Source organism: Abrus precatorius, unplaced genomic scaffold (assembly GCF_003935025.1).
Source record: "Abrus precatorius isolate BTA unplaced genomic scaffold, Abrus_2018 Scaffold5, whole genome shotgun sequence".
NCBI lineage: Eukaryota > Viridiplantae > Streptophyta > Magnoliopsida > Fabales > Fabaceae > Abrus > Abrus precatorius.
This window is the reverse complement of record NW_020874395.1, coordinates 22,978,756-23,050,844: the sequence shown is the minus strand read 5'-3', so window position 1 is coordinate 23,050,844 and position 72,089 is coordinate 22,978,756. Positions and strand designations below refer to the sequence as shown.

The 72,089-nt window shown below is 35.2% G+C and overlaps 1 protein-coding gene, 5 non-coding genes and 5 pseudogenes across 6 annotated transcripts in view; all 11 read right to left on the bottom strand.

Annotated features, from left to right (window-relative positions):
• Positions 1 to 33,732: 33,732 nt before the first annotated feature.
• LOC113868235 lies at positions 33,733 to 33,850 on the bottom strand (annotated as a pseudogene).
• A 528-nt stretch (positions 33,851 to 34,378) lies between these two features.
• On the bottom strand, positions 34,379 to 34,508 carry LOC113868247 (annotated as a pseudogene).
• A 522-nt stretch (positions 34,509 to 35,030) lies between these two features.
• On the bottom strand, positions 35,031 to 35,149 carry LOC113868212 (annotated as a pseudogene).
• A 220-nt stretch (positions 35,150 to 35,369) lies between these two features.
• Positions 35,370 to 35,488, bottom strand: LOC113868302. The gene has a single exon (XR_003505323.1). It is a non-coding gene; the product is annotated as a 5S ribosomal RNA (ribosomal RNA).
• A 278-nt stretch (positions 35,489 to 35,766) lies between these two features.
• On the bottom strand, positions 35,767 to 35,885 carry LOC113868291. Its single transcript, XR_003505312.1, has one exon. It is a non-coding gene; the product is annotated as a 5S ribosomal RNA (ribosomal RNA).
• A 565-nt stretch (positions 35,886 to 36,450) lies between these two features.
• Positions 36,451 to 36,569, bottom strand: LOC113868201 (annotated as a pseudogene).
• A 203-nt stretch (positions 36,570 to 36,772) lies between these two features.
• LOC113868195 lies at positions 36,773 to 36,891 on the bottom strand. Its single transcript, XR_003505222.1, has one exon. It is a non-coding gene; the product is annotated as a 5S ribosomal RNA (ribosomal RNA).
• A 210-nt stretch (positions 36,892 to 37,101) lies between these two features.
• On the bottom strand, positions 37,102 to 37,220 carry LOC113868280. Its single transcript, XR_003505301.1, has one exon. It is a non-coding gene; the product is annotated as a 5S ribosomal RNA (ribosomal RNA).
• A 223-nt stretch (positions 37,221 to 37,443) lies between these two features.
• On the bottom strand, positions 37,444 to 37,561 carry LOC113868224 (annotated as a pseudogene).
• Positions 37,562 to 37,764: 203 nt separating this feature from the next.
• Positions 37,765 to 37,883, bottom strand: LOC113868269. Its single transcript, XR_003505289.1, has one exon. It is a non-coding gene; the product is annotated as a 5S ribosomal RNA (ribosomal RNA).
• Positions 37,884 to 67,707: 29,824 nt separating this feature from the next.
• LOC113867418 (uncharacterized oxidoreductase At4g09670-like) overlaps positions 67,708 to 72,089 on the bottom strand; it is an 11,627-nt gene continuing 7,245 nt past the window's right edge. The window contains exon 2 of the mRNA XM_027502734.1: positions 67,708 to 68,610. Coding sequence (XP_027358535.1) covers positions 67,990 to 68,610 — 621 coding nt within the window. The 3' untranslated portion in view covers positions 67,708 to 67,989. The remainder of the gene's footprint in view (positions 68,611 to 72,089) is intronic.

Here is a 72,089-nt window from a genome sequence, read left to right as displayed (position 1 = left end):
TAAAGGCTTGATGATGTTATTTAAATGGGGAATGAAATCTCCTACGTAATTGAGACATCCCAAAAACCTTTGTAATTGGGTTTTATCAAGAATTCTGTCAGGAAATTTATCAGCAAATTCAATGGACCTACTGATAGGAATAATGGTACCTTGGTGGATATTATGTCCAAGGAATCTGACATTGGTTTGAAAGAGACTAATTTTTGATTTTGAAACGGCAAGACCGTTTTGTTTAATAACATTGATAAAAACATTTATATGTTTAAAATGCTGATCAATGGATTGAGAAAAAATTAAAACATCATCAATGTAGACAATGACAAATTTTGAATAAGGATTAAAAATGTCGTTCATGATTTTTTGAAACTCAGAAGGAGCATTTTTCAGACCAAAGGGCATAACATTCCATTCGTAATGCCCAAAGGGAACAGTAAAGGCAGTCTTGTACCTATCATTTTTGCAAATTTGGATTTGCCAAAACCCAGATTTCATATCGAATTTTGAAAAGATCTTAGCAGAATTAAGTCTGTTAAGAAGATCCTTTTTATTAGGGATAGGATGCCTAATCCACTGAAGGGCTTGATTGAGGGGTTTGTAATTGATGACAAGTCTGGGAGTGCCTCTCTCAATCTCAGCTGGTTTATTGACATAAAAAGCGGAGCAAGACCAAGGACTTTTACTTTTTCTAATAAGGTTCTTATCTAAGAGATCTTTAATCTCTTTCTGACAATAATGAAGAAGTTCTTCATTCATTTGAATTGGTTTGGCCTTAGTGGGAATCTGGGTATCCTTGAATCCTGATTCATAAGGGAGACTGACAATATGGTTTTTCCTATTCCAGAAAGCACTGGGCAGGTCAGAACATATGGAAATTTGGATTTTGTTTAAAAGAAATTGGATTTTCTTTTGAAGCGAAGGATTATATAATTGTTTTTCAATATAAGCAAAAGAAACTTCTTCTTTTAGAAAATTAATCTGATTAATTTTGTTTTGAATAGAATTAATATTTTTTGTAAAAGGTTTATTGAAGAATTTAAAGGTTATTTGTTTCCCTAAATGACGAGTGGATATACCATCTTTCGAAATTTGTAAGGGGAAAAGAGCCTTTATAAAAGGTGTTCCCAAAATAACTTCATTTTTTAAATTTTTTACAAGAAGAAAGTCTGTTTCAATCTTAAGTCCTTGATTCTCGATTACAGCTTTGGAAAGTTTGTAATTAATTTTGAGCTTTGAACCACTAGCGGTGCTGAGTTTTTCAGAAGTCTTTTCAAAATACTTGGTAGGAATTAATCCTTCTAAAATACAGTTTGAATCAGCACCTGTATCAAAAAGGGCTAAAGTTTCAAGAGCAAAATCATCAATAACGATTCTGATGTTAATGAAAATTTTTTGTATTTTGACCTTGTTGATCAAACACATAAAGGTTTCTTCTAAATTATCAGAATCAACCTTTTCAGAATCATTATCTTCAGGAAGTTCTACTTTCTCAATATCAGATTCATCATCTAACTGAGAAAGGATAACTTGATGAATTTGTTGTTGATCTTTGATTTCTCTGATCTCTTTCTTAAGACTATTTATTTCAATCTGGAGATCTTGAATAGTGGTGGGTTTAATACTAGAATTCTTTTCTAGTCTTTTAAAAATATTTGTAATATCGAATTTGTTTGAGGTAAAATATTCTTTAGGTTTAGGTTTATTTTCTAAAACCTCCTTAAATTTATTTAAATATTTTTTTCTGTCTTGAGGATTCGAAATAGAACTTATAGCTTCAAAAAGAAGATCCTGTTCTTTTGTTAAAACATTGACTTCTGGAGTATCATCACTATTAGAAGAGGAAACTTGGTCATCATTTTGAATTTGGTTGACCTCATCTTCAGATTCTTTATCAGAATCTTCATCAGAGGTATTAGCCAGGAGATTGTTGATCTGATCCTCTAAAGAAGGCTCTAGATTAAGGCTACTAATCTTTTTCTTTAACCTGCAATATTTGCTAATATGGCCAGGCTTTCCACAATTATAACAGGTTATGCCTGTTCTGGGCTTTTTGGGAATATTTGTGGGGATGATGTTTTCCCCTTGACTCTTAGAATTAGGTTTTCTATTGTATCTGCGTTTGTAGGGTTTTTTGTAAGAATCAACAGCCTCTTTCTTAGGAGCATGTTTTTTCTTACCAGAGGGGCAAGGTGGAAGACCAAACTGTTCGCAGAACGAACCTAATTCTTTTCTGCTCAAAGCCTTTTCCTTAGCAAGCTATTTTTGGAGTTTATCTTTTTGGCAGGCTTTAATACCGCTATGAACAATAATAGCAGTAAGCTGACCATAATCAAAACTATCATAATTGATTTCTCCAGTAGGAGAACGGCTTCGGAGTTTACTTCTAATAAGATCTCCGAAAGCTTTAGGAAGCCCATCAAGATATTTTTCTTTCCAGTAAGCTTGATTACAATCTTCCCTGGTTAAGACCCTAGACATAAAGGTGTCTCTATACCATTTGAAGTTTTCTAAAGACTCGCATTTAAGATTTGAAAGAAGTTCTCCTGATCTTTCTCTCCAAAGAGAAGGATCACCAAGAAAATGTTGGGATATTGTGTATAACAATGTATACACAGCATCAGGGAGACGCTCATTGTCATTAACAATGGTTTTCCCTTTATCATCAATTTTAACTGCAGAGAGGATGTTATCTCTATCAGCTTCAGTGAGATAATTATCCCACCAACCTTTGAGTTGGCCAGTAAAACCAGCAACGAGAATATAGACAATGGTGTCTTCAGGCATATTTTGATTAGTAAAATAGCCCATAGCGACAAACGACATATTTTGGAGTTTGGCAATGATATTATATTCAGATAATCCATCGATATTCCAAATATAAATATCATTAGAATTGAAACTTTGAATAAAATATTGCTTATCTTCTAAAATAAGGTCAGGAGCAGTAGCTCTATTATAATAAAGCTTGGATGAATTTTTCCAATTGTTGATTGGATTGATGGCTAAAACAGAGTCTGTTTCAGAACAATGTTCTGAATCAGCCTTGGAAATAACATTAACAGTTTTAGCAAGAGACCTAGTCCTGGGTTTAGCACTGGATTCCTCAGAAGGTTGAGGAGTGTCAGGAATAGTAGTAAGGAGGCTAGTAATTTTACTAAGCAACTCATTCTGGTTTTCCTCATTTACTTTGGCTTTTTCTTTTTGTTTGAGTTCTCAGATTTTCTGCTTAGCTTCGGCACTAATCTTAAAAGGTTTAAACAGAGGTTTTTCTAATTGTGGTTGGGAGGATGAAGAAGCTACTTCTTCAATTTTAGGTTTGACAGGATTAACAGAGATTTTTTCTCCCAAAACCTGAAGGTATTTATTGGTATAATTGGCCTGTTCCATAAGGCCTTGGATGTCATGAGGAGTTATAGATTCTTCAGGGTTTTTTGACTTAAAAGGAGTGGCAGTAACAGGGTTACCGCCTTTGTCTTTCAAATTGGGTAATTGGTATTGGGATGTGGGTGGTAAATCACTTTGGACTATTTGTCCGTCTTTGATTTGCCAGGATATAACATTAGCAGAGGAGGTACTAATAACATCTTCTTGCCAGGGATAATCAATATTATTATGAATGGTATAAGCATGATACCAATCAAAAAATGGGATGTTTTGTTTGACTTTTTCGAGAAATTGGTAGAATTTCTCTTGGATATCAGACCTATTTTTTCCCTTATAATTTTGAAAGAACCAGTCTCTTTGAGGTTTCCATTCCTCAGAGTAGAAATCTTTCCTAAGGGTTTCCTTATCTATAATGAATTTATGAAATAACATCATAAGACTCATTAAGGGAAGAGTAAGTTGGAGATTGGATACTCTGATTTTCATCTTCCTTTTCAGAAGTTTGGTAAACATTTCTAGGAATCATAGAAGAAGTATCTAAACCTTGGAGATTTAGAGAGGGGTCATGATTAACAGACCTAGGAATATCAGATCTAATATAAGATCTAGAAGAAAAGGATCTTCTAGCAGAGACAAAATCAGATCGATTACTATAAGCATCGATCCTAGAGGAGAAAGAGTTTCTCCTATCAAAGGTTATTTCAACCTTTCCAGAATTGTCCTACGAAATATCTTGTATTTGAGGAGCAGGACAAGGAACACTGGATGAGGCTTTATCCATAACCCATTTTTCTGGGAGAGTAACCTCATCCCATTTGATAATTCTAGGTAAAGAAACATTAGCCTTTGTCATATCAGTGATAAACAAAGTAGTTTCTCCTCTTTGGGGCTTAAGAAGGACTCTAGAAGCACAAGAGTTCATGACCTTATACTGAATCCTATAGATTAGAGCTGCGGGAATAGATCCCTCTTTCATGTCTAACCCATGAAAGAAAATATTGAGAAACAAGGAGTCTAGGATGTGTTCATCCATAAGACTCACAGTTTTGTTGGGAAAACAGTTAAAATAAATAGGACCTTGCCCGAGACTGGTTTCAACTGTTCCTATAAGAGAATCATCAAACTTATATGACGAATATCTCTTAGACAGATTAAGACAGCAGCATCTATGCCTATGTCTATCAAAGGTTTAATTGTTACTTGAACACATCCTATGTGAAGGTATTTGTATTTTCTCTTATGATCATTGAGGGAGGATTTAGACAGGAGATGAAATTCTTCTCCTATACCTTTCCCTAAAGGGATATTATTTTCAACAGTCTTGATAATATAATCAGAACTGTTTTTCTTGGGTTGGTCTTCAGGAACATATAATGTATCCTGAGGAATGACTGGGATGGTCCAGTCATCCATACTCTGATTTATCTCTTCAAAACGAACTTCTTCGTCAAAGAGATTGTGTTTGGGTGTAACTTCAAGAGAATGTTTCTCCTGGTCATCAAAGAGATTGGTTTTAGTGGGAGAGGAGGATGAAGAACTAGAGCCAGAGCGAAAGGAAATGCGAGAGAAAGAGCGTAAAAGTCTAGACATGATATAAAAACATCTGGCTCATCACCCTCATCTGGTATCAGAGCCGACCGATTCTATTGTTAAAACTACTAGACAAACCAAAGCAGATTATGCTCTCCCAATCAGTACGCTCTTAGCCGTCCAACAAGGAAGCTTAAGTAGCCTACCAAATAAATCATGGGCAGATATTGCCTCTGAAGAAGACATGGAAATAGATTTAGCTAGCCTAAACACCATACTCCAGTCTTTTAATCAAACCCAGAAAACAATAACCAACACAAATAAAATAGAAGGGACCCTTGACCTTCAAAAAGGAAAACAAAAATCCTCAAATCCTTATCACTATGTAGCCAAAGGAAAATTTTCCTCAGTTATTCAAATAGAACCCGAATTTTGGGACAAAAACCCATACAAAGCTATCACTAAAGTCTTCCCACCTGGATTCCATTTTAGACCCTATATATATATATATATATTATGCATTAAGTTTGTTCTTAACATAAAATTTGTTTATATTTTATATGTGACTCATAAATTTTATATTATATCAATATCTGTAATTCTAATTGATATAAAGATTAATTTTTATATTAAATAAAATCATTATTCTCTTTTAGTTTCTATCCAAATCTTAATTGTAAATTTTTTAACTACTCTTTTTTCCTTTACTTCTATTATTTTAATTTTTTTTAAAATAATTTAATAGGAATTAACTTATCATAATTATGTTTAACCTATTAATGTAGATAATATTTTATTTATATTTTATACTGTAATAATTAGGATGACAAATTTAATTTTTGAAATTAAAAAATTAACAATATTTTTACTTAATAATTTTGTTGTAATTTTTTTAAAAAATGTTATAATGATGATGATAAATTCAAAAATCTCAAATTAAAACTAATTAATTATAATAATTGAAATAAATTAAATATTATTAAATATCATAATATTGAAAATGAGTATGATTTGATATTTAAATCTTTAGGTAACCGTTGGTTTTGTATATTTAATAATTTTATATTGTAATGAACGAATATGTAAAGAAAATATAACATTTTAACTCTAAATTAAGTTCAAATTTTAGATTTAATTTATATATATATATATATATATATATATATCATTTGTTTCAAAAGTTAACAAACATTTTCCTTTACGTACTTCTAAAATTTTATGAGTATGAAATTTAAATCTTCACAACTACCGAAAGACTTACAAGCTAAAAAAGATTGATATTAATGTTTAAAATATTATAAAAATATTCTTTATATTAACATATCATATTATATTTATTTATTAGAATTATATATTCTCACTATATGATTATTCAAAATTTTTAAATTGGAATACAAGTTCTAATGTTTTTGAAAAATTTTCTAAGAGTACGCAGAGAACCATGCTTTCTAATGAAAAAATGTATTTATTTTGTGGACTTAAAGTTAGTTCACAGGATGTAAATCAAAATACAGGTATTATACATAAAAATATTAATTCAATACAAATATTTTTTATTAATATATGTTTATTATGTTATATTCTTAAAATTATAAATTTTTTAATTTTAAAAAATATTAAAATCGGGTTCACTAAATATTAACTTTTTATTTTTGTAAGACCATGTGATATATCAAATATTAGACTATAGAAATAGACAGAAGGACATCACATAAAAATTATATCTGAAAGCAATTATCAAATCTCAAATACACTGGATTTGCGTCAAAATTGTTAGAACACATCTTTTTATTGACAGTATAATATTTTAATGACGGTATAATATATATTTAAATTAAAATTTTATTTAGTTATTTATTAGTCTTTTGTAAGATGCAACAAATTATTAAATCTATTATTATCTCAATAAATATTATCTTAATTTTATTAATTCTATTATTATTACATTAACAAATAATTATTTAAAATTATTTCATATTTTAAAATTAATTTACTTTTTTATTTTAATTAGAGAATAATTATAAAAATTTATTCATGCATGTATTGGTATTAATATTATAAATTGTGATAATATTTGCTTATTTATTTATTAATATAATTCAATTATACACATATAGAGTTTATCATAACTACTCTTATAATTAATATTTTATCATAGAAATTATAAATTAAAATTATGTTTACTTATTTATTAATAATTTTTTAAAATTATTGGTGATAAATCAAATCAAATCATTAAATAAGAGCTTATGTATCCTGTAAAATTATTGAATATTTTAAATTTTAATGGATTTATTCTCCATTGCTTACAACTCAAAGAAGGAATGTCAATTATGCTACTTCGGAACATTAATCCGACATTAGAAATGTGCAATGGAACAAGACTCCTTATTAAGGATAATCATTAAATTATGTTGGATTATATTTGCCAAAACCTGTATTTAATCATAGTAAATTATATGCTGCATTGTCTAAAATAATGTCAATAAAAGAAATAAAAATATTTATTATTAAAGAAGATATACAAAAAATATTGTATAAAAAAAATATTTCATAATCTTTCTTACTATAATTATATTTAATATAATAATTTTTTTTACTATATTGATATATTTTTATATTTAAATTATATATTTTATATTTTAAAATAAATTAATTTAATAAAAATAAAATAAACTCGTATAACGCACGGGACATATTTACTAGTATGTGGTATAGTTACCTAAAAGTTGTCAATTTTGAACATACAAATATAGCGCAATAAAGTAAACACCAATGAAGAAAATAAATATGAAATTATCATTAATTACAAAGACCCCATAAAGTCATGCAAACAATTTACCATAGCCCTATCTATGAATTTAGCTAGACATAATATAAAAGAAAACTAAAACGATACTAAACAAATTCATAGTTATTTGAAAGGTAAATGCAAAGTAGAGGAATCTCATATGAAAAAAGAGATGAACAATGTTCTTTATCCTATGATGCGTTTCCAAATCTCCAATAGTCGTCAGTGGCTGGATAATGCCAAGATTAATGATGTCAAAAGAGAGGTGTCAAATAGATGTAAAAGAGATGCCTAAATCACTACCTATGAGGTTCTTTTAATAGGATTTCAAAACCCCTTTCTCGAAGTTAAGTACGGTTGTGTAAGGCAATATGATGGTCGTGGTTGTGCATATGGTTGAAGCACTTCCGTGTTGGTTGTTGGGAAACCCTAATTTCTAATTAATTTGAGCCTAAAATGCACCAAAAATCTAAATGTGACTTTCTCAAATTAATTTGCACAATAATTATAGTAATTAGTATATAAATCTAATGAAATAATGATCATACATAAATATATAAGCTGTAAAAATATCAAAATACATATCTATCCATTTTCGACATCAAATAACAACTGATGTAAAATATGACAACTTAACATATCCACTATATCTATATCAATTGAAGAACTGATGTAAAAATTTATTTTTAACCGACGTAAAATATCTTTTTTATACTAATATGATCTAAATACTAGGAATAGAAATGGACTTTTTCCGGTACGAAAACCATAACAAAACATTGTGTTAGCAACAGACATTTTCCGGTCAAAGTATGATGAATACATACGAAATATAATCCTAAATAATTATTGCATTAACACTTAAATAATTGTTTAAATTTATTTGTCTCGGATGATAAACTATAAGTTTGATGGTGATTAGAGATTTGGGTAAGCTGGTAATGTAGAAAACAATTTATCAAAATTTCCTAAATTTAAGAACTACTCTAATTCCAAGTGTGATAACTTGTTTACTCTCAATTGTAATTGGTCAATTTTTTTCAAAATACAAATTAATGCTTTGTTGCATTATTAATTAAGGAGGCATTTACTTTAGTTTCTTTCTTAGGAATAATTTATATATTGATATTGATACAGTATACAATTTATTCTTTGACTTGTCTAGAATTGGACAATCAACAATTGCTAGTTCACATTTAGGATACATTTTGTTGATATAAAAATTATATTATTTTAATCTTTTTTATGTTCTCTAAATCCATATTAATCCAGATGATAAATAATATTATATGGATTAAGTAATCTATATGGAGAAGTAAAGCAAAATGTTATTAAATTTTTCTTAAATTAGAATAAGAGACAAGTAACAACCTGGTGCACAGTTGTTTCCATTACTCACATGCTGTGAAATTTATATAAAATATCTCTTATTATTTTCTTTACAAATTAATAAAACATAAACATTATTATAAAAATAATTAAATATATTAGATAAAAATATTTTACATTATAATTTAGTCCTAAGTTGTTATATATTAGTACTATGAAAGGTATTCTTTTATACTTAACGAATATAAAATTCGTTCTCATATCTCCTAATATTTAATTGATGTAGCACTTTTTAACTTATTATAAAATAAATAAAAATTTTATTATATTTAAAATTTTAAATTTATATTCTCTTTTAAGAAAAAAAAATTATCAATATAAATTTAATTGATTTAGTGTACCGGTATTCCAATCATACTTTTACCACCACGGTAGAGGAAACATTTTCATATGTATTATTTTCGGTAGATGTCAAGTGCAAGTAGTTAGATGAAGTGGACTCCTTACCTCCGAAAGTAGAAGTATTTAAGCACTTTAAGTGCGATTACACATTTTGATTTCTATTCTCGTGAAGTCTTGCCGTTTAGACAACAAATTTATTTTAAATCTAACCTCTCTCCAATATACTTATATTCTGTTTCTTTGTTAACACTCAGATTTGTTACAATTCAATAAGAATTTTATCCCATATTTCTATTTCTACAAAAAGTACTGGCAAGCCCAGCGCATGCAACTAAACTATCATAATTAATTTCACACTTGACCATCAAATCAGGTGCGTCGAATCATATGTTCTTGCAGGCAAATGTTGAGAACCCTCTGGTAACCAACTTGTTTGTATCGAGAGTCTAAGATGTCAAAATCACACTGGTTTCAACTTGGAAGGTATTTAATGACTTTTCTTATATATGATAAATTTGATAATGTAAGGCATTTTGTAGTTTTTATAACGAATGTAAATGGTCCCCAAGTATTACTAATAATTATTTGTTTATAAGAAAATTATAATTACTTTTAACATATCCGTTCAACTATGTCATTCATTAAGAATTGACAAAATAAGTTACTAGTTTCATTCCGGCCAGCGCATTAAGAATAATAACTTTATCGGGCCAAGTAAAAAAATTTAAAATTTAATTTAAACTAAAAAAATTAATATATAAACCGAATAAAGTCTATTTTTACAAGAATTTTTTAACTTAACTTACATTAATAAAATCTATAAATTATAATTGTGCATAGATTTTATTTATTATAGTTACCCTAGATATACTTATCATATAAAATATTTAAACAAATAATATATAATATCATCATTCTTATTTTATTTTATCTGTTTAATGAAAGGAAACAAGGGGTTAACTAAATTGTAATTTGGCTTAAACATTGTTTGTTGGTTTTCATTGATTATTCACTACCCACTTTTTCTTGACTTCGTTCAGCTGATGTTGTGAGTATGGGCTACAACAGACGTCAGCTAAAGAAGTGTTGTAATATATCAAAATAAAATAGTCAAAATTTATTTGCATTAATCGGAAAAATCTAAAATTTATAAACATATAAATCGAAACAATATAATTAAATCACATATCACTTTTAAGATTATTCCTTGTTTATTACGATATACTAATTAATAAAAACTCATATAACCTGTCCATTCTTTCTTAACTCGTTTAGGTAAGCATAGGCTACTACTAAAGTTTGGAATTAATTGGCTTTGTTGATAAAATTAAGATGATCGTCACAAAAATTTAAATTTGTTTATAAGACATTAAAAAGAAAGAAAGAATCTAACCTTAAGAAAAAACTTACAATTTGTTTGGGATAAGAAAAATTTTCTAAGTTATAAAATCTTGTTGGAGAATTTACTTTTTGAGGAGTTTTGGAGGGTCTAGAGAAGAGCCTTCGCATGTTGAAAATTGAATTTTTTGAATAATCATGAAAAGAGTCTCATCCTTCATTTAGAAAGAAATCATATTTTGAGTAGTTTTGTACAGAACATGAAGAAGCCCATTTTTTAGGAGTTTTTGAGGAGTTTTCAAGTCCTTGACACTCAAAATGGCTCAAAAATAAGACTGACAAAAAAATAATCTAAGTCCACAAAACTGGAGGTTTTCTAAAAAATTTTGAGGAGTTTTCACATCCCTGATACCCAAAATTGCTCAAAAAATTAGGATTGGCAGGAAAACATTCTAAGTCCACAAGACTGGAGGCTTTCTGAGGAGTTTTTGAGGAGTTTTCAAGTCTTTGACACCCAAAACTGCTCAAAAAATAGAACTAACAAGAAATATGCTAAGTCCACAAACTTGGTTGAGCTGCAAATTTGTTTCAGAATTGCTCAAAAAATAGGAATGAGAAGCAAAAATATTCTAAGTCCACAGGATCAAAAAGAGCTCCTAGATTCCCCAAAATAAGTCAAAAAGTAGTAGTCGAGGGGAAAATTATTCTAAGTCTTAAATAAATCTCTCAGGTTTCTCTCAAAAACTGCTCAAAAAAATAGAAAACAAAAGAAAAGATTCTAAGTCCAAAAGAGACATGATAAGACTCAAAAGCTATTACAAAGCTTAGAAGCAGTTACCAGTGGTTACCAGTAGTTACCACCAGACAAAGGTTCAACCACACGAAGCAGGAATGAAAGAAACCACAACCGATAGCATGATCAAAGCTAGTCACAGATAATAGACAGCAGTTGAAGGTAGAAATGTCCGCAAAAGAAGGAAAACAGTGGTTGTCCTCCTGTCTATAAATACTTCAAAACTTCATTTTATAAAGGATGACTTTTTGCACCTAAAAATCTCTACATGGTGAAATCCTGCACCACGCCAGACACTAGCTCACTGGAGACACACGGTTCTTGTTGTTTGTTGTTGCTAAGAAGTCATACGTTTACATTCCTGCACATTTACGCTTCTGCATTCATTTTAGTTCATTTTGCTTGTTTTTGTTCTTGCAATTTGGTTCTTGTTTAGCACGTTTCTATAAAAAAATCTATGTTTTGATTTAATTCTACATTATCTTTGATTATTACTCTTGTTTAACAATCTGTCTTCATGACATTCATTTTAATCACAACACACTTAAAAAACCCAAGAGGACCTAAATCCAGTCCCTAGATTGTTCTTGGATTTATTTGATTACAATTGACATTCTAGTGTGTTTTTTTTGCTTAATTGAATGCTTGTTGGCTTTAGTGCATGCTATTACGTAACAGATGTTGTATTATGGCTAATAGAGGAAGAAATAGCAACTCTGGTAATTCTGGGAATGGTAATTCCAGAAGTTTGAATAAAAGTGGCAATGCTAACCTAGAAATTAGTACCGGTGGTGCTAGTACTGCCGCACAACCAACATTAACGATGGCGTTACCAACGCCATCATCCCCTATAGTCAGCCAACTTATGGTTACTGTTACATTTTAGAATACAGTAAGATTCTTTGTATAAAATCACTAACTAGCAAGTATACTAGGTAGTTGTAGTAAGTAATAAAATTTTGGAAATCAATATGAGTCCCAAGTATCATCCACAAGGATCTTATTTTCAATTACCACTTCACAAATTGACAATTAGTTGAACCACACAATTCATTTGAAAGATTTGTAACATGTAAAAAGATGAGAAATAAGAACAATAAAAGGTAATATAATGTTTTAAAACAGAATACAAATTTTATATTGAAAATGCTATGTGGAATAATTAATTTCACTTCTTTAACCAAAGGACAATTCCTTGCCTCATTGATCCTAATACCTAATTAAACCTCCCTAATTCCTTAGGTGAAATTCAATCAAATATTGCATTAAGTTCTAAAAATTATAGGATAACTAGATTATGATACTTATTCCTAAGATCTCAATAACCTAGGCATGTGATTAAAATATGAGAAATAAACTCAATTTCCATTGATGAAGATTCCTCTAAGTTCAATTGAATGAAGAATTAGTTCACAACTGCATTACGAATAAGATCACATACTCAATTCAATTAAAATTTCAAGGTCTAGAACCAAAATTACATCACAATATCAAATCTAGACCCATAGATCCCTAACTCAAAAAAGTTTAAAACAATATTACAATGGAAGAAGGAAAAGTAAGAGAAGAAGAAGACAAGGATCAGAAAAACATCTTCCAAGATCCAATCTTCAACCTGATTCCTCTAGCAATGAAGCTTTAAAGTCGTTCCCAATCTCTCTTTTTGACTTCTCTTGGAAGTTAAATCGATTACAAAATGAAAAAATGACAAAAATGATAAAAGTCTCCAAATCTGAACTCTTAACTCCTATTTATAATGTTTTCCCCTTCTTTTCACGTTGGCACTTCAATCACTTAGATTAGTAACGTAGAAAGTCTTCCAAAAACTTTCAAATTTGACACTTAAAAGTGATTTTAAAATTCTGTTATTTAGTATGGACACTTTCAGGAGTAAGAGTGACCACGTGCATGTGTTCTGTGCAATTAAGCCTTGTGCGTGACTACTTTAAGTAGGTAGAGTGTGTAGCCCCCCAATTTTGTAATATTATTTTGATATTAATATAGATTGTGAATTTCCATTTGAATGGGTATTTGATAAGTATTATGATATGAATGTATGTGTATATGTGTGAATACGTGAAGATGAATATATATATATATATATATATATATATATATATATATATATATATATATATATATATATATACGTATAATTATGAATGTTGGTTGTGGATTGAGAGATTTGATGTGGTTGGATTGATTGAAAATATTGGCTAACTGTGTGTTGTAGGGTGTTCTTGCTATAGCGAGAGGATCCTCACTACAGCGAGGTCCTGGGTGTAGAGCATGGATCTGTGGCGTTCTTGCTGTAGCGAGAAGGCAACAAAGACGGGTGCATTTCTGGGTTGCAGTCTCGCTGTAGCGAGGTTCTGCAGAAACCAGAGTGCAGTTTCCTCTGAGATTTTTGCTGTAGTGTGAAGGGGTGTCATTATAGAGATAGTATCGTGACCAGAAGGGTATTTGAGGGATTTACGGTTTGAGAAGCTCATTTCTTATCCCTCTCTTCAATTCTCTCGACTCCCAACCCTATTTCATTGTTTAAACTGCCTCTAAAGTCGTTTGGGTGTAAGATTGAAGGTTGAGGCTGTGTTTGGAGCATTTGGAGGTAAGTTCTATGGATTAGGGTTTCAATTTTTCATCCTTTTCTTTGATTTCTCGGTTTCTCATAGGGTTTTCCCTATATTTAGGATGAAAGTTCATGTGGGGAGCACTTTCATTGTAGTTTTCGTGTTGATCTTCAATCCGAGGTAAGGGGGACTCTACCCGATCTCTTTATGCCTAGAATTCATTTGAATGATTATGGTTGTGAATGTGAATGATTGAAACGTAAGAGGATGTATGTTGTAATGAAAATAATTTGATTGTGGTGAGATTTTTGATTAAAAGATTGTGTAGGATATAGTGTGATGAATGTTGAATAGTGTGTATGATGGAATGAATTGATTGGTATGGATTGTAATGGAAAATATTGTGTATTTGAATACATGTGATTGATGTGAATATAATGCGTGAGAAAATGGTTGAACCTGTTGTAGGTAATTGTTTGTGATTGCATGCCATTTGTCGATGGTGAACAATATGAAATGGTTGGACATGTGTGGAATGGCATGTTGAATGTGAATGTGGATGTGTTTGAATATGTTAGAAAACTGAATGGTTCAGCGATACACTTGGGGTGTGAAAGATAAGGGCAGTAGAAATACCTTGGAGAAGAGAGGGTGGTGGTGACACCAACAGTGAGCGTGGGTGCACCACAAGCCACACACTCTCCTCCTGACTTGGCCTCTGACTAACACATTTGCCAAAGGGCCCGTGACCTCACACGCTGTATTCGTGAGGCAGAGGCTGTCTGGCGACCATCCATGGTGTGAACTAAGTAAGTTCCTACGGTTGAGGGAATCAGGAATTTATGATCACAGTGCCACAGTGAGCATGGCTAGCGTGCAGTGAGTGCACGTGGGTGTTATGTGATGATTGGTTGATAGTGCAGTGAGCTCACCTATTTGTGAATGAGAATGGAATGATGGAATTAGTACCTTGTACTTGTTAATGTATGATTTAAATTATGTTAGAAAATGTGTGGGATGAGCAAGGTGAGACTCTATGCTTGTATGGTGTGTGATAGTGTAAAATACTCACTCTTACATTTATTTTTCAGGTGACCAAGACGATCAACACCGGGCTCAGTGAAGGAATGGATGATACTGCTATAGGACTTAAAATATTTAATTTGAAATTACGATGTATTTGAATTAGTCCTATAGCAGTCTTTTGATATAAATTTGTAATCCATTCTTATTTTGAAATACTTTGATGAAACTATGTGTTGGGAATTATTTAAATGAAAATTTTTATTATTCCCATTTTTGTGAAATTTATTTATTTGAAAATTATATTAAGTGTTACAGAGTGAACACGCACAACTGCGAGTGGCTACTTTCAGTGACCAGAGTGTGCATGCACAAAGTGTTTGAGTAAATTAGCCTTGGGCGTAGCTACTCTTAGTAGTGAGAGTGAACACCTGCAAGACTCTTCAAGATTTCTGTTGCTGGAGTGATAACTTTCAGCATTTAGAGTTGTTACGCACTTGATCTTCATGGATTTTCTTCTCCAAAGTGTTAACTCTATGCACTCAAAGTGGCTACGCCCCACTTATCATCTAATTCTTGCTCTTTAAGCTCAATCCTTTTATTTTTTTCCACTTTAATATCAGAGTCAAAGTCTCCAGTCAAGCTTTTGCACAAAAATTAAGTCTTTTTAAGTCAAATTGTTCAGAATTGGAATAAAATCTAAAATTCTAAACTATTTACACAATTGTGAATATTAATACAATTTTTATGGTATTTTCAAGTTTATTGATTATTTAACTACTTATTTACTAACAAAAACTAAGCTAAAAATGTAGTAAAATGTTTATTTATCACTATCCCCAAACTTAGAATTTTGCTTGTCCTCAAGCAAATCAAATCAAATAAAAAGGGAGAAAATTTCATCCACTAATTAAAATCAAGCAACAATACTGACTTTTTTCAAAATTTTCTAATTTCCAATTCTATGTTTTCTGATTTCTCATTCTCAATCAAGCTATTTTTCCATTCAATCATCATGGCAATCACACGAAATTAATCACATTATTAACAAAAGGTTGTCATCTGAGTTCATGTAATTCAATAAAATTTCATGTGAGCAAGATTGAAAAACATTATCAAAGCTCACAGGCAGTGTTTTCCTCATCACACAACAGGGTTTAGGTTTAGTGTTTGCTCTCAAGATCATCATTTTTACCACACTCTACCATAGGCTTACAAATATTCTCAATCTCCTCTGCAAATATATAGCAAATCACATATTAAGAGGACTTTTTCAGGTGAAATTGAGGTTAAAAGATAGGTAGGTGTTCAATCAATTAAGGAAACAATGTGGTTACTTCCAAATAAAAAAAATGTAATTCAAGTAGATGAAAATCATAACTTAGATTGAGATTGCATTCTTTTTCTCATTTATTCAAATTTTCACAGAATTTCAGAATTTTTTGTGCAACATTTAAAGTACTATCCATGCATCATTCATGTACAAAATTCTTTTTCAATTCTTTTCTTTTTTTCACACTTTTTATTTCTTCTTTTTAACACTTTGTTTTTCATTTTTCTTTCAAATAACTCAGATTATGCTACTGCTCTTCACCCCAAACTTAGTTTTAAAAATAATCTTTGATTAAACTCAAATTGTCTCTTTCTAATTTGGATAGGTCTCATGGTTTTTCAGTAAGGCTTATAGTGGAGTTTTACCAAAGAAAAGGTTAAAGGCTCAAAAAGGGGTGAACTAGGATTCTTAACATAAAGGAGGTTCATTTAAGCTAACTAAGCATGATCAAAGAAGGCCTCCATCATACATATGAGATCTACAAATTACATATTCAATCAAGAAGCCATGCAAGTTCTAGAGGTGCAACAAAATGAGATTAATTTCACACATCAACAAATGCTATGCATGAGGCTCAAGTCTCACTAAGGAATTTAAAGTGAACATATCAATCATTCAAGCTCACAATCCACTTTTTTCAGAACTATATGCACAAAGTGGCAAGACTACCTCATTTTGAAAATGGGAAAAACAACTTAAAAAGGATTCAAAATTCACAGAATGTTCAATTAAATGTAGTTTATTCACAAAATGCAACACAATGTCTAAACTAATATTTTTATGTTTTTCTTGAAATTTTTCAGTGCATGTGAAGCTAAACTCATGAACAAGAGATACAGAATTCACCCCTTTCATGGCAGCTTGTGCAAGTGTCAAAATCCATGTGCTTAGGTGATGTGTGATAGTGACATATTCTGCACAAAACAATAGAATTTCCATTAATTAATCAGTAACAATGGCAAAAATGAGCTTAACTCTCTTGACAGCAATGGTGGAGCTATGTATCACCGGCATGAATGAACTAAGTGTGAAAATACTCCATACTTTTGCAAAGGGTAACAGGTTCTGGGTTAGAATATTCTTTGGTTTAGAGATGTTTCTAGCTTTATCTCTTGCACTCATTTCCCTATAATTTCAGGTCTGCCAATCTTGTGAAGGATTTAAGTGTAATCCTTATCCATATATCTTCAAAAATCAGAAAAATCTTGTTGTCCTTCCTCCTTTTCAACAACAATCTTCAAAACTTTGTTGATATTCTCAGCAGAAAAATCCACCACTGTGCCTGATAAGTCTATAATTAGGCCCTCTTTTACAGCCCATATATTCATATTTGACTTTTATTTTATTTGAGTTTTACATTAATTTATATATTAATTGTGTAGTTTGGTATAAAGAGGCTGCAAGTGGATTTTGGGCCCAAATTGATAGAAGATTAGATCTTCGCAGCAGCTAGCACGCCCAGTGATGAATCCACTTTTTATTATATTTTTACTTGCCTTTTTTATGCTTCTTGATAGAAAAAATGGACTTAGATAGTGAAAATAATATAGAAATCACATTTTGAATAAATATCATAGGTTTATTAATTTTTGGTTAATTTGCATTTAATTACATAGATATAGATTGCAATTTTAATGATCTTGATGATTTTGCAGAATGCCCAAGTTAAATTTGAGAAATCTTGGTCCTTAGATGAAAGTTGCCCCCAAAGTAGCTACTTTGAGGAGTAAAAGTGGCAACTACAGCAAGCATGGGCATTAAAGGTTCCAAAGTAGCCACTTTCAAGCCCAAAAGTGGCAACTCCAGAAGCTCCAGGGACGCCAATTTTGAAGCATGATGCGCGTGGTTACTATGGGCTCTCATAGTAGCTACGCGCATCCAAAGTAGTTACTTTGAAGACCAAAAGTGGCAACTTCAGAAGCTCCTGGACGCTGATTTTGAAGCCCTCCTGCGCGTGGTTACTATGGGCTCTCATAGTAGCTACGCCCATCCAAAGTAGCTACTTTCAGCACAAATAGTAGCAACTCCAGAGAAGCGGCATTCCTTGCATTCTGCGCGTGGACACTTTCAAGGCCCAAAGTGGACACTTTCAAAGGCAAAAGTGGACACTTTGGTGACATGTCATCCACTATAAATAGATTTTAGGAATTAGGGTACGGGACTTTTGACACTTTACACAATTTCTCTTTGCCAAATTGGGATATTTTCTTACGACATTGGAGTCTTGGGTGACAGCCAAGGGTCCTCTATAGGTTTTAATTTCCAATTTCTCCTTTGATTTTTGTTAAGTTTACATTAATGATGTTTACGTTCTTGCATTTCTTTCTCTCATTTGTGAAGCCCATCCATATGGAGGGCTGAACTTCCTTGTAATTCCTAGTTAATGCACATGAATCTTGAATTCTTGGGATTAATTGCAATACAAATCTTTCTTTCCTTGAATTTATTAACCCCAATCTCTGAATGAAATGGAATTTGCATGAAGGGAACATTGCTTAATGAACCCTAATTTACCTAAAGAAATTCTAATTCAAAATTGCTTAATTTTGGTTAATCTTTGAGGTTGCTTAATCTTAGGGATAGAAATTGGAGCCCATTAAGATGCTTAATTTTAATTGGGATGTTAAAGTTAGTCTTCGCTTGTTAGATTAACTTAATTTAAGGGAAAGAAAGGGGATTATTGAATCATTTGGAAGAATAATGATAGAACTCATTGCTTGACTAGGGATTACTCATTTTAATTGATTGAATTTCATTAATTTACATTTCGTTCTTGTTTAAAATCCAGAAATTGACAAACCTCCCCCCAATTTACTTGCTTTAAAATACATGTTCACACTTGTTCGATGTATGTTCTCAACCAAAAATTCCTTGGAGACGACCTAGGATAACACCCTAGTACTGCATTCATTTCTTTGCATATTTGATGAGGATTAACGACAATCTTTTGCATGACGAGTAGCTAAATATCGTTTCATCAAATTGGCGCCGTTGCCGGGGAGTTTTTGGTGCTAAACTTATGTTGAACATGCTTGGTACTCTGTTTTTGTGTTTTGCATGTTAGTACGTTTGTTTCATTTTGAGTTCTTGTATTGTGTTGATAGTCATACGAATTTTATAGTCTGTTTCTGCATTATCATTGCATGATTTTCTGCATCATTCCCTTCATTCTAGTGCCGCAATTTTTCAATTACTCACTTTCAATTTTCTGCACTCATTTTGCTGCATATTTCTCTGTTTTTTCTGCACTTTTTGCTGCATAATTCTGCAGAATTCTGCAGAGAAATTTTAAATTGTTCTTGTTATTTCATTTACTCAATTTGCTTTCAATTTAGTTAGTTGATATCTAGTGCATGACCCGATCAAACCCTGGAGATTTGTATCCATTAGACCAGGAGATTGATAGGACTTTTTATAGGAACCTTAGGACACATAGGGATCACTCTGAACACTCTGAATCATTATCATCACCTACTGCATCTTTGCAATCTGTGACACCAAATTCTATTTACTCTTCTCCATTTTCACTTAACTCTAGTTGTGGAGCAATGGCAGGTGATGAGAGAACTCTTAAGGAGCTAGCTGCACCGGATGTCACATACCAAACATTGTGCATCCAATATCCAGATGTGGACGCCCCTTTTGTTTTAAAAACTGGATTAATTCACCTTCTACCTAAATTCCATGGTTTTGCAGGTGAAGACCCTCACAAACACTTGAAGGAGTTTCATATTGTGTGCTCCACCATGCGGCCTCAAGGTGTCCCAGAGGAGCATGTCAAATTGAAGGCCTTCCCTTTCTCATTAATGGACACTGCAAAGGACTGGTTGTACTACCTTCCACCGGGATCAATAACAAGTTGGGACAACCTCAAAAGACTCTTTCTAGAGAAGTTCTTTCCGGCCTCCCGAGCTGCATCCATAAGAAAGGAGATTTGTGGAATTAGGCAGCTAGAAAGAGAAACTCTCTATGAATACTGGGAGAGGTTTAAAAGACTATGTGCAAGCTGCCCCCACCACCAAATTAGCGATCAATTGCTGATCCAGTACTTCTATGAGGGATTACACCCAATGGATAGGAGTATGATCGATACAGCGAGTGGAGGAGCTTTGGTAGATAAGACCCCTGTGGCAGCCAGGAACTTGATAGAAAACATGGCTGCCAACTCCTAGCAATTTGCAACTAGACAGAATTCTTGTGTTACTAGAGGTGTGCATGAAGTTCAAGCTACAGAACCAAACAAATTGGAGCACAAGATTGATGAGCTAGCCTCCATGGTAAAGCAATTAGCTGCAATGCAAAAGAGTGCTGTCTCTTCAACACCTCCACCACCAATTCCAGCTACACTTTGTGGAATATGCTCAGCTGCAGATCATTATACAGACAGCTGCCCCACATTGCAGGAGTCAGATACTCCTGAAGGTAACCCCCAGGCCTATGCTGCAAATATTTACACTAACAAATTTCCTTTTCAGCAGCAACAGCAACAACCAAACTAGGATCTTTCTTCAAACCGGTATAACCCGGGCTGGAGAAATCATCCAAACTTGAGGTGGGGAGGAAATTCTAACCAGCAAAATCAGCAAAGCAACAATTACCAAGCTGGTCAAGGTAGGCCACATCAGCCACGCCAATGGAATGATCAACAACATGGGCAACAACCTCACCAACAGCAGCAAGCATCCTCATCCCAAGCCTCTTCTTGTCAGAAGAATGAGCCATCATTAGAGGAGCTTGTGAAGCAAATGGCCATGAGCAACATTAATTTTCAACAGCGAACAGAGGCCAGTATCAGAACAATTGAGAACCAGATGGGACAGTTGGCTTCCTCTATAAATCAAATTCAGTCCCAAGGTTCTGGCAACCTCCCAGCACAGACAGTCACAAACCCAAAGAATGTCAGTGCAATTACTCTGCGGTCTGGGAAGGTAATGCAAGAACCTGAAATGCCTAGGGAGAAGGAGATCCCAAGCCCCTTGGTTGATGAAAGGGAGGAAGAAAATGCACCCACCACTCAAGAAGTGGTAGAAGAAGCTGAAAGGGCAATTCCACCACCTTTCCCTCAAAGGGTTATGATTGCCAAACCAAGTAAGAAAGCTGAGGAGAGTGACAAAGAAATCTTGGACACTTTCAGAAAAGTTGAGGTAAACATACCCTTGCTGGAGGCAATTAAACAAATACCCAAGTACGCCAAGTTCTTGAAAGATTTATGTACACATAGAAGGCGTCTGAAGGGTAATGAAAGAATCAACATGGGTAGGAATGTTTCTGCACTTTTTGAGAAACAAAGAACCACAATGCCTAAGAAGTGTAAAGACCCAGGAACATTTACTATTCCATGCATCATTGGTAATAATAGGATAGACAATGCAATGCTAGATCTAGGAGCATCCATTAATGTTATGCCATTGTCTATTTTTTCTTCTCTATCTCTTGGTCCCTTGCAGCCCACAGGTGTAGTGATTCAGTTGGCCAATAGAAGCACAACACACCCAGCTGGACTTGTTGAAGATGTGTTGGTGAAGGTGAATGACCTCATATTTCCAGCTGACTTCTACATCCTTGACATGCAAGAAGAAGAGTCACTCAAAAATTCTGCACCTATCATTTTGGGAAGACCGTTCTTGAAGACTGCAAGAACGAAGATTGATGTACATGCCGGTTCACTCACCATGGAATTTGGGGATAACATTGTGCGCTTCAACATATTGGATGCCATGAAACATCCGATTGAAGAACATTCTGTCTTCCATATTGATGTATTTGATGCATTGGTGGATGAGAGCTGGACCGAAATTTTGAGAAACTCTTTTCTTAACTTTTCCCATTGTGTAGATGCTTTTGTTTGTGAATCATATGAAAATTCTTTGTATGATACTTATGCTGAAAATTCTGATTATTTGAATGAAAGCTCTGAAATTTTTAATGTTGATGAAATTGATGATTCCATAGGGGTAGAATGTGAAGTATTGGATGTAGCAAATACAGTTGAATCTAACCCCTTTGATTTGAATGTTGCAGAAATTTTGTCAAATGAAAAGGCTAAATCACTTCCATCTATAGAGCAACCTCCCACATTAGAGTTAAAGCCTCTACCGGAGCATTTGAAATATGTCTATTTGGAACCAAATGAAAAGCTCCCAGTTATCATCTCCACCAAGCTTGATAGTGATCAAGAGGAGAAGTTGCTAGAAGTGATCAAAAAGCACAAAAGAGCCATTAGGTGGACACTTGCTGATATACCAGGAATTAGTCCCTCCATGTGCATGCATAGAATTTTGTTGGAAGAAGATGCTAAACCGGTGAGACAACCTCAAAGGAGGGTGAATCCCATCATCCTAGATGTGGTGAAGAAGGAGGTCACCAAGTTGCTTCAAGCTGGGATCATTTACCCAATCTCTGATAGCACTTGGGTTAGCCCTGTGCAAGTGGTCCCAAAGAAATCTGGACTTACAGTGGTCAGGAATGAGAAGAATGAAATGATACCTACCAGAGTCCAGAACAGCTGGAGAGTCTGCATAGACTACCGGCGGCTAAACCAGGCCACAAGGAAGGACCACTTTCCACTACCTTTCATTGATCAAATGCTTGAAAGATTGGCAGGATTTTACAGGAGGTTTATTCAAAATTTTTCCAAGATTGCAATTCCTCTTTCAAAGCTGCTGCAAAAAGATGTTGAATTCGACTTTGATGAGGACTGCAAGGAGGCTTTCAACTTCCTTAAAAAAGCCTTAACCACCACACCAATTATCCAACCTCCAGATTGGTCAATACCCTTTGAGCTGATGTGTGATGCCTCAAATTATGCAGTGGGAGCTGTCCTTGCACAGCGGGTTGGTAAGGTCCCTCATGTCATTTATTATGCTTCTAGGACCTTAGACACTGCACAATCCAATTACACCACAACTGAAAAGGAATTGTTGGCCATAGTGTTTGCATTAGATAAATTCAGATCATATCTGTTAGGATCAAAAGTTGTGGTGTTCACTGATCATTCTGCTTCGAAGTTTTTGCTAAAAAAGACAGATTCTAAACCCAGGCTGATAAGGTGGATGCTCTTACTTCAAGAATTTGACTTGGAGATTAAAGACAGAAGTGGAGCACAAAACTTGGTGGCAGACCATTTAAGCAGAATAGAGGGAGTCCCTGAACTCATTCCTCTCAAGGATGATTTTCCTGATGAACAACTCTTAGAGTTGTGCACATCACATGTACCTTGGTATGCTGATTTGGTTAATTTTTTTGGTTTCAGGAATTTTCCCTATAAATGCATCAAAATTTCAAAGGGACAAAATTAAGAGCGATGCCAAACATTATGTGTGGGACGACCCTTACTTATGGAAGTTCTGTAATGATCAAGTGATCAGAAGATGCGTCCCTGATGAGGAAATCCCATCCATACTGCAGTTTTGCCACAATTCGGTTGTGGGAGGACACCTTGGACCTCAAAGAACAGCAAGAAAGGTATTGGACTCAGGATTATACTGGCCCTCCATTTTCAAGGACTCTTGGCGAACATATTCTGTCTGTGAGAGTTGCCAGAGGTCAGGAGGAATGATCACCAGGAGACAGGAAATGCCTCAGCAACCTATCCTATATTGTGACATCTTTGATGTCTGGGGTATTGACTTCATGGGTCCCTTTCCCTCTTCCTTTGGTTTCTTATACATTTTACTTGCTGTTGACTATGTTTCAAAATGGGTAGAAGCTAAAGCTACCAAGACTAATGATGCTAGAGTTGTTGCAGAATTTGTTCGCTCCAACCTATTTTGCAGGTTTGGCATCCCACGTGCCATCATTAGTGACCAAGGGAGTCATTTTTGCAACAAGACAATGGAAGTCCTGCTGAGAAAATATGGAGTTCTGCACAAAGTTTCCACAGCCTACCACCCGCAAACGAATGGCCAAGCAGAACTTTCCAACAGAGAAATAAAGAAAATACTTGAAAGAGTTGTACAGCCCCACAGAAAAGATTGGAGCCGCAGGCTAGATGATGCCTTGTGGGCACACAGGACTGCATTCAAAGCACCCTTGGGCATGTCTCCTTACAGAATAATCTTTGGCAAGGCTTGCCATTTACCAGTGGAGATAGAGCACAAGGCATACTGGGCAGTGAAGGCTTGTAATATGCACTATGACTCAGCTGGAGAGCAAAGAAAGCTTTAATTACAAGAGTTGGAAGAGTTACGTTTAGAGGCATATGAAAATTCTAGAATTTATAAGGAGAGAACCAAGAGATACCATGACAAATTGATAGCCAGGAAAGAATTTTATGTTGGTCAAAAGGTGCTCTTGTTCAACTCCCGCCTTAAATTCATGCCTGGAAAGCTTCGCTCAAGGTGGATTGGTCCATTTATAGTCACACAAGTGTTCCCTAATGGTGCAGTGGAAATCAAGAGTGAATCCACTACCAAATGTTTCACAGTGAATGGACATCGCCTGAAGCATTTTTTAGAGAACTCAGTTCCTGTGGAGGAGACTGAAGAGGTGGATGTGTACTCCCCCATCATTCCCTCCAAACAAGACCCTTGCCATGAGTAAATCACTTCACACGTCAAGCTAATGACGTTAAAGAAGCGCTCTGTGAGAGGCAACTCACAAGTGGATAAGCAATTTTGTCTTTTCATTATTTCTTCTTTGCATTCTTTCAATTACATTTTTGTCTTCATTTGAGGTGTAATGAGCTAAGAAATTTCTGATATGCTTCAATTTTGTGTAAATAATTCTTTTTGGATGCACAATTTTGTAGGAATTCTAGCAGCAGCACCACTTTGGGCACTCATTCTTGCTAGATGCAATTCATCCTTCATGAAAGTGGCCACTCTCGTAGGCTATAGTGGCTACTTTGGCTCAAGGTAAGCAACTTCTTCTCTGTAGTTCCCACTTTTAAGAGTGGGAGTGACCACTTTGGCGCCCAGGAGCTCAATCATGATGCGCGTGGTTACTATGGGCTTTCAAAGTAACCATGCGCAATTCTCTTTGCAAAGAAGCTTCTCTGGAGTTCCCACTTTGGAGAACCAAAGTAGCCACGCGCAAATCTCCACAAAAGATGCCTCTCTGGAGTTCCCACTTTGGAGAACCAAAGTAGCCACGCGCAAATCTCCACAAAAGATGCCTCTCTGGAGTTCCCACTTTGGAGCTTCAAAGTAGCCACGCGCAAATGGCATGCCTCACACCCCCACTGTAGTTGTCACTTTCTTGGATGAAAGTGGCTACGCGCAATTTGGAACCAAATTTTAGCTTTTTAGGTGCCCCACGTTACTTGTTTAGAGTAGGCACGTACACCATTTGCACTATTCCCCTTTGGCCCAACCCATAGTAGGCACTAATTCCCTTCAAAGTGAACACGCTCACTATTTCACACACACTCCTTCCATTCACGACGCATTCACACCGCCTACCACCCAACACGCACCATTTTCACTCACACCCACTCACACCCACTCACACCCACTCACTCCTAAACCCAAAACGCACCTTCCCTCACCACACCCAAGGCTTCAAACAAGGTAATTCTCTCAATTTCTCTCCATTTATGGTTAGGGTTCATAGATTCCCCAATTTGGGGCTTTTCAATTTTACTTGTTTTTTCTTGAAATTGAGGTGTAATTCTTGTATAATTGAGCATTCTTACTTGAATTAGAGAGGGAGAGGTCACTAAACTACACCCAAAAGGGGCGTATTAATCTCATTCAAGTGAGCGTTCCCACTTTTGGCCCCAATAGTGGCCACGCCCACTTCCTCTTTGCCATGACTCTCAATTGTTTTTTTTGTTATGCTCCCCTCCCTCATTTTTATGCTCTAAACATGCCAATAATGCTTTTAAACTTCTTGTTCATGTGTGTTAATGCCTAAATTTGGTTCGTGCCTATTTCCATTTAGTTTTGACCCCTCCATTTTGCTGTTTTGCTTTTCAATCCCATGCCATTTTACTTTTGCTGCACTTGATTCTCATGCATATTACAAAATTAACCATAATTGTTGCTCTTTCTGGGTGTTGAACATGCTTTTCGTGACTTTAATTTCACTAATTGCTGCATTATGATCCTTGAGTTTCAAAGCTTTAATAGTCATATTCTACTATCCATTGGATTGCTATACATAGTGTACGTATGTCACACCATTCTTTGTGCTTAATTGCTCTTGTCTATACCATTTGAGCTCTATGTTTGTAGGCTCTGATTGAAATTCATTGCCCTCTGGGTCATATGTAGCACTACACACCCTATTGCACACAAATCACTTAAGATGATATCAAATTATTTTGCAGCCCCTGCACTATTCATTCACATATTCTCTCTTCTCTGCAGATAATGTCGGGCAATCCTCGAAGGAACACACCTAGAACCAAGAGGAGTAGGACAGCTGAAGCCTCTTCATCACAACCCCCTCCTACTCATGACCCAAGGTTTAGGTCCCCAGAGCATGAACAATATTTCAAAGAGAACATCCTGAGGCGCCAGATCGTCCAGGACAGGAATTTTGAAATCCAGCAGGGGACATTTCCACAGTTTCAGGAGGAGATAGACAGACGTGGCTGGGGACTTTTCACTTCTTGTGCAGACAATGGGTGGAAGGACATCACCCAGGAGTTCTATGCTAATACCCTGCACCTGGAAGATGATATTTACCCCCCCAGGCACACCATGGTCAGGGGTAAGCAAGTTAGTTTCACTCCAGCCACCATCCAGAGGGTTTTAAACATCCCTCCTCTGCAGAAGCAACCTGACCAATTGGATTTCACTGCATTCTCCAAACAAAAGGAAAAGGATTACCAGCCTATACTTCAAGCAATCTGCATTGAAGGAGAAAATTGGGAATTTGATTGTAAAATGCAGCCCAAGAATCTGACCACTAAACACCTTCTCCCTCCTGCCAAGGTGTGGAGTATCTTTGTTGTCAGCTCATTCATGCCAGTCATCCACACCTCCACCATTGCAGTAAAGAGGGCAGAACTCCTCTATGCTATTCTCACTGGCATGCCCATCCATGTTGGGGAGGTCATCAGCAGAGCCATGCTGGAAGTCCTTAAAAGGAGCAGAGATTCTTTAGCTTTTCCTTCTCTAATCACTATGTTGTGCCAGGATGCAGGTGTTGATTTTGGAGACTACCAGCAGAGAATTAGAGCACTTCCTCCCATTTCCACTGCCTTGGTAAAGGACCTATTTAAGCCAAAGAAGTCTTCAGACCCCGGTCTCACCTTGCCACCCGAATACAAGAAGGAAACCCCTGCAATAATCAAGGAGCAGCTGCAGCAAATAGCACAGAGGCAGTCTGCCATCCACTCTGGTCAAACCAGCATGCTCCTCCTCATGGAGACCATGATGCTAAACATTGGCAAGAAGATGGGGATGACTTCAGACCAGATATATCAGGCCCACCGTTTCCCTGCCCCTTTCCTCCAAGCTGCTGTTCAGAATGACTTGCCCCCATTCAATCCCAATGCTCCCAGAGATGTCCGCAACTCCAGTTCCTCAAAGGAAGCAGAAGAAGTAGAAGAAGATGAAGGCGCCACCTCATCCACCTCTGATGAAGATGCCATTTAGTCCACTTTTTGTGTTTTCTTTTATTTCTCTGCTTGTACTTATTTTCTTTTATTTTTCCAAGTAATTAGGAAACACTTGTGTCCTTTTATTGTCTTTCCGTTCCTGCTTTATGTTACTCTCCTTCAAACAGTTATGTTACCTCCCTTTTCGTTCTTTTTCTGAACTCTTGTTGTCATTGTGCAGAGATGCCCTCAGTTCCATCAAGAGGAGCATCATTTTACCCTGAACTTTGAATACATAATCTATAAAAGGGGGGTGAACTCTTTGTCTCTATTTTGCATTTATGTAGCTTACTTTTTTTGCACCGTACTAGATAAAATACAAAAATATTTTCCTTATTTCATTTCTTCTAGTTTCCTTTTAATTTACTCCCCTGTTTTATAATTTTGCTTTTATGCTTTGATTGCATTTCCCATCCATCCCATACTCATTCTCATTTTTGTACATATTTTCGTTCCTAACATTTTGAACATATTTTCTTGCCAGGTGAATTGTGCTCTCATTTTGCAAGTTATTATCACTGTTACCATGGTAGTGAATTGGGCCTCTTACTTCTTTTTCTGTGTGCATATTACATGTATTGTTGCATTCATCCTCTAGAACTTGCCTTGTTTCTTAATTCAATATGCATTGTGCAATTTTCCATCTAGATGATTGAGGCCTTCTTTGCACATACCCTTCCCCCCACCCTTGCACTTCACTTCCCTGTTCCCCACTTCTTGCTTTTTCCAAACTTAGTCAACAAATTTACTTCCCTTTCCTTAATAGAGGTATTTCTTTTGAGTTGCCTCAAGATTGAGTGCAAGAAACTAAGTTTGGAGTGTTGATTATGCTTGTAGTTGCTTGAGGACAAGCAATGTCTTAAGTTTGGGGTGGTGGACAGCATACATGTTCATAATACATGTCAAAAAAAAAAAATGATTGTCAAAGTCCTTAATATCACAAAAATATGAATGAATGAAAAAGGAGAAAAGAAAGAAAGAAAAATATAGCAAGGCATTTGAGTTGAAAAAGGATCTCCACATAAAAAATAAAAATAAAAATAAAAATAAAAATTAATGTGGTGAAAGAATGCTTTAACCTCTTAAGCTACATCATTTAAGGCATTCCACTCTAGTTGTTGCACTCAAAAGAACTCCCTCCTCTTGAGTACCCACTGGATCTTGTCACCCTCCTTGGTTAAACTTTGAGCCTATCCTAACCCCATTTGTGACCAACAAAGCCCTCATGATAGGTGGTTCGTTGTATCTAGGCAAAGCAGATCGAGAATATGGGCAAGCCTATGGTAGGGTGAGGCTAAATGCATGGATTGAGGGAAAATACTTAGCCTGAAATGTTGTTGAGTGATGAGTGAAACACCACCTTGTGAGATGGATAGTTTCTTTGCATTATAAGAGTCACATGAAACCTTGCTTGATTCTTTTGTTTCAATTTAGTGGGACTTTGCATAGAATATTTGACATGAATATGATTCCTCTGTTGAATGAGTCTATGGTTGTGAAGATGTTGGAATTGCTAATTAAAGCATGAAGTTGAAATGAAATTTTCTAAAATTTTCTTTGGACAAATTCAACCCTCTTCATTTGAATTGTTTGAATTTTGATTTGCTTGAGGACAAGCAAAAGTTTAAGTTTGGGGTTGTGATGAATCCACTTTTTATTATATTTTTACTTGCCTTTTTTATGCTTCTTGATAGAAAAAATGGACTTAGATAGTGAAAATAATATAGAAATCACATTTTGAATAAATATCATAGGTTTATTAATTTTTGGTTAATTTGCATTTAATTACATAGATATAGATTGCAATTTTAATGATCTTGATGATTTTGCAGAATGCCCAAGTTAAATTTGAGAAATCTTGGTCCTTAGATGAAAGTTGCCCCCAAAGTAGCTACTTTGAGGAGTAAAAGTGGCAACTACAGCAAGCATGGGCATTAAAGGTTCCAAAGTAGCCACTTTCAAGCCCAAAAGTGGCAACTCCAGAAGCTCCAGGGACGCCAATTTTGAAGCATGATGCGCGTGGTTACTATGGGCTCTCATAGTAGCTACGCGCATCCAAAGTAGTTACTTTGAAGACCAAAAGTGGCAACTTCAGAAGCTCCTGGACGCTGATTTTGAAGCCCTCCTGCGCGTGGTTACTATGGGCTCTCATAGTAGCTACGCCCATCCAAAGTAGCTACTTTCAGCACAAATAGTAGCAACTCCAGAGAAGCGGCATTCCTTGCATTCTGCGCGTGGACACTTTCAAGGCCCAAAGTGGACACTTTCAAAGGCAAAAGTGGACACTTTGGTGACATGTCATCCACTATAAATAGATTTTAGGAATTAGGGTACGGGACTTTTGACACTTTACACAATTTCTCTTTGCCAAATTGGGATATTTTCTTACGACATTGGAGTCTTGGGTGACAGCCAAGGGTCCTCTATAGGTTTTAATTTCCAATTTCTCCTTTGATTTTTGTTAAGTTTACATTAATGATGTTTACGTTCTTGCATTTCTTTCTCTCATTTGTGAAGCCCATCCATATGGAGGGCTGAACTTCCTTGTAATTCCTAGTTAATGCACATGAATCTTGAATTCTTGGGATTAATTGCAATACAAATCTTTCTTTCCTTGAATTTATTAACCCCAATCTCTGAATGAAATGGAATTTGCATGAAGGGAACATTGCTTAATGAACCCTAATTTACCTAACAAAATTCTAATTCAAAATTGCTTAATTTTGGTTAATCCTTGAGGTTGCTTAATCTTAGAGATAGAAATTGGAGCCCATTAAGATGCTTAATTTTAATTGGGATGTTAAAGTTAGTCTTCGCTTGTTAGATTAACTTAATTTAAGGGAAAGAAAGGGGATTATTGAATCATTTGGAAGAATAATGATAGAACTCATTGCTTGACTAGGGATTACTCATTTTAATTGATTGAATTTCATTAATTTACATTTCGTTCTTGTTTAAAATCCAGAAATTGACAAACCTCCCCCCAATTTACTTGCTTTAAAATACATGTTCACACTTGTTCGATGTATGTTCTCAACCAAAAATTCCTTGGAGACGACCTAGGATAACACCCTAGTACTGCATTCATTTCTTTGCATATTTGATGAGGATTAACGACAATCTTTTGCATGACGAGTAGCTAAATATCGTTTCATCACCCAGACCCTTCCAACAAGCACGGGGGGTGCTTCGAGACCATGCACAGTCGTGCTCAATAAATTGCACGGCCACGCTCATCTGCGAGAAGCCCAATTATGAAAAATCTTTAGGATTTTCAAACCCTATTAAAATGGAGATCTCAAGCATCGTAGAAGGAACCGTTTTGACATCTTGGCTTTGACTCTAGAATACATCTGATCTCATATCTTTTGCACGGGATCCTTGGCACATGCTTGGCAAAACTTAGAGCTTCAAGCGATCGTACTTGAAGACCGGGAACACATTTCACACTCTAGTTTGCTATTTCTTTTGATTATGGCTTTGTTTATGATTGTTTTAGTTCTTTTCTTTAGCATGAGTAACTAAGTCCATAGCTAGGGCTATGAGAATTATTGTTCATGAATTTATAAAATTTTGATATTTGAATCTAAATTTGATTTTCGCTTTGTGATTAGATTTTATCCTATTGTGCTTTTTACTTAATCTTAATTAATTATATCGTCAAGCGATCGTACCTCAGTTAATTAATAGATCTATAGGGTAAAACGCGATAAAGGATTAGGTGGACCAAACCAATCTTTCTCTTCTAATTGTTATTAAATTAACAAGTTCATAGGTTCCTTAAGTTTTCTTAAATTGATGTCTTGCATGACCATTGAGGATGTTAATTTAGAGAAAAGAATATTAATATTGCATGACCATTGGATATTAATAGTATTCGTATGAATGATTGGTAATCACAAGGAAATCAAATTTAGAGTTAAACAGAAGAATAACATAATGGATTGAATAAGAAAACCCATATGCCCTAGGTTCTTCTCCGATAAGTTTAACCAAGACGTTCATTGTATTCCTTGCTCTTAGTTTATAATTAATTTTATAAATTATTGTTTTAATTAATCTCATATCTTTGAAGCTTAAACAATTGAATTAGGAAATTCTTAGTAATTAGAAAACAATCCTTGTGGGACTATATTTCGGAAACTTAATTTAAGAACCCTTTATTACTTCTTGATGGGTACACTTGTCCTCCGAACAAGTTTTTGGCACCGTTGCCGGGGATTGCTTTTTCAATATTAAGAAAATCTCAAATTTAATTGATTTAAGCAATTTGTGTTTTATTTTATTTTAATTTTGTTTTGTTTATTGTTAAATTTTTCTTTTATATTTTATAATTTTGTTTTTTATTTTATTTTAATTTTTTTTTTATTTCACAATTTCTTTTAATGTATGTTCACTCGTTCTAAGTGTTCAACAGCTTGTTTATTTGATCCGGAGATTGAAAGAACAGTTCGTAGACAAAGAAAAGAAGTGAGAGTGCAAAGAATGGCAGAGGGAAGAAGATCAATTCAAGATTACATGACACCTACTGCTAGAGGTACCCTTGGAAGCATCGCGACACCTAATGTGGAGTGATATCCATGTCGCACTGGTATCAAAAGTAACTAGATTCCTTATAAAAACATGCAGTTCAGGGAGTAACCTAGGTCATCTCTCACAAGAATACAAATGCACATTGTTTCAATATCAATTATGCAGAAAAGGTTGTATGTTTGGAGGTTTTGTAATTAATTGCAGGGAATTAAAATGCAGAGAATTGAATTAAATCACAGGGAATTAAAATGCAAGTAATCAAATCGCAAGTAAACTAAACTGAGAATGATTAAACACATTCAAAGATCCAAAACGCACAAAACACAAACGTAAATGATTAAACCAAATTCATTTAAATCTCTTCTGCACAACAATCAATTAATCAATTGTTTGTTATGCGATTAAGAACAAGAGGCACAATTCAATCGAATCATCCTTTATGTAATCGCAAATATGTAAGGTCAGAAAACAAACTCGGAGCAATCACCAACGTATTGAACAGATACAATCCAGACTTTGGCAACATAATTGAGTGAGAATTGTAGAAGAAAAGCATCTTAAAATTGCAGAAATTTAAAGCCTTTCAATTGTAAATGCATAGGAACACGAATTCGAAGAGAAAAGGTGCAAGAGAAGAAGACGAATCGGTAAAAAAATGAGAGTTTATCGGAAGCAGGAAAGTTCTACAAAACTGGAAAAATGAAAAATGAACTAAAAGTGCTTCCAAATCAGCCCCTGACCTCTATAAATACTAGTCCTAAAAGAATAAGATAAATAGGCCAAGGCTGGGCCGAAAATAAATTCAACAAAACTGGAAAAAGAAAGACAAAACAAAATCAATACAAAAAGTCAAACTAAAAACCTAAACTTCTAAAAATTATAGAAAATAGCTCTGAACTAAAAACAGCATGATCCAAATGTCCAAATTGAAGCCCCAGAAGTAAGGAATCCAATACAAAAAAAATCACCCAAAAGCGATATCTACAAAAAAAGTTATGGCCCAATTAGTAACAATAGGTCAGAATAGAAAACATGAACAAAAGTTTAAGTATTTACAAGAAATTCCTAATTAAAGTGCAAAATACAAAAACACACCAAACGGAAGAAATAAGAGAATGAAAAGACATGTAAAGGATGCACAAAGATTATAAATGTGGAAACAACATATGACCCATCACTTCCCAGGAGGTCACCCATCCTAGTAATACTCTTGCCCAAGCGCGCTTAACTGCGGAGTTCTGATGGGATCCAGTGTATTAGTGGTGGTATGATCACACCTATAATGTTAACTGCGATCAACTCCTATATGAATGTCAAGACTGAAGCTATCTCCAACCGGGACAAACCAAATTTACCGCTATCATCGCAAAACAGGTAACAAAAAAAAATTCACCGGTCCAAACCACATAATTTTGGCACAACATCGTCGGGTCAAGGTAAAGATCGAATAACGACGGGGATGCCAGAAAATAAAATATAACAATGGTGAAAGATAAAAAAGAGGTGCAACACGAGGACTTCCAAGAGTTCACCCACTGCGGAGTTTTGATGGGATCTGGTGCATTAGTTCTGGTATTATCGCACCTGTGTTGTTAACTGCGATCAACTCCTCTATAAATACCGAGGCTGAAGCTAGCCCCAATCCAAACACACCAAATTTATCGCTATCATCGGAAAAGAGGTAACAAAAAAAAATTTCACCGGTCCAAACCACATAATTTTGGGACAACATCGTCGAGTCGAGGTGGAGGTCGAAAAACGACGGGGATGCCAGAAAAAAAATAATATAATGGTGAAAAATATAAAAGAGGTGCAACACAAGGACTTCCCAGGAGGTCATCCATCCTAGTACTATTATCGCACTATTCTCGCCCAAGCAAGCTTAACTGCAGAGTTCTAGTGGGATCCGCTGCATTAGTGCTAATATGATTGCACCTGTCATCCTAACTGCGATCAACTTCTATATGAATGTCGAGGCTGAGACAAACCAAATTTACCGCTATCATCGCAAAACAGGTAACAAAAAAAAATCACTGATCCAAACCACATAATTTTGGGACAAGATCATCGAGTCGAGGTGGAGATCGAAGAACGACGGGGCTACCAGAAAATAAAATAAAATAATGGTGAAAAATAAAAAAGAGGTGCAACACGAGGACTTCCCAGGAGGTCGCCCATCCTAGTACTACTCTCACCCAACCACGCAGTGACCTATCCTAGTGCTACTCTCACCCAAGCACGCTTAACTGCGGAGCAACTCCTATATGAATGTTGAGGCTGAAGCTGGCCCCAATCGGGACAAACCAAATTTACCGCTATCATCGCAAAACAGGTAACAAACAAAAAATTCACCAGCCTAAACCACATAATTTTGGTACAAGATCGTAGAGTCGAGGTGGAGGTCGAAGATTGACGGGGATGCCAGAAAATAAAATAAAATAATAGTGAAAAATAAAAAAGAGGAGCAACACGATGACTTCCTAGAAGATCACCCATCCTAGTACTACTCTCGCCCAATCACGCTTATCTGCGGAGTTTTGATGGGATCCGGTGCATTAGCGCTGGTATGATCGCACCTGTCATGTTAACTGCGATCAACTCCTATATGAATGCCGAGGCTGAAGCTGGCCCCAATCGGGACAAACCTAATTTACCATTATCATCGCAAAATAAGTAACAAAAAAAAAATTCACCGGCCCAAACCACATAATCCTAGGAGAAGATCGTCGAGCCGAGGTGGAGGTCAAAGAACGACGGGGATGCCAGAAAATAAAACAAAATAATGGTGAAAAAAAAAAGAGGTGTAACACGAGGACTTCCCAGGAGGTCACCCATCCTAATACTACTCTCGCCCAATCACGCTTATTTGCAGAGTTCTGATGGGATCCGGTGCATTAGCGCTGGTATGATCGCATCTGTCACGTTAACTGCGATCAACTCCTATATGAATGCCGAGGCTGAAGTAGGCCCCAATCGTGATAAACCAAATTTACCGCTATCATCGCAAAAGAAGTCACAAAAGAAATTCACTGGTCCAAACCACATAATTTTGGGACAAGATCGTCGAGTCGAGGTGGAGGTCGAAGAATGACGACGATGCTAGAAAAGACAATCAAATAATGGTGAAAAATAAAAAAGAGGTGCAACACGAGGACTTCTCAGGAGGTCAAATCAAATAATGGTGAAAAAAAAGAAGAAGTGCAACACAAGGACTTCCCAAGAGGTCATAAATCCTAGTACTACTCTCGCCCAAGCACGCTTAACTGCGGAGTTCTGATGGGATCCGGTACATTAGTGTTGGTATGATCGCACCTGTCACGATAACTGCGATCAACTCTTATAAGAATGCCAAGGCTGAAGCTGGCCCCAATCGGGACAAACCAAATTTACCGCTATCATCGCAAAACAGGTAACAAAAAAAAAAAAATCACCAGCCTAAACCACATAATTTTGGGACAAGATCGTTGAGTCGGGGTGGAGGTCGAAGAACGAAGGCGATGCCAAAAAATAAAATAAAATAATGGTGAAAAATAAAAAAGAGGTGTAACAAGAGGACTTCCGAGGAAGTCACAAATCCTAGTACTACTATCGCCCCAGCACGCTGAACTGTGTAATTCTGATGTGATCTGGTGCATTGGTGCTGGTACGATCGCACCTGTCATGTTAACTACAATCAACTCCTATATCAATGCCGAGGATGAAGCCAGCCCCAATCGGGACAAACCAAATTTATTGCTATCATCGTAAAACAGGTAACGAAAGAAAAGTTCACCGGTCCAAACAACATAATTTTGGGACAAGATCGTCAAGTCAAGGTGGAGGTCGAAGAACGACGGGAATACCAGAAAATAAAATAAAATAATGGTGAAAAATAAAAAAGTGGTGCAACACAAGGACTTCCCAAGAGGTCACCCATCATAGTACTAGTCTCACCCAAGCACGCTTGACTGTGAAGTTTTGATGGTATCTAGTGCATTAGTGCTGGTATGATCGCACCTGTCATGTTAACTGCGATCAACTCCTATATGAATGACGAGGCTAAAGCTGCCCCCAATTGGGACAAACCAAATTTATCGCTATCATGGCAAAACAGGTAACAAAGAAAAAATTCACCGACCAAACCACATAATTTTGGGACAAGATCGTCGAGTCGAGGAACGACGGCGATGCCAGAAAATAAAATTGGTGAAAAATACAAAAAGAGGTGCAACACGAGGACTTCTGAGAAGGTCACCCATCCTAGTACTACTCTCGCCCAAGCACGCTTCACTGCTGAGTTCTGATGGGATCCGGTGCATTAGTGCTGGTATGATCACACCTGTCATGTTAACTGCGATCAACTCCTATATGAATGCCGAGGCTGAAGCTGGCCCCAATCGGGACAAACCAAATTTCCTGCTATCATCGCAAAACAGGTAACAAAACAAAAATTTCACCAGCCAAACCATATAATTTTGGGACAGGATCATCGAGTCAAGGAACGACGGCAATGCGAGAAAATAAAATAAAATAATGGTGAAAAATAAAAAAAAGGTGCAACATGAGGACTTCCCAAGAGGTCACCCATCCTAGTACTACTCTCGCCCAAGCGCGTTTCACTGCGGAGTTCTGATGAGATCCAGTGCATTAGTGCTGGTATGATCGCACCTGTCATGTTAGCTGCGATTAACTCCTATATGAATGCCGAGGGTGAAGCTGGCCCCAATCGGGACAAACCAAATTTACCGCTATCATCGTAAAACAGGTAAAAAAAAATAAAAATTCACCGGCCAAACCACATAATTTTGGGACAGGATCGTCGAGTCGAGATGGAGGTCAAGGAACGACGGCGATGTCAGAAAATAAAATAAAATAATGGTGAAAAATAAAAAGGAAGTGCAACACGAGGACTTCCTAGGAGGTCACCCATCCTAGTACTACTCTCGCCGACGTACGCTCAACTGCGAAGTTCTGATGGGATCGGTGCATTAGTGCTGGTATGACCGCACCTATCATGTTAACTGTGATCAACTCCTATATGAATGTCGAGGCTGAAGGTGGCCCCAATCGGGACAAACCAAATTTACCGCTATCATCTCAAAACCGATAACAAAAAAAAAAATTCACCGGCCAAACCACATAATTTTGGGGCAAGATCGTCGAGTCGAGGAACGACGGCGATGCCAGAAAATAAAATTGGTGAAAAATAAAAAAGAGGTGCAACACGAGGACTTCCCAGAAGGTCACCCATTCTAGTACTACTCTCGCCCAAGCACGCTTAACTACAGAGTTTTGATGGGATCCGGTGCATTAGTGCTGCTATGATCGCACCTATCATGTTAACTGCGATCAACTCCTATATGAATGCCGAGGCTGAAGCTGGCCCCAATCGGGACAAACCAAATTTACCGCTATCATCGCAAGAGTGTGCAAACATGTCACTAGCTCAGAGAGCACTAACTAGCAAGTGTACTAGTGTAGTTATAGCAAGTTATTAAAGAAATTCAGAATTCAATTGAGTCCCAAGTATCATCCTTAGGGATTAATTCTTTCAATTATCATTTCACAAATCAATAAACATTTGAACTAAATGAATGTTTAAGAGGTTTTAAACAGGTGTAAGTAAAATCATAAAATGTAGAGAAGTTCAAAAGTGCAATAAAATAGGACTACGAATTTGACCAAAGATCAAATTAGTTGATAATCAATTTCACTAATTTGACCAAAGATCAATTCCTTGACTTAATGATCCTAATGTTCAACTGAACTACCCTAATTCCTTAGGTGTAATTCAATTAAACATCGCATTATGTGTTAGAAATTATAGGATTACAAGATTATAAACATTTATCCCTATGATATCAAAAACCTTGACAATTAATTTAGATATAAGAAACTAACTTAACTTCTATTGATGAAAGTTCCTCTAAGTTCAATTCAATTGAATAATTAATCTAACAATTACATTAAGAACATAATTAATTGCTCAATCCAACCAAAAACTCATGGTTTAGATACCAAATCAAGTTACAATATCAAATTTGGATCCATAGCTTTTGTTAGAAACAACATTACAATTGGAAGAGAGAAAGAAAGAGAAGAATGAGAAGATCAGAAGATATTCTTCATGATTCCAATCCCCAATCTTAATTCAATTCATGTTCTATTCTTAACAAAAGATTTATGATTTAGTTTGGTTAATTTTGAATTAGATTCTAGGTTTGCTTAATTCTAAGAATCAGAGATTAAGGTTCATTAAGTTGCTTAATCTTGCATGTGGAATCAAGAGTTAATTGATGCTTGTTCTAATTAACTCAAATCTGTGAGGGAATTAGGATTTAATTTTTGATTAACTAATGCTTGAACCAACTGTGAATGAACTAGAGATTGATATATTTTGTTAATTCACTTTTCTAATTGCAGATTTTTACTTTGAATGATTAAAGATTTTAAAATCACAATCAAACCCCCTTGTTTTCTGAACATTATACACACCATGTGTATGATATTGAGTTAATCAATCAATGACTTCTAGGAGCACGACCTAGGTTGACTTAACCTAGTACTACATTTTATTTCTTCATATTTTGATTTATTACGACAGTCTCATTAAATTAATCCAAAATTCAAATTGGATTTACACCATTTGGATTCCGCAGAATGAATGAGAGGTTTAGCTTTCCATTGAAATACTTAACCTACGCAAGAATGAGAGGAAGATGAGAGAAATTGAGAAAAGAAAAAATAATAAGGATTCTTATTAGGAGACAAATCTCAAAACTCAAAATATTAAATTGCACACTAATTCATAACCTTATTTGAACAAGCTTCAGCAAATTTGTCTCAACTTCAAAAAATCATAGAAAGTTGAAAACAACTCCAAACCTAGTGATTCATATATGAATTTTAAAGCCCTGAATGTGTAGAATCCAATGCAACTAGAATCGGTCAAAAATGATATCTACAGAAAAAGTTATGGCCAAAAGAGTAGTCAGAGGTTAGAATAATCGAAAATACAAAATTAAAGCATTTATTTATAACAAGTCCAATTTATTTCAATAACTTAAGAAATGGTATAAACTCTAAAATTAAAGCATATGAAAAGTGTTTATAAATAAAAATAAAACTATAAATGTAAACATAAAATATATTACGTCATTGTACCACATGTAGTTAATGGATTTATAAGAAAAAATGAGACAAAAAATTAAGTGAACCAAGCTTAGTTTTTCTCTTTCAACAATTATTAAATTAACAAACTCATAGGTTCTTTATGTTTTTCCTTTCTTTTTGCCTTGCATGGTCATTGGACGTGATATAGCTTACAAAAAAGAATGTTAACATCACATGACCATTAGTTGTTAATAAATTTAGTATGAGTAATTGACAATTATAGAGAAATTGAAGATTAGAATTAAACTAAAAGTTAACATAAAGAGGTGTAAAGGTGAAATCATATGCCCAAGGTTCATTTCAGTTAGCTCTCATCAAAAGTTACACTATTCTCTATTCTTTTAACTATGTTTTCCTTGTTTAAGTCTTTCAAATTTCTTTACGCACTATTTAACTTCAAACAATTAAACCAAGGTATTCTCAGTAATTGGGACAATATTTTGGAAACTCAATTTGAGAATCTTTTTTACTACTTTTTGACGAGTACACTTGCCCATAAATAGATTAATAGACTTAATGACCTTAACTAAGAATGAGTAATCGATAATGAATAATGGTGAAGTAATTAAAATTTGATACCAAAAACATGAGAAATAATTGAGAAGGACTAAGTTCTGGGTTGAATTGCTCTGAGTTTGTTCTTTTTTTCCTCTAACTTTAGATTTGTGTGTTGCGATCGTGATTAACTTTTTTGTTGTTAGAATTCAAATTAGGATTCAATTGATTTTGTAATTTGATTATTTGCACTATCTAAGTCTATTTTTTCTATCAAGGAACACCAAAAAGGCAAGTAAAAATATAATAAAAAGTGGATTCATCACAACCCCAAACTTAAACTTTTGCTTGTCCTCAAGCAAATCAAAATTCAAACAAATTAAATGAAGAGGGTTGGATTTATCCAAATTTTTTTTTTAGAAATTTTCATTTCAACTTCATGCTTTAATTAGCACTTCCAACATCTTCACAACCATAGACTCATTCAACAGAGGAATCATATTCATGTCAAATATTCCATGCAAAGTCTCACTAAATTGAAACAAAAGAATCAAGCAAGGTTTCATGTGACTCACATAATGCAAAGCAACTATCCATCTCACAAGGTGGTGTTTCACTCATCGCTCAATAACAATTTAGGCTAAGTGTTTTCCCTCAATCCATGCATTTTGCCTCACCCTACCATAGGCTTGCCCATATTCTCAATCTTCTTTGCCTAGACACAATGAACCACCTATCATGAGGGCTTTGTTGGTCATAAATGGGGTTAGGATAGGCTCAAATTTAATCAAGAAGGGTCACAAGATCAAGTGGGTACTCAAGAGGAGGGAGTTCTTTTGAGTGATTTAGTACAACAACTAGAGTGGAATGCCTTAAATGATGTAGCTTAAGAGGTTCAAGCATTCTTTCACCACATTTTGTTTTTCTTTTTTTTTTGTTTTATTTTAATTTGCCTTATGTGGAAATCCTTTTTCAACTCAAATGCCTTGCTATATTTTTCTTTCTTTCTTTTATCCTTTTTCATTCATTCATTCATATTTTTGTGATGTCATGGACTTTGACAATCAATTTTTTTTTTACATGTATTATGAACATGTATGCTGTCCACCACCCCAAACTTAAGACATTGCTTGTCCTCAAGCAACGACAAGCATAATTGTAACGCCCCAATTTCCGTAAATTAGCTAGTAGTTATTAGATTTTAATTATTAGCTGGTTCCGGCTTGCTAGTGTTGGAATAATTAGATAAATGCTGAATTTTAATTTTTAGAATATTGATTTATTTCTGAGTTCGGCATTTTAGGGTGACTGCATGCAAAATACTTGGTTCCAATATCGTCCAAGAATTCCCTGATATTGTTCAGCAATATTGTCTAAAATATCCCCGAGAGATTTATCCGAAAAGTTAAATTCTATCTTATTTGAATAATTGTCAAATCATAAGTATCCATCTCGAAAAATGTGAGATTTCCTAATCATTCCAAAGATTTAGTAATGATTTCTTAGCCGTCAAAATCATTGCATAAAATTCCGTGAGATCTAGCAATCATTACCCGGAGATTTCCAAATCTAGTATCGGCCACTAGATTTTCATGCAAACAAACCTTGTCCCCCATTTTACAAACATCGTGATTGCCCGAATATTCCGAAATCTAGTATTGACCACTAGAATTCCATGCACGGGATTTTGTCTCCCTATTTACCCGCAAAAGTCATTTCGGAACTTTCTTTTCATGTCTTCCAAATTACCAACATCATAATTATTCTAACCAATCACATTCTCTCGAACTTAGCACCACATCAAAAGTCTCGTCCAAGTGACAACCTAGTCATGTCGTATTTTTCTCGGCCAACCAAATTTCATGCAATTGCTGTCCAAAATCATAGCTTTGGTATTTTGTGCCGATTTTGGGGATTTGTGATATCCAAACCGTGTGCACGCAGCCTAGGTTGTTCCATGCACTTAACTTGCTGAAATTGCACTAACTTGGCCTACAAGCTTTCCCAAAATTCACTATTCATGCACTAAAAACCGTGACACCTCTTTCCTTGCACCAACTTACCAAATTCACTTCAGCTTTTACTCAATTAAAACCGTGTGCAGTTTTTCAGTTTGGAAGTCTTGCCAAGCATGCCAAAATACAAATGTTAAGTGGCAATTGGTCACTTAAAGCTTAAACCCTCCATATAAATAGATTTACTAAGTGAGGTTAAGCCTTTTGGAAGCCAAAAATCGAGAATCTCTCTCTCTTTTCTCTCTACCTTTCTCTCACACTTTTCATCCTCTCAAAGTCTTAGACTCTCTCAATTTCTCTCAAGAAAACCGAGAGCTTGCAACCCCTCAAACACCACCACTCCTTCATCTAAATCACTCAAACACTTTACCTCACCATCACAAACTTCTTCTTCCTTCATCCTTTCAATTTCGTGTGGAAGGAGCTAACTTTGGAGGAGAACTTTGAAGAACTTGGCTGCTGTTTTCTCAGTCCAGCAAAGCTTTCCTTGGAGATCCATCTATTCCAGCCCCTTCTCCATTTCATTTCATGCCTAAAACTCAAGGCAAGGAGGAGTTCTCATCCTTTGTTCCTTTGTTTGTCTTCCTTGGTTGAAAACTATGTGAAATCTTGTAAAGGTCCCATCTTTATTTCCAATAACTTTGATCAAGCTCATTGTACCACTTGCATGTTAAATTCTACTTGATTTCTTCACTTTATTTACCTCTAAGTTTGCGGTTTATGTGAAAAGGAGGTAATCTCTCTAAAAGTTTGCATTTTGAACATTTGCATGTTGATTCATCCTTGTGCATGTCTCGGTTTGTTTACTTTCTTTGCTGGATTCGTGGTTTAAATGATGATTCACTTTTGAAAATAAGTAACCATGAGCTTGGAAGACAATTTCCTTCAATTGCATGTTGAGTATTTGTCTTGTACTTCATTTGATCTCCTTGAAATTTTCGGTTTCATGCTTAGACGTTTTGATTTCTCTCAAAGGTTGAAACTTTCTTTAGTGCTTGCAATTTCTTCCTTGAAAGTATTTCGGTTTTGCCTTTGCATGTTTGAAATCCTTGATTTCTATGATGATCCGCCTTCAAAGCCATGATCCATGAGTTTGCATGTTGTATTCCTTAACTTACTTGTTGGATTTTCGCTTGAAAGTTACTTGATTCACTTTCAAAGTTTTGGTTTTGGTTTTGTGTGAAGAGATTCTTTAGAAAGTTTGAATTTTTAACCCTTGTATGTGACATCCAACCTATGTACGAAATTTTGGACTTGAAAATATGTTGGAAACCTTTTGTACAAGTTTCGGTTTAGAGGTTTTCTTGCCAAATCTCTTGAATAAACAGAAATCTATCGTGAATTTGCATGTCTTAGACACTTTGTTACCAAACCTAATTTCATAAAAAGAACTTCTTTAGTAATTTTGAGAGTTTGAACACTAAATTGCCCTTGTGTTGTCTCGGTGTATCCTTTTAAAACATATTCCTTTGCTGAAAATTAAAATACTGCACTTAGATAATGGAATCTTGTGTTTGCATGTTGATTTTCCCTAATTTGCTTGTTAGTGACTTGTCAAATGATGAGATTTTGGAGGCTGGACAGTTCTGGAAATTTTGAGGAAAAAGGTTGAAATTAATTGATTTGGAACTTGAAATAATTTTGAAAAGTTTATTAAGAGTAATGAGAAAAAGAGTTATGAAGGAAAAAGTGGAAATAGACTTGGATGGTCTCGATTTTGACATCCAAAAGTGTTGCAAAATTTCAGAAAAATATCTTGTATGTACCTTGCATTTTAAGTAAACTAAAACTGAATTTGAAAGTATGTTGTCTTGATTTGAATGCCTTGAACCGTGTGGGACTTGGTTGAGTGTGTGATTGAATGATTGATTGTAAAATTGGTTGTGATTGACCTTGATGTTGCTTGGTATTGGTACTTTAAATTAGTGATGTTTGCTTGAATGAGTTGCTGGAAAAATGTAAGTGATGTGAAATGAGGTACTATTTATGAATGATATTATTCCTTGAAAAACCGTGAAGAGGTTGAATTGAAACTTGGCTGGAAAATTTGAATGACTTACTATTTGTTATGGTTATGCCAAGAAATGTCTATATTGATAGTGCTACATGCATCATTTGCATCTCACCATAAAAGACTTGATGAATTAAGAGATTGTGCAGTGAAAATAATTATACAATGATATATTGATATTGATCTAGTGCCCTTAAGGGTTGAATTATCAAAAAAGACCTTGGACCTAAATGGAATTGTTGGGAATATCATGAATTTGAAATATATTGAGTGGTTGAATAAAGAGAGTAAGGAACCACATTTATCTTAAAAGCAAAAGTGTGAAAATCTGAGAGGATAGAACTTAGAAAGAATAGTGAATGAATTGGTTTAAGTTAATAGCATGACAAGGACATAAGCTTGAATTGTTTTCCCTAAATAAAAGTAAGAAAACCGAGAGGTAATGCCTTTAAATCTAGTGTAAGTTAAATTGTTTGGTTGATGGTTTAGGTAGGAGATAAGTTTAATAACTATCCGTTTAAGGAGAGAAAAATCATGAGGAAGAGATGGAGAAAATAAGAATTTGAATTAAGAGAATTATGGATAATCAGGGGATAGAGGTTAATGAGCATAATAAAATGAATAGGATGGATTTGAATGGTGAAATTACAAGGATTGAGAAATGGGATGGTGCTGAATTTTAAAAGAGAATGAAGTGAGAAAAAGAAATGAATTATGAAGGCTTGAATGATTCGCCTGAGTTAAGGTCCAAAGATGTAACATGCTGCACTAAAAGCTTGCCATGAGTATGAAATTGTAAAACCATGAGATTGTGAATTTTGATGAGAAATTATATGTTATGTCCTGAGTTCCTGAATTATATTATCTTGAGATTATTATTATGAACTCAGTGAGAATTATTATGAGACTCATGGTATCTATTTATCCATGCTGAGGCATGTGACTCATGGAGATTATCTATCCATGTTGCTAAGTCTATGATGACTTTTAGCTTGATGCTATATGCTATGATTTTAAGTCCGATGTGACTTCTATTATATCTGTGCAACAGCCCGAATGGCTGGATGATATGAGTTGAGAAAAAAATCACAAGAAAACTGAAAATGCTATTCATGCATCATATATATTCTTGTGAAACGACTTGATGGCATTACAGAGGCACAACTGTAGGTATTAGAAGTTCGGTCCAAAGTAGATCTTCTGGGGATGGCCAAAGGGGGAACATCCGACCTAAGTGGCACATGGCAGCTGAGCTCCCTGTAGCCGGGTCGTGACCCACTTGCAAGACCTTAGCCAAACCTGACGTGAACTCCATAATACTAGGGTCGTAGAGGTACATTCCTAAACGTGCCGTATGGCCTTTCACATCAATGATGTGCTATTATTATTTTTCTATCTATTATATCTGTGCAGAGTAGGGAATGGAGTCCTCCGATCGCCACACGACTTGAATTTATCTATCTATCTCTATTGTAAATGCTGGACAAGTCGCCAGTCATAGAGAAATGGGATCCCCATGCATCATTGCATGCTAATAACACATGAGTGACTATATGAGAGAGGTGGAAACTTGCATTAATGCATCATATGCATTATTATTAGGGATGGTTGAATGCTTGTGAAATTGACTATGATTGTGATTACATTTATCTCCCTATTATATGCTTGAACTTTGTATGATGCTGAGTGAGAATGGTTGAATGGATTTGTGACTGTGATGCCGCCTTCCTTGGGGTTTGGCTATGATTGTTGTTTGTGTTTGGAGAACTTACCCCTGTGTTTGTGTTGTTCATATCGCTTTTCTTTTATTTATATAGATGAATAGGAACAAGGTGAAGGTGTTCATCCTTCCTTCTAAGGATGACATATGGGTGTTTGACTCCGCGGCCCAGCAAAGCGTCTTCCACGAATTTGCCCGAGTGATTCATAGAGTCGATAGTGGAGGCTCATGGATTACCCCGTATACTGCCGACACATCTATCGAGATTATCTTTTTTGTAGCTCCTGGTGACACTCAGTTACCTTACCTTGCCTTGTTTGCTTCTCCCACACCCATGTCTATAGACCCCCGTACACCTACTGCGAGACCTACTACTGCACCTGCACCATTCTCTTTTATGTCCCACACTTCTCCACCTGTGCCAATGGAGAGCGATATCCATGTGGTGAAATCCTCCATTAGGTATACCACCATGCCCTCTTACATGCATCCTGCACACCCGTCTACTTTGGTTCCACCTACTGCTACCCGTTCATCCCCTCACCCTGTTGATAGAGGAGGATAGTGGAGATTCTGTGGCTGCAACTCCTAGTTCCGCTTCCCCGACATCATCTGAGAAGTCTGACCCTATTGAGGATTATTCGCCTCTTGATTGATGTTATTTTTAGTTATGTTGTAGTGGACCTGCTCTTAGGGAGTTGAGTCTATTTCTATCTTACTTATGCTGTATCCGAACCATATTGACCGTATTGTTGAACTATGAACCTATCGTTTCCGCACATTATATTTAATATATTTGAGGTATCTTCTGATGATGAGTTGTGATAATTTGATATGAGTATATTATTGATAGTAAGTTATAGATTGATGAGATGAGAAGATATATGCATGTTAACTCTTTTCTTGAAAGAGAACTATTATTGCAAGTTGTGTATGTGTCTGAAGAAAAAAAAAAAAACAATGACCAGATTTTGGTGTTTTCTGAATTATCATGTTATAAAGTAGTTATCAACAATGTAGTGAATTAGGTTGCTACAATAATCAACACCCCAACCTTAGTTTCTTGCACTCAATCTTGAGGCAACTCAAAAGAAATACCTCTATTAAGGAAAGAGAATTATTTTTGTTGACTAAGTTTGGCAAAAGTAAGAAGTGGGGAAGGGTATGTGTAAAGAAGGCCTCAATCATCTAGATGGAAAATTGCCCAATGCATATTTAATTAAGAAACAAGGCAAGTTCTAGAAGATGAATGCAAAAAATACATGTAATATGCACACAGAAAAGAAGAAGAAAGGCCCAATTCACTACCATGGTAAAAGTCATAATAACTTGCAAAATGAGAGTACAATTCACCCGACAAGAAAATATGTTCAAAATGGTAGGGACAATAAATATGTACAAAAATGAGAATGAGTAAGAGTTGGATGGGAAATGCAATCAGAGCATAAAAGCAAAATACAAAAGAAAACTAGATTAAAAGGAAAAGAGAATTATTGAAATGAGGAAATATTTTTTTGTCTTTTATCTAGTACGGTGCAGGAAAAGTAAGCTACAAATAAATGCAAAATAGGGAGAAAGAGTTCACCCCCTTTTTATAGATGATGTACTCAAAGTTCAGGGGCACAATGATGCTCCTCCTGATGGAACTGAGGGCATCTAAGCAGAGAAAGAAAAGAAAACACGAAAGGTAGACTAAGTGGCATCTTCATCAGAGGTGGATGAGGTGGCGTCTTCATCTTCCTCTGCTTCTTCTGCTTCCTCTGAGGAACTGGAGGTGTTCCTTCTGGGAGTGCTAGACATTATCCTGCAGAAAAGAAAGAGTATGTGAATGGGTAGTGCAAGAAAATTGGGTCAACCCTCCATGGTAATGAACAACAGCAAGCAATCAGACCAGTGAAAAGGGGGTGCAAATTATTTTGATGCAATCCTAAATGACTTGTACGCATAAAGGGTGTATAGTGCCACATATGACTCAAAGAGCATTCAATGATGATCATGGTACATAGTAAAAACACACTGCATTCTATAAAAGATGCATTCTGTGGGCAAAGCATAGAGCTCAAATGGTACATACAATTGCAATTAAGTACACAATAAATGGTGTGGCAAATGTTCATCTTGTATAGCAATTGACTATAGAACACAATGTGGCTGCTAAGTTGAAGGGCCATAATACAACAATATTGCAATTAAAGTCATGAAAAGCATGTTCAACACCCAGAAAGGCCAACAATTAGAGCTAATTATAGAAGGGGCATGGGAATCAAGTGCAGCAACAACAAAATACCATGTAATTTGAGAAGCAAAACAACAAAATAGAGGGTTAGAACTCAATGTAAATGGACATGAACTAAATTTAGACAACAACATGCATGAATATGAAAAGGAATGGCATAATGGGCATGTTTGAGAACATAAAAATAAGGGGAATGGGCATAATGAAAACAACAAATGAAATTCATAGCAAATGGAAATGGGCGTGGCCACTTTTGGGGACAAAAGTGGGAACATTGAACATGGTGGCAGCCAAACATGGTCATTGGGTGCAATTAAAGGACCTCACCCACTCTAATTCATACAAGAATGCTTAATTAAACAAGAAATTCACATCAATTTCAACATATAAGGGCACAATTAAAAATTCCCAAATTAGGGATCCAAGAACCCTAACCCATGAATTAAGAGAAGTTGAGAGATTTACCTTGCTTGGAGCTTTGGGTGTGGCAGCAGAAGTGAAAATGTGAGGATTGGGGTTGCAAAAACTCAATTTGGGAGATGGAAGAGTGGTGTCGTGAGGTGCGTCGTGAGTGAAGTGCTTGAGTGGGTGCGTGGTGTGAGTGAAGGGAAGTGGGCACTGTGACTTTGAAGGATTTTAGGGCCTGCGCGCAGTGGGCTGGCCCAAAGAGTGGTGTGCGTGGCCACTTTTAGACTTGAAAGTGGGAACTTCAGCGAGCCAAGGTGAATTGCGCGTGGCTACTATTAAGTTTGAAAGTGGGAACTACAGTGGGTTCCTTTGTGGGACAAGTGTGCGTGGCCACTTTCAAGTGAGAAAGTGGCAACTACAGTGAAGCCAAAATTCAAAGTGAATTCGCGCGTGGCTACTATGGGGTTTGAAAGTGGGAACTACAGTGGGTTCCTCTTTGTGAGCATATGCGCGTGGCCACTTTCACTTAAGAAAGTGGCAACTACAGTGAGCCCCAAAATGCAAAGTGAATTGCGTGTGGCTACTATTGGACTTGAAAGTGTCCACACGCAAACTATTGACCTCCTGGGTGTCAAAGTAGCCACTTTCACTCTTAAAAGTGGGAACTACAGAGAGAGAAACATGCTTACCTTGAGCCAAAGTGACCATTATGGCCTATGAAAGTGGCCACTCTCACAAAAAACGAATTGTACCAAGCATGAATGAGTACCCAAAGTGTTTGCTGCTGCCACAATCCCTGCAAAAATTTTAAGTCCACAGAAAATTATTTACACAAAATTGAATTGTATCAGAGATCTACTCTACAAATGAAAACAAATAAAAACAAAAACTTAATTGAAAGAATGCAAAGGGAAAGAACAAAATTCCTTATTCACGTGTGAGTTGCCTCTCACAGAGCGCTTTTTTAACGTCACTAGCTTGACATGTGAAGTGATTTACTCATGACAGGGGTCTTGGTTGAAGGAATTGATGGGGGAGTACACATCCACCTCTTCAATCTCCTCCAAGGGAACTGAGTTCTCCAAAAAATGCTTCAGGCGATGTCCATTCACTGTGAAACATTTGTTAGTGGAGTTACTCTTGATTTCCACTGCACCATTAGGAAACACTTGTGTGACTATGGATGGACCAATCCACCTGGAATGCAGCCTTCCAGTGATGAACTTGAGACATGAGTTGAATAGAAGCATCATTTGACCTACATAGGACTCTCCTCTACCTATCAATTTATCATGATACTGTTTAGTTCTCTCCTTGTAGGTTCTTGAGTCTTCATATGCTCCTAAGTGCAGCGCTTCTAGTTCTTGGAGTTATGGCTTCCTTTTTCTCTTCCTCTTCCTCTTTCTTTTCCTCTGAAGTTGCTTCACTAGTTTAGTCCCCTTTTTCAACAGAATTTTGTGCATGCACAGAAGAGGGCTAATACCAGGAATGTTAGCTAAAGTCCATCCAATAGCTCTCTTGTGCCTTTTAATTACTTCCAACAATAGCTCCTCTTGATCATCTTCAAACTTGGTGGAAATAACGATCGGGAGCTTCTCATAATGTTCTGGTAGGGGCTTCAACTCCAATATGGGAGGTTGCTCCACAGAAGGAAGTGATTTGGCACTTTCATTTGGAAAAGTCTCTGCAATATTCAAACCAAAGACGTTAGATTCAACTGTACTTGTTGTACTCAATACATCACATTCTAACCCTATGGAATTTTCAGGTTCATCAACGTTGAAAGTAGTAGAATTTGCATTCAAATAATCAGAAATCTCAACACAAATGTCACACAGAGAAGAACTATTCCACGATTCACAATTGGAAGTATCTACACAATCAGAAAAATTAAGGAGAGAGTCTCCTCCTAGAAATTCAGACAAACTATCATCTATTAATTCATTAAGATGGTTAATGTGGAAAACAGAGTGTTCTTCATTTGGGTGCTTCATAGCATCCAGTATGTTAAAGCAGACAACACTGTCTCCAAACTCCATAGTAAGTGATCCGGCATACACATCAATCTTCGTTCTCACAGTTTTTAAGAATGGTCTTCCCAAAATGATTGGTGCAACACTATCCATTGACTCTTTCATGTCAAGGATGTAAAAATCAGTTGGAAAAATGAGGTCATTCACCCTCACTAACACATCCTCCACAAGTCCAGCTGGATGTGCTGTGCTCCTATTTGCTAGCTAGATGATGACACCTGTGGGCTGCAATGGTCTAAGAGACAAAGATGTGAAGATAGATAAAGCCATAACATTAATAGATGCACCTAAATCAAGCATGGCATTATCTATCCTATTGTTGCCTATAATGCAGGGAATAGTAAACGTCCCTAGATCTTTGCATTTCTCAGGCATGGAAGTTTTCTGCCTCTCAAAAAGAGCTGATACATTCCTCCCCATGTTCACTCTTTCATTACCCTTTAGCCACCTTCTATGAGTGCACAAGTCCTTAAGGAATTTGGCGTACTTTGGGATTTGCTTGATAGCATCTAACAAGGGGATATTGACTTCAACTTTTCTGAAAGTATCTAGAATTTCTTTATCAACCTCTTCTTGCTTCTTGCTAGGCTGAACCATTCTTTGAGGGAAGGGAATAGGAATGGACCTCTCCTCTTTGTCTACCACTTTTGGTTGACATGGTGTGGGCATAGATGTAGGTTGCTCTTGACTCTTAATCTCTCCTCCTTCACCTTCTGCAGCTAAAGCGCAACTAGGATCCTTCTCCTTAGGCATTTCTGGCTCTTGTATCACCTTACCAGATCTCAAGGTAATGGCACTCACATTCTTTGGGTTTGTTACAGTTTGTTGTTACTTTTACAACTGCTATTGCACTGAAAGTAAACTGACTAGCAAGTGTACTAGTGTTGTTGTAGCAAGTTATAAAAAAATCTTAGAATCAAATTGAGTTCCAAGTATCATCCTCAGGGAATAAAGTTCTCAATTACCACTTCACAAGATCACAATTAGTTGAGCTTTACAAATTTCAGATGGATTTGGTATGAATCTATCAAAAATGAAATTAGAAAGTAAAACAAACGGTTAGTACAAAAGTATATAGTAAACAGATGTAGAAAAAGTAGTTAGGAAATTGTTTCACCAAAACTTCAACATTGAATCAATAAAGTTCTAAATTTTCAAGCATTTAGATGGAATGACAATCAATTTCATGTTATATTAATCAAAGGACAATCCCTTGCCTGAATGAATCTAGCATCTAATCAAATCACTCTAATCCCTTAGATCTAATCCAATCAAATGTTGCATTAAGTTTGAGAAACCAAAAGATTGCAAGATTAAGATATCTTATCCCTAAGAAACCAATAACCTTGGCAATTAATTCAGACTTGAGAAACAAATTCAATTCCCATTGATAAGAGTTCTTTTATGATTAGTTGATCAAATTTCCATTCAATCACTACTTTAACAGCAGAATTAATCACTCAATCCAATCCAAAACTCAAAGTTCAGATCCAAAATCAATTCAACATTTCCATTTCAGATTCACAATTCCTAACCACAAAGAGTTTAGGCAAACATTACAAAAAGAGAAGGGAAGAGAAGAGAAGAAGAGAATGAACAAAGAAGAAACATCTTCAAGCCAATCTTCAATCTGATCCCTCAAGAAATGAAGCTTGGTGTTCGTCCTCAATCTCCCTCTCTAACTCTCTTAACAACAAAAACAAATGGAAAATAAGAAATGAACAAAAACTCTCTAAATTCCTGAGCTAACTGCCTTTTACAGAATTCCCGCTCTGCTGGCGTGATCACTTTTTCCAGCAATAGTAATCACGTAGAGGCTAATTCTTCATTTCCAATTGCGCGTGTTCACTTTTGCTGGTGATAGTAGCTACACGCACTTCAAAGTGTTCATTTCTCACTAAGACATTCACCAATTCTTCATCATGATAGTCACACTTGACTTATCTGTTTGCTGCACAATCTCATTCATTTCAATCAAGCAAATCATTAAAGCTACATGCAAACAGAGTTGAGAAACATTATCACAGCTCTCAGAAAGTGTTTCAAGAATGAAAGGTAGTTTATTTGGCTCACTAGGTAAATTTGAATAATGGCCTCCATCCTTTATGTGATTAGTGCAAAACAACATATTCAGTTAAGAAACAAAGCAAGTTCTAGAGAGTGAATCAGAATTTGAGATCAGTCACACATCAATGAATGGAAAGGTTCAAGTCTCACCAAGGAAGTAAATGGATAATATTCATCAATTCAGTTCATTATTTACTTCAAGAATTTGCATGAATAAAATGGCAAGACTGCTTTATTTTTAAAAAATACAAGTATGACAATCATGTTAAGAATGGGAAAAACAACTTACGTAATTCAACAATCAAAATTTCAATCAGGTGAAAATCAGGTTTATTTATCAAGAAAACAAAATCTAATGCAGTTTAATATTTTTCTAACTTGTGAAAATTTTATGCAAAATGTAAGCTGTACACATGAAAATAGAGGTACAGAATTAAACCCCCCCTTTCATGGTAGCTGTGCATATTTCAATCATTCCATGTGCTCCTTGTTCAGAGTTTGAGAGCATGGTCTGCACAAAAACATCACAAGTTGTTCATCAATTATCAGATAAAAATTTAATAAAATTCAAAGCTAGTAGATATTTAAAACAGAATTGTTCATAACCAAATAAAACTAAAATGTAATTACAGCACTTAAAAGTCTGAAATTCTAATTACAATCTTTTTACAAAAATTAAACTAATGACAGAAGTTTAAATTCCTAATCTACTCTTCATCTTCATCCTCATCCTCATCTTCCAAATCATCCTCTTCTTCATCATCTTCTTCCTCTTCTGCAGCAGCTGCTGGTGGAGGAAAATGAGTTCTGTAGATGGAGGTCTTTGAAGATAGTTGACCTCAGGCATTGGGCATTCTCTACTTGATCTGGAGTGTGGTACAAGTCTTCTTTGGTCATTGATATAGCTTTATCGAACACTTATCAAATGCACAAGATTTTTGCAATTATTTGTAGAATAATGTCAACCAAGGTCGAATTCTCGAGGACACGTTTGTATCTAATTCTTCTTTGCCGAATTGTTAAAATGAAACAAAAGATTGGGGGATTTTGAAAGTTTAAGAATAATCTGATCAAACGCATAAAATTCTGGAATAAAAGAGAAATCAAATGAGAATTAATTGATCCACAAGTCATAGGTTCATGCAAACAACATCCTTCATTGTTTCCCTAGTTTGAACATCTAATCCATTAACTAATTCAATCGAATTTGCTAACAAACTAGATTACGAATTTGACTAATAGATCTATCAATCTAATTCAATTTTATGAATCAAACTACAATCACAATTCAATTCAATTCCTATCCCCAAACATTATCAATATCTTGAAAAACAAAAGAGAAGAGGAGAAAAGAGAATTCAAACTTGGAGCCACTCTGAGTCTTCCTTGCAATTCCCTATTCCTTGTGTATCAATCCAAGAAGCCTAGCCTTCCATTGAATCCAATGCTCAGCCAAGTCAAGAAGAGAGAAGAAGAAAGAAGAAAACAAAAAGTCACACCAAGAGAAGAGAGAGAATTCGAGAGAGATTTTAGGAGCCAAAACTGAATTTAAAAAAAAATGTGTAAAAACAAAAACAAAACAAAACAAACGTTTGCAAAGTGGAGCCTCTAACATAATAATAGGCACCACTTATGATCAGATCCAACACTAAAAGGAAGGGCCCACAAGTGTGATTAAACAGCCCAAATTACAAGCTAATGAAATGTTAATACAAATGAAATGAAATTACAAGAAAAAATTCGAATACAAAAATTCCTGCACAATTTTCCTAACTTCAAAAATTCATAGAAAATAGAAAACAGCTCCAATTTGGAAGATCTGCATATGAATTTTATATCCCAGAAAATGAGGAATCCAATGCAACTAGAATCAGACCGAACGGACATCTATGAAAAAAGTTAAAATCAAAACAGTGAGTGCAGGTCTAAAAACAGAATTTAGACATTAATTGAAATTGAGTTCCTATCATCCAATTAACTAGAAAATGCCATAATTTGTGAAATAAGGGAACATGCAAGGTAATTTACACACTCTAAAGGATTGAAAATGTGCACAAATAATGCATGCTATCAGTCATGCCCATCTTTTGACCAATGTTCATGAGAACACCTTCCAGAAGCATGATGCCAGCCTTCAGACTGTTGTGCAACTCATTCTGCCTCTCGGCTAAGGAGTTTTGTCTTTCAGCCATGAAGGCTATCTTCTCCTTCATTGTGGTTGGATTCTCTCTTTTATACTGGGAGGGAATTGGGGCTGCTGATGTGCAAGAGACAGTAGCATAAATCTCCTTCACCATATCTACTGTAATTGGAGGTGCAGCTCTAATTTTGATTTGATAATCTCTAATTTCAATACCTGCATCCTCATAAAGAACAGTTATTAACAAAGGGAAAGCTAAAGAATCTCTTTTCCTCTTAAGGATGTCCAGAATGCATCCACTAATCACTTCTCCTACATCTATATAAAAATCATTTATTATAGCATATAGAAGTTCAGCTCTCTTCACTGCTAGAGTGGAGCTATGCCTAACAGGCATGAATGAACTCAAAATAAATGTGCTCCACACTTTTGCAAAGGGCAAAAGGTTCTTGGTTGTGATGCATTTGGGCTTTTCTAATAGATTCAGCTCCCAAGTAGTCCCTGGTTTCCCAATCCTCTCAAGGACTTGAACATAGTCCTTGTCTTCAGCATCCCTGAACGCTTTAAAGTCTTGCTGCCCAGGTTGTTTTTGAGTCTTAATGTTGAGAACTCTATTGATGTTAGCAACAGAAAAATCAACTGTTGTCTCCTTGACCATTGAATGGTATTTAGGCAGCTGATCTCCCTTGAATCTCATGGCATTAGCATAAAATTCCTGTGTAATGTCTCTCCAACCAATGCCAGCCATCATGCAGAAGGATTCCCATTCTCTTTTGTATTCTGGATAATGGTCTTCAGCTATCTTAATTGCTCTATCTTGACCAATCTTTCTTCTCAAGATATTAGCTCTAAAATAATTCTCATGAGCTATGCTCCTGAACCTTAGATCATGTTGAGGATTTGACCTTGATGAAGAGGCTCCTGCTAATCTTCCTCTCTTTGTTCTAGGAGTACCTCTAGAAGAGCCAACTAGAGTATTGTCTGATGTCCTTACCATTTTTTTTTTTAAATTTCCTGCATAAAAAGAATATTTTAATACACTGAAAGACATGAATGCAATGCAATGCAGGACATTTTCAATTTCAGAATAGCAGAATATGAATAATGCAGAATTTAAGAATATCATAACAATGCAGAATATGGTTCCTTGAAGCATTTAAACTCAGATATTCATGATTTTGAATGCAAAATGCTAGAGTTCAAGAGTTACATTTATGCAAAAATTTCTTCCTAAGTAATTTTTCACTTTAAGTCCTAAGGTTAACTCATGCAATCTGTCAATGTAGGTCTTTTTCCATCTAAAAATCTATCAATTGAAGTGAGAATTACTCTACATTGCCTTGTAATTGCATATTCAGATTAGTTATTAACAAGAAAATTTATATTTTTCCATTACTCAGTGTTTTTCACAATTCTGCAAAATGAAGAACCCTAATTTCTAAATCAGAGAAGTAGAATACTGACCTGGATTTGGAGAAATGTACAGAATAAACTTCAATTGATTGCTTCAAAACAAATTTCCTTCAGCAAAAGGTCAGAAAGATCAAGAATTTGAGAAATGAGATGAAGAAATGAAGATTTGAGATTCTGAAAATGGCTCTGCGTGGTTCCTTTTATGCATTTTAATGGACACGCTTACTGCACGTGGCCACCTTTTTCAGAAAAAATGGAAGCTGTAGAGATGATGCTGTGTGCGTGTTCACTATTACTGGCAAAAGTGAACACTTTGAGGGAAAATAGCATGTGCGTGTTCACTATTGCTAGAAATAGTGAATGTTCCAGAGGGCTTTGCATTGAGTAATTTGAAATGAGCTGCGCGTGTTCACTTTTTCTGGAAAAAGTGATCACGCGCAGGTAGTATCCTTCTGCGTGATTACTATTCCTAGAAAAAGTGGTAACACGCATCAACCTTAACTTGTAACTACACATTACTCATGCGCGTGATCACTATTATTGGAAAAAGTAACTACGCGCATCACGTTACCTCTATTTAAGCCTGGGCGTGGTTACTTTCACTGGGAAAAGTGATTGTTCCATAGAAGGGTGTCATTCCTTGCTCCTCTGCGTGATCACTTTCATCAGCAAAAGTGATTGTTCAGAATGGAACCCTGTAATTGAAGCTCTGCGTGATCACTTTTCTGCAAAATAGTGACTCCTTTTGTTATTCAAAGCTCCTTAGAAACTTAATTGCCTCATGCATTCAATTTCAATCATCTCATTTATGCATCCACAACATGAACCTTCATTGAATCAACACATTATTCCTAAAACACATATAAAACAGAATCTAAAATCAGAAAATTGCAGAAATTGAAATAAAGAATTAACAAAAGTTTAAGTACATTGCAAATAGAGTAAAAATGGTTCAGAAATGTGAGTTGCCTCTCACAAAGCGCTCTTTTAACGTCACTAGCTTGACGCCTATTAATCTTTGATTCTAAGAGATGATTTTGATGATAAGGGCTCTTGCTCTATCTTTAAACGTTTTCCTTTTTTCTCACCAACTTGCAACTCTTCATTTAATTCAGAACTTGAGAGAAATAAAAGTGGAGGGACTTCCAGCAGTTTGGTATGCTCATTAAGTTTCTTTCCTTCCTTTTCATTGTCTTCATATGTCATTGCAGCAAGGACTTCTTTTATAACAGAATCATTCTTCTGTTTTTCCTGCTTGAAATTCTGCACTGCTTTAAAAAATTGAAACTTTTTGTGTTTAGCTTCAGCTATTGGCTTAGATGCATCTTCAAACAACCACTTTTTGGTTCTTTCAGGTTGTGTCTTGCTGCTATCCTGTGGTTCTTCTTTCTTTAAAATAGTTAACTGCACTCCTTTGCAATCCTCTTGTCGTTTATCTTGAATCTTGTTTTCTTCAAATTTATCTAATGCTCTCTCTTTCTCAGTAACTTCATGAGTAGAAATTTCTACCTCATTCCTTGTGAAAGCAGCTTGGCATTGCTCTATAAGATTTACAATGGTGTTGTTAGACAATTTCTCATCATTCCTATTTAATAAATGTTCTGAAATTTGTCCTATTTGCATCTCCATCTTCTCCATGGATCCCTCTTGATTCTTGAAACTTGATTGAGTAAATTCCATGAATTGGAGCAAAGTTTCTTCAAGTTCATTCATTCTTTTTGGAGAAGCCTCTGATGTTTGTTGTCCTCTTTGAAGTTGAGAATATGATGCTTGAAAATAAGGTTGTGAACAATGAGGACTTGACAAAGGTGTTGTTGCAGCAGAAATTTATTGATTCCAATCATAATATGGCTGACTCATGTTAGCTTGATATTGATATTCATGAAGAAAGGTAAATTCAGGTCTTTGAAAATTTCCTCCATAATTGATTTCTTCTTGAAATTCTGGTGCAGCCACATCATAAGTTTCATTCAAATTATTTTTGTTGTAAAAATCACACACCAAGGGGTTAGTTTGGGCAACTCTAGCTTGAAAATTATTAATTAAAGCTTCAAAAGCATCTGCTTCATAAGCTCTGGTTCTTGCAACTTGGCTTTGATGAAAATTCTGATAAATGTTGGTTGACATCAAACAATAGAGCAACTTATTTTTTTTCTTGCATACAAAAAGAAAGTAAACAAAATTCAAATGAAATTAGTGACTAAGAAAAATGAAATCTAAAATTATGTAGAAAACATAGAAAATTATGCAAAATGAAAATTACAACTATGCAGAAAAATGCAAAATGAAATTATGCAGAAAACTACACAAAATATAGGAAAAAAATTATTCAGAAAAATTAGAAAGCTAGTAGAAAAATTAGAAAGTAAAACAACAAAAGAAATGCTCAATCTAGCCATCTCTTTGCTACTAATGATATTGAAACAAATTATTCCCCGGCAACGGCGCCAAAAACTTGTTACTCTTACAACTGTTGTTGCACTGAAAGTAAACTGACTAGCAAATATACTAGTGTTGTTGTAGCAAGTTATAAAAAATCTTAGAATCAAATTGAGTTCCAAGTATCGTCCTGAGGGAATAAAGTTCTCTATTACCACTTCACAAGATCACAATTAGTTGAGCTTTACAAATTTCATATGGATTTGGTATGAATGTATCAAAAACAAAATTAGAAAGTAAAACAGAACAGTTAGTACAAAAGTATATAGTAAACAAATGTAGAAAGAGTAGTTAGGAAATTGTTTCACCAAAACTTCAACATTGAATTAATAAAGTTCTGAACTTTCAAGCATTTAGATGGAATGACAATCAGTTTCACGTTATATTAATCAAAGGACAATCCCTTGCCTCAATGAATCTAACATCTAATCAAATCACTCTTGTAACACCTTATATTTCTTTCCTCAATACATGATAAATTTTCATAAAAATTAATATGGTAAAGTAAATTTTCCTTCAAAACTTTCTAATAAGGAAAAGACATTGAAATCATATAAGGTTCATAGAGTAAAATTTCATTAATTCATAAGTACTTTAGGAAAACAAAGATTCTAAAGTTTTCATCAGCAATAAAGAGGAATAGTAGTTTTACAACATTTTCAAAAGAACGCTATAGAACTGAAAATATTCATTACATAACTCAAAATAACTAAGTCCTATAGCAGTTCTCATCCATCCATGCACTGTGAGCCTGGTACTATTCGTCCTGGTTTCCTGAAAAATGTTGTGTAAGGGTGAGTCTCTACCCTGCCACTCATACATAACATATACATTCTTCACAAAACACATCTTATCACGATTAACGAAAACATCATGGCATTACATATCACAAGGTTATATAAAGCATATTCTCATCTCAACGCACATTACTTTACATAGATTCACAATTTCTTTTACTTTTATCCGCGCTTACCGCGCCCTGTGGCCACAGTTATCCGATGCCTCTATCTCGAGATCTTACACATTCATGTAAATAGTCGCCGGATGGCCTAATGCAATACGGATACAACGCATGCAATAGACGGCCCCTTAGCAAAGGTAATGGTCAGGAGTCAAGTCGAGAAATGAGTGTGTGGCCATGTGGTGCATTCGAACACAATATTCCGTGCACAATCCCGAATGTCACTCACCACCTTGCATTTCCCCAAGATATCCCATATTGTCTCCATCTTCCACTTCCCCAGTGTATCTCTGTAACTATTTACATCATATCTTTTTCCATGCTCTTTCGAGTATATTCACATGTTCACATATGCCATTTCTCATGTTCACACATATTTTTCATCATATTTCCACATACTTTTCATCATATACATCAAACCATGGCATATTAACAATACACATCATTTTTACATGAAACACAATATATTCAAACATAAAACTTCCATCTCTTTGTATATTTCATATCACAAAATCATATAATCATATCAACCATCTTCAATATACCTTATCATGCCTTATTTGGACATAATATCACATTTTCACCATGTATTCATCATAAATCACATAAACAGCCAATTATTCTCACTATTCACCGATTATTTTTCATAAAGCAAGGATTATTCCACATATAATCACATACATGACAAAATCAATGAGAATACAAGTAATAAACATAACAAAATGATAAAGTAGAGCCCCCCTTACCTCAAAACAGAGCTTTTACAAGGATTTAACCGAAGGTTTAACTCTAGAACGGAGGTTTTCCTAAGAACATCATGAACATCTATAAGAAGAAGAAGAAGAAGAGAAACGAACGGTAAATCTAACTTCAAACTTAGAAAAACTTACTTGTAATCCTTTAGATAGAACGTAGAATCACAGATCTGAAGAGAAATCTAAGTTTAGGAGGTTTAGTATGGGAGAAAATGGCGAGATATGACTTTAGAACCTTTGAGAACCTTGGATAGGAGTGAAGAAATGAAAATTTTGTCTGCAACCCCCTTTTTATAGAAAATTTTTGAAGTTACTGTTCACCGCCGGAATTTACTGTTCATCGCCGGAAACACTGTTTACCGCCTTACTGTTCATGCCGGAAACACTGTTCGCGGTACTGTTCACGCTGGAAAACACTGTGCACACGTACTGTACACGGATTGTACGCGTACTGTGACGTCAGCCATGACGTCATGCTGATGTCATTGATGACGTCATCGTCACTGTACAAAGGCGGTTTCACTGTTCATACGCGGTTTACTGTTCATAGGCGATTTACTGTTCATCGACACTGTTCATAGGCGGTTTTACTGTTCATTTTTTTTTTTTTAAAATAAATTCTATCCAAATCTATTCCAATTATACTTTAACAAACCTCATTTTATGTAAATCAAAATATAGGATGTTACAACTCTAATCCCTTAGATCTAATCCAATCAAATGCTGCATTAAGTTTGAGAAACCAAAAGATTGCAAGATTAAGATATCTTATCCCTAAGAAACCAATAACCTTGGCAATTAATTCAGATCTGAGAAACAAATTCAATTCTCATTGATAAGAGTTCCTCTATGATTAGTTGATCAAATTTACATTCAATCACTACTTTAACAGCAGAATCAATCACTCAATCCAATCCAAAACTCAAAGTTCAGATCCAAAATCAATTCAACATTTCCATTTCAGATTCACAATTCCTAACCACAAAGAGTTTAGGCAAACATTACAAAAAGAGAAGAGAAGAGAAGAGAAGAGGAGAAGAGAATGAATAAAGAAGAAACATCTTCAAGCCAATCTCCAATCTGATCCCTCAAGAAATGAAGCTTGGTGTTCGTCCTCAATCTCCCTCTCTGACTCTTTCAACAACAAAAACAAATGGAAAATAAAGAATAAACAAAAACTCCCTAAATTCTTGAGCTAACTGCCTTTTATAGAATTCTCGCTCTGCTGGCGTGATCACTTTTTCCAACAATAGTAATCACGCAGAGGCTAATTCTTCATTTCCACTTGCGCGTGTTCACTTTTGCTGGTGATAGTAGCCACACGCACTTCAAAGTGTTCACTTTTGTTGAAAATAGTAGCCACGCAGAAGCTTCCCTTACTAATGTCATGCGCGTGTTCACTTCTGCTAGAAATACTGAACACGCAGAAGCTACCTTCTTGCGCGTGTTCACTTTTGTGGATAATAGTGAACACGCGCAGCTACTCTTCTTGGAGGACTCTCTGGAACGCTCATTTTTTCCAGAAAAAGTGATTACGCCGAAGCTCTTCTCATTGCAACCTCTTTGGAACGATCACTTTTGCCAGCAAAAGTGATTACGCAGAAGCTCTTCTTCATTTTATGGTTCTGGAGTGATCACTTTCACCAGCGAAAGTGATCACTCAGAGGCTGTTCTTCAATTATCAACTTCTTTCCTCCAATTTTTGCTACTTTTCTTCTATTTTTCCTTTGATCATCCAATCCTCATGAACTTAGCTCAGAATTCCCTACAAAAGCATACTTGAAATGTCACTTTTTACATAGAAAATCAATGAATTTTAAAATAACTATGTTTAAAAGTGACATGCAACACTTTATTATTTTTTTAAGGGTTTTCTACTATTTCTAGCATGTTTTCTTTATTAATTGCACTAAAAACTATTGTAAAATACTAGTAAAATATGGATTCATCATTTGTGCAGGGAGATTGCCTGAACCTTGAGATTGAAGTTGATTTAGGGATGAAGCAAGTTAACCCATTTGATTCTCTAAGGTCTTGATACTTGCTTGAGTCTGTTGTTGGAAGGCCTGACTCTGTTGTTGGAAATTGAGATTACTTATGGTGAGTTGCTTCACAAGGTCTTCCAAAGATGACTCACTCTTTTGAGGTGCAGGAGCTAGTGAAGGGGATGTTTGATGGTGCTGTTGAGATGAAGATGATGGATGGTGATGTTGTTGGGCTGAATATGGCTTGCTTTGTCCAGCTTGATGCGGTTAGAAATGGTTGTTGGATGGTTGGCTAGAGCCTTGATGCTGTGCATTTCCTCCCCACCTTAAGTTAGGATGGTTCCTCCAACTGGGATTATATCTATTGGAAGATAAATCCCAACTTTGTTGTTGCTGTGGCTGCTGAAAAGGGAATTTATTAGCATAAATATTAGCAGCGTAAGCTTGAGGATTACCTTCCGAAGATTTAGTTTCTTGCAATGTGGGGCAACTATCAGTGTAGTGATCTGTAGATGAACAAATCCCACAAAGCATTGCTGGAATGGATGGAGGTGGAGGTGTATATGCAGCAGAATTCTTTTCGATGGATGCCAACTGTTTTACCATAGAAGCCAACTCATCTAGGTTATGCTCCAGCTTGTGTGAATCTGAAGTTTGAATCTCATTGACACTCCTGGACATGAGAGAATTTTGCCTTATAGCAAACTGTTGAGAGTTAGCTGCCATATTTTCAATGAGGTTTCTAGCGGCAGCGGGAGTCTTGTCAACTAGGGCTCCCCCACTAGCTGCGTCGATCATGCTCCTATCCATTGGGTGTAAGCCCTCATAAAAGTATTGGATTAGGAGCTGGTCACTGATAGCATGCATTATTTGTGCACATTTTCAATCCTTTAGAGTGTGTAAATTACCTTTCATGTTCCCTTATTTCACAAATTATGGCATTTCCTAGTTAATTGGATGATAGGAACTAAATTTCAATTAATGTCTAAATTCTGTTTTCAGACCTGCACTCATTGTTTTGATCGTAACTTTTTCCACAGATGTCCGTTTGGTTTGATTCCAGTTGTATTGGATTCCTCATTTTTTGGGCTATAAAATTCATGTCAGATCGTCCAAATTGAAGCTGTTTTCTATTTTCTATGAATTTTTGAAGTTAGGAAAATTGTGTAGGAATTTTTGTATTCGAATTTTGTTCTTGTAATTTCATTTCATTTGTATTAACATTTCATTAGCTTGTAATTTGGGCTGGTTAATCACACTTGTGGGCCCTTCTTTTTAGTGTTGGATCTGATCATAAGTGGTGCCTATTAATTTGTTAGAGGCTCCACTTTGCAAACGTTTTTTTTTGTTTTTGTTTTGACACAATTTTAAAATTCGGTTTTGGCTCCTAAAATTCTCTCTCGAATTCTCTCTCTTTTCTTGGTGTGACTTTTCGTTTTCTTCTCTCTTCTTGACTTGGCTAAGCATTGGATTCAATGGAAGGCTAGGCTTCTTGGATTGATACACAAGGAATAGGGAATTGCAAGGAAGATTCAAAGTGGCTCCAAGTTTGAATTCTCTTTTCTCCTCTTCTCTTTCGTTTTTCAAGATATTGATAACGTTTGGGGATAGGAATTGAATTGAATTGCGATTGTAGTTTGATTCATGAAATTGAATTAGATTGATGATGAATCCATATTTTTACTGATATTTTAGCATAATTCTAGCTCATTTAATAAGGAAAATATATGAAGAAAGCAAAAAAACTCAGAAAAAGAGAATGATTGAAAGTTTTATTTCAATTTGTAGTTATTTTCGCATTTGTAGAATTTATGCTTAGTTCTTAAGGAATATATCTTGTTTTTGAAGGAATAATCTGAGCAAAAGTCATGGAAATGGATTATCAATGGAAAGGAAGAGGAAGAATGGCAACTTTGGACTCCAAAATACAAGAATTATGGGATGCAGGCTGGGCGTGATCACTATTGTTAGTGAAAGTGATCATTCCAGAGCCTAAATGAGAAGAGGAGCCTGTGCGTAATCACTTTTATTTACAAGAGTGAGCATTGCCAGTGTGCGTTATCACTTTCGCCAACATAAGTGAACGTTCCAGAGAGACTTCATTCCTGATAAGCTGCGCGTTGTCACTTTCGCCAACGAAAGTGAGCGTTCCAGAGGCACTTGTATCAGGACAGCTTGCACGTGGTTACTATTACTCACGAAAGTGATCACACGCAGCCCTCGACCTCCTGCGTTGCCACTCTTATGAATTAAAGTGAATGTTCCAGAGAAGCCTTCAACTCTGCAAGTTGCGCGTGGTTACTCTTGCTCTTGAAAATGAACACGCGCACTACATAAAGCTTCTGCGTGGTTACTCTTATGAAGAAAAGTGACAACGCGCAGAACTGGGGTTTCTATAAATACATGATTGAAGCGCGAAACTAGGGGTCTTTTGCTCATTTTCTGTTTTGTTAGTTAGATTCTCGTTGAGAGAAAGTGGAGAGAAGATTGGGGTCGAAGCTTGAAGCTCCAAGAAGAGGGATCGGATTGGAGCTCATGGCCATAGCTGCTCTGCATTCTTCTTCATCTTCTTCTTCTTCTTTCTCTGTTTTTGTTGCAATGTGTGCTTAATTTCCCATAGTTAGGGGTTTATGGAACTCGAATTGATGTATTGATTCGACTTTATCTTCTGAACGTTAAGTTCTTGGATTAATTGAGTTGTTAATTCTGCTTTTCATGCAATCTTTGAATGAAAATTCATTTGATTAATCAAGAGGAATCTTTACCAATAGGAATTGGATTGTTTGCTCCGATCTGAATTGGCAACCAGAGTTTAGGGATTTCTTAGAGATAAAGAGACCTAATTCTGCAATCTTATAGTTCTAATTCTTAATGCAACCTGAAATTGAATCTCACCTAAGGGATTAGGGAGGTATAGTGGATTGTTAAGGTCAATGAGTTAAGGAATTAACCTTTGGCTAGGTATATGTGAAACTAATTGTCAATTATTCAATTGCTTGAATGTTCAGAGGATTTAATTGGATTGATATTGATATTCTTGTGAAGTAAATTCCTAACTATCCTTCATTGCTATTTTATTTCATCACAAATCTTATACTCTGTTTTTCTGCAAGTTCTTTACTTTTGATTGCTCTGATTATTGCTTTTATATGATACAACTCTTTTTCCAAATTCGTATGGCTCAAATGGTTATTTTTCTGTGAAGTGATAATTGAGTTCCTAATTCCCTATGGAGACGATACTCGGATCTTAAATTTACTCATTACTTGCTGCAATCCTTGTGCACTTGCTAGTGTTTAGATTGCAAACAACATCATTCATCCAAGTACTATTCTTACTCAAGCACACTTGGTAGGAGAGTTCTGATGGGATTCAATGCATAAGTGTTGATACTTGAATTTTACTGAGACATTAGGTTTTTCTAACTAGGAGGTAGAATGCCGAGAGATCAAATTTTACTACACTTATGATTTGGATAAAAAAATATAACTTGGATATCAATATAATCATGCAATGCTTGTGCAAATGTAGAAATAGAATTATATATATATTTTTTTTGCATAAAGTAAGCTCGAGAAGAAATTATATACATGTTATGTTTGTGATATGTTGGTTGTTACGATTCTACATTTATTTGATATTGTTTTGTATCATCTTGTATTGACTGTATTTTTTTTCTGCATAAAAACCTTTAAAATTATATTCCTTCACCTGTAAATATCTTTTTAATAGATTTTACTAGGTTATTGTACAATTTTCTAAGCTTATTGATAATTTTAAAGAGGTATTATTGACTAATTGATCAAATTCTCGAGAGAAAAATAACTTCTCTATACTCATTAAGCTTGACGTGTAAAAGAAAAGACTTAAAGCTTAATATTTTATTTTTAATTTAGAGCTTGACTCATTTGATCATTTTCTACATAAAACTTTGAATAAAACTACATTTAGTAATTTAAATTTAGTAAATATCTTTATTGTAAAAATTAAATTGAAGTAGTAATAAAATATAATTTTATTTAGAAGAAAACCCTTAAAAATTAAAATAAATTGATTATGTTTGTATTAACACAATGTCTCATTTCAACTAAGATTATATAGTCAGCATGCTCTTATAAGACTTAAGTAATCCTCTTTTCTTAAGGTAGCCTTTGAGAGTGAATTGCATTTTAATATGGTAGCTTTTGAGAGTGAATTACATTTTAATATAATATCAAAATCTCTCTACTTTAAATATTGTCGTTGCCCACAAATGTATTGACTAACATATTTTGTATACTAAATGTCTAATCTTTAAGTGTGAGAGTGTCTATAAAGATGTTTCACATGTACTAGTACATGAACAAATACTCGTTATAAATAAGACTTATTCTATTCTTCTTTCTTGAGTTAACTTGTGAAAGTGAGTTAGCATGTTTTATAACGCCTTTAATCATTTTTAATAAATTAAATCACTAATTATACTAAGAGTTATTTACTGTTTAAATAAATTAAAAATAAAACATAAAGTTGAATCATCTACTTTTATGCAAGTTGCGTTGAATAAGATCGAATTTGTATTAGATTAGAAATTTTATTCACATCAATCCAAACTAAATTACAATACATTTTATTGTTGAATCAGATGAGCTTTTGCCTAAAACTCAATCACATCAAATCCCAAACACTCTTAACTAGTGTTTCTCTACGTGATTATGTTGGCAATGCAGTATTATAACAGTCTCCTGATTAGAGTTGAAATTAAATATTCTAAATTTAATTGGGTTAGACAAAATTCAGAACAGTGGAACCTCGTGCGAAAATGGTTTTAACTAACTTAAAATGTATTGTAATTTAGTATTTTAACTTTAAATAAAAAGAAAATAGATATGGTTTGGATTTATAATCTATGCCACATTCATGTGCTTGTTAGAAGCTATCTGTGACCAGAAGAAAAAACATATTACATTGCTTAGGAACGTTAAACATCCAATAATACAATTCAGCTAAAAGAAATTAAACAAAATAAAGCACAAAAGCAAAAAATAAAATACTGAGAATGTAATGGAGAACTCGACATGTACTTAACAACTTAACTAGCCATATAACCAGTTCAGCTACATAAATGACACCATTAAACTTGATAAAAAAAATAAACTTATAAATATTTTTCCTCAAAAAATTAGTGTAATATTGTTTACACCACTACAAAAAAAAATAAAAAAATTACTAGAGATGATGCTTTTAGGTGTCTCTTTCACATTGGAATTATATTTTTGTCATACACGTATATGAAAAATATAAAAGTAAAAGATAAAGATAATGATAAACAATGTCAACTTTGGTGATTCATATATTAAACTATAAAATTATTCCCATCATCACTATAGAAAACCAGTAAGGAAGTTGTTAGAACTAGTAATTCAGTTCATTCAGTGTCACCATCCTTGAAGAACTTAAAAGATATTCGGTTTTGTAAAGACTACAGACCCTGTATCCCTCCTCCAAGTACAGTGCAAGAGTGAATTGCTAAATATTACAAATTAATAACAAAAGATTTTTATTTCGCAAGCACGGATGGTACCAAGCCACAGAAACAGTACTTAACCTCACTCCTGAATCTGAACAGGTTCAAAACCCCTCTCAATTGAAGCCTTCACAGCATCCAATACCAGTTGAGTTTTCCTACTAATTGTTGGCCACTTCTTCTCAGGTTTCGAGTTGTTGGAATTGATATCTGCCACCAAACGGGCAAACTCTCTTACCATAAGGACCTCCTGCGGGGTTTCATTTTTTATTATATGCGTGCTTGGTTGTGAACCCCACTTTGTCACAAGGTCATCAAAGCCTGATTCTGAAGCTGCATAAAATGTGGCCTCCTTCTCCTCATAAGGGATAATGAAGTCATGCACGTGAAGAGTTCCTTTTGTACCAACAGCAGTTATATCCATTGTCAAGTTGGACAAGAAGGAGCAATAGAAGGTTGCTACTTTCCCATCTTCCCAGTATATAGTAGCCCCACAAGACAATATCACCCCAGCTTGATTAAGCTCAGGCTTGGGCGAGGCTAACACAGTTTTAGGTAGTTCGTAGTTGGCAGCCCACAGGATTGCCCTAATACAATACCACCCTTCATCACCAAGAGAGCCAAGGGAATCAAGGTCTGGTTTCACACGAATGTCATTCTCAAGGAAATCGGCATCAGCAGCAAATGTAAAACAGGTGTGAATCTGTACAAGTCAGAAACGAACAGAGTATCAATGTAGAACATGAATGCAAAATACTGCATATCCTCTCCAATATTTTTACACGGCCAAGAGGCTAAGCAGCCTGAGTAATGCATTTTAACTAGTCTTTTCATTTAACGACTGCTATTTAAAGACCAAATCTTATGCACTATTACGTGGCATGCATCAGCAAAGATGTGAAGAAGCTTTTTATTTGGTTACAGGACTCATAAAATTAACTATCACAAATTTCATGAAGAAAATTAAAGAAACAGAACAATCCTTAAATGTAGACGGTCAACAAATTAAAAGAATTAGTATAATTAGAGCGAGCCAGAATGAGGAAGCAAATCAGGTTTAGATGAAAAAGTAAAACAGAGAAGGTATTAAATATCCAATTTAAAAAAAATTCAAAATAATTAACTGACCCATAGTTCTACTGCTTTGATTTTTATACCTACTTTCACCTTAGAATGGCTGGGGACAAAATTTGTTTGTAGCTCTGTATTATTGACTCTTAATTTTGAACCTGAATTATATTTAGGCCCTCTTTGGGTAAATTTTCCAAGAAGTCCTTATAGGAGAAAAAAATGGGTATAAAAAATAAATAAAACTTCTCTCATAAGTTATAAACAACTTATATTTTGCTATTTTTTTAAATGTTCTGAAAAGCTCTCTCATTTAGCTTATCTAAAATTTGAAGTTATAAGTTATTTTTAACTTGTGAGAAAAGTTTTATTCAGTTTTTATACCAAGTTTTTCTTCTACAAGGACTTCTCTACAATATCACCCAAACAAGACCTTAATATTCAAATCTCATGTATGGTCACAATACAGTTTAATTTTATGTTCACTAAATAATTTTTCTTTGCCTGAGCATGAAACTAATTTGGCACGTTGTACTCTTTAAGTTAAGGCCCAAACGGCCATGATTTCAACAAATAGACCATGAAGATGCACCAAAGGATACAAAATAGGCAAGCAATTACATGTTTCAACGAAAAGTGAAGTGGCAATCAAAAGACAATGAGAACACACAAAAAGGCTCTATTGTGACTAACTACATTTCAAAAGGTATACTTATCTTGATCACTCCCTACAAGTAAAGCAGAAGTCAAGATGAATCAGATTTAAGTAATGGAGTTGAAATTAAACCTAAACTTTTACTGTTTCAAAAAACTGACATAATAAAAATGAGAAAATTAAATACAAACTTCCCCAATTTAAACTTATATCTTTTGTTATAGACCCACTCACCCAAAGCTTGCGGCAAAAACTAATGAATGCCTGCTATAGATCACACACTCCTAACAAAAATGCATACACCCATTTAACTTGTATCAAAATTCAAATTTTCTTTGGGAGAGCGCAAGGATGAAAACAAAAGCTTGAAATGTTAAATGAAAGCTTATATTATATGAGAAGTGCTAGTAACACACTCCTAGTTATTGCCTAAAATTTATTAAAAACTACGAAAGTAAAAGAGAATCATTAAATTAGGAGTGAGACTGATAGGTTCAACACAAAACGAGGAGTTAATGACAAAAGACAAAGAGGGCAACGAGAAAGGGGGCTTAGGCATCTTTCTTACCTTGAATTGACGGATAGGAAGCAGAAAAGGCTTTGTTCATGGTTGTCAAAATCATGCTCCAACTTGTTGAAGCATACTATTCAATGTGTCGCAAGTTTCCCAATCAGTTGTGTGCCACTGTAACTCACAAATCTGCTTGGAACAGACTAAATTGTCATTCCAGAGCCTTGAATCATTAAAATAGTGCACCAAAAATTTATCAAATTGAGCTCCACATATGGGTCGGGTTGTGTGACCCATTATGCTAAAAAAAGCCATTTTTAATACTCTGTGAACCCAAAACTATGCAATTCAGCCAGAAAGAAATGTTCAACTCTGTGACTCTGTTCCCCCTCATATTCAACACTAAGCATCTTTCACTCATTTTCATCGCTAGTTTAGGGTTTTTGTGTTATTAATTTCTATCTTTGAGTTGTTGCACTGCTGCACCTGTATTCTCTTCCTTCTCTTTTCTTCTCCAGTTGTCCATTGTTGTGTGCAGCAGTTCTTTAGTGTTGTTTGTTGAAGTCACAATTAAACTATTATTTAGTATATATTTAAACCTTTTAGAGACTCTTTTAACTTTAATTTGTTTGATTTATTAGTTAAATATATAAAATAATTAATGTTTATGATTTTTACCTATATCATAAGTGAATTGAACTAATTTATACATTTTCATTGTTTATAGCACCAATTGGAATGAAAATTATGCTTGAAGAAGTCAAGAAGCACAGAGTCCAAGTGCTAGAAATTTCACTCTAGGTGTTCCAATGCCCAAAGTGTCTCAACACCAAGAAGTGGGTGTTCCAACGCCCAACAGCAGAAAGGCCAAAGTGTAGCAGACAACTGAACATTCAAATGCCCAGTAATGGGCAATTCAACGCTAGACAACAAACACATCAAGAAGTGTTTTTGAGCTGTGAGCATTCCAACACCCAATAATGGGATTTCCAATGCTAGAGAACCTGCAAAATTGCTGTTAGAAGACTTTCAAGTGTTTCAACGCTCATTCCAGTGTCTCAATGTCTAGCATGACTCCAAACTCTATCAATAGATGTCACTACTAAGGCCATTTTTAATATATAGAGTTCATTTTAGCAAATTTTAATTTCTGATTTTGTGTTTAAGAATTTCTCACTTCTTTTCTTTCAGTTTTCCTTTTATTTCTTAGAAATTTTGAAGATTTGTTTGTCTCAGAAACTTTATTATTTCTTTTATCTTTGTTTTGTTTTGTTTACTATCAATATGTGGGGCTAGTTTATTTTAGATCATCATAGGATGAATTTCCATTTGAATCTTCTATATTATCAATAAAATCTCATTCTTATTTTTCTCTTCTTTTGCAATTGATTGAATTGTTCTGATTTTAATGTTTTCTCTAGTTTGGCCAACTATAGGATGATTTTAGACTTAATTTTACGATTGAAAGATTGGTTATGAAGTCTGAAGTGAATGATTTAACAAAGTTGTTGTGATGTTGAGAAATTCACTCAATGATTCTACGGTCTTTTCAAGTTCTTGAACTATAATGCATGTTTTAATCTGGTTCGCCTAAGAATTAGGGAATTTTGGTTGATTTTGTAGGGAGTCGTCATCCAAAATATTGGAGTTGATTCTAAACTAGAGAACTCGATCTTTTTGGCTTGAGAATGAAGTATATAGGATAACTTTCAGTATAGTAGAGGAAAATAGAAATGATTTCAGTTCTAATTACTTTTGTTAATTGATTTTCTGTGAATTCTCTGTCTTGTTTCTATTTTTGTTCATGTAATTACAAAACACCAAAAATATTTTACTTCATATCTCCTTAAATTCTGCATAGCATGATATTCCTCGACATTACAAGCTTAGATAGAAGATCAAAAAGGACCTATTGGTAGTTTGACCCAATTCTCGTAGGAATGATACA